The 72,089-nt window shown below is 42.9% G+C and overlaps 1 protein-coding gene and 1 non-coding gene across 2 annotated transcripts; one reads left to right on the top strand and one right to left on the bottom strand.

The window, feature by feature from the left end:
* Positions 1 to 18,917: 18,917 nt before the first annotated feature.
* Trnat-ugu lies at positions 18,918 to 18,992 on the bottom strand. The gene has a single exon. It is a non-coding gene; the product is annotated as a tRNA-Thr (tRNA).
* A 13,671-nt stretch (positions 18,993 to 32,663) lies between these two features.
* On the top strand, positions 32,664 to 45,624 carry LOC124798020 (pollen-specific leucine-rich repeat extensin-like protein 4). Its single transcript, XM_047261227.1, has 2 exons — positions 32,664 to 32,791; positions 43,917 to 45,624. The coding sequence occupies exons 1-2, from the start codon at positions 32,780 to 32,782 to the stop codon at positions 45,120 to 45,122; spliced, it is 1,218 nt and encodes a 405-aa protein (XP_047117183.1). The 5' UTR covers positions 32,664 to 32,779; the 3' UTR covers positions 45,123 to 45,624.
* Positions 45,625 to 72,089: the final 26,465 nt, after the last annotated feature.

Here is a 72,089-nt window from a genome sequence, read left to right as displayed (position 1 = left end):
CTGCGAATAGCATCAGTCTGGAAAGAATCTAGGTCTGTGATGAGATGAAGCTGCTTTTTATTCTTTCCAGGAGTGGCTAAAATACATTATCTGATCCAGACGCCTCAGAATCATTGCGGTTCACGTCTAAGTCTCTCAACTTTTGCAGCAACACTTCCTTACTTACTACTGTTCTTGCACTTAGTCCAAGAGTTCTTGATGTGCGTTCCCATACTTTATCGGGAGAAACTAACGGCTATCCATGGACACTTACGTATTCTTTCTCCTGCTCGTAAAACGCTCGAGTTCTTTGTAATAACTCCAGTGCCTGGCTGTTTAGCGGTACACCTCGACGCAACGATTTGTCACTAGATGAACGAACTCTTGTCCCTGGCATTTAACGTACCAGAATTTTCTAAAGCACAGAACAGGTCAACCACGCGGTAAAAACCAACAACGCACGTTGTTTGGGTACACACAAAACAAAGTCTGCAATACGGGAGCTTTGACGTCACGACCGGAAGCGATTACTGCGCTGAGATTGTTCGTGCCGCGCGCCTGGCGCCTCGCGTTCCTCATTCTTCACTTGTTTAATAAACTGTTGTGCTACCAACCTGAAACGCATATGTCAAGTGCAAACTTTCACCGGTGTCGCTATGAAATATCATGCATATTGCGCCGACGGCACGAGCTCGTGTTGACACAACAGATCAAAGCAGACTGAGAATCACATATCAAAGCAAAGATGTTACGACCTACCAGCAGGTGGCACTGTAGAAGTACATATACAGAAATGCGATGGAAACATAAAAAAAGACAAGGAAGTTACATCTAAGCAGTCTACAAAAGAAAGCAACGTATACGTTTTAAAATGTAATTATGCAGTACAAGTAATCCAAACCAGAGTATACTGGAATAAGAAAACTCCTTTTTAAATTTTTTAAGCTTTTCTCCCAAAAACTTTATAATTTTTTTTGAAAAAATTCTTATAAAATTGTAAAACATCGTATTGTATATCAAATGTACTACCTGCTTCCTATATAATCAAATGTTGTTGTTGTTGTGGTCTTCAGTCCTGAGGCTGGTTTGATGCAGCTCTCCATGCCACTCTATCCTGTGCAAGCTTCTTCATCTCCCAGTACCTACTGCAACCTACATCCTTCTGAATCTGCTTAGTGTATTCATCTCTTGGTCTCCCTCTACGATTTTTACCCTCCACGCTGCCCTCCAGTACTAAATTGGTGATCCCTCGCTGTCTCAGAACATGTCCTACCAACCGATCCCTTCTTCTAGTCAAGTTGTGCCACAAGCTCCTCTTCTCCCCAATTCTATTCAATACTTCCTCATTAGTTATGTGATCTACCCATCTAATCCTCAGCATTCTTCTGTACCACCACATTTTGAAAGCTTCTAATCTCTTCTTCTCTAAACTATTTATCGTCCATGTTTCACTTCCATACATGGCTAAACTCCATACAAATACTTTCAGAATAGGCTTCCTGACACTTAAATCTATACTCGATGTTAACAAATTTCTGCTCTTCAGAAAGGCTTTCCTTGTCATTGATAGTCTACATTCGACCATCATAAGTTATTTTGCTTCTCAAATAGCAAAACTTTTCTACTACTTTAAGTGTCTCATTTCCTAGTCTAATTTCCTCAGCATCACCTATTTTAATTCGGCTACATTCCACTATCCTCGTTTTGCTTTTGTTGATGTTCATCTTATATCCTCCTTTCAAGACACTGTCCATTCCGTTCAACTGAAGATTACTGAACCAAGTCCTTTGCTGTCTCTGACAGAATTACAATGTCGTCGGCAAACCTCAAAGTTTTTATTTCTCTTCATGGGTATTAATTCCTACTCCACATTTTTCTTTTGTTTCCTTTACTGCTTGCTCAATATACGGATTGAATAACATCGGAGATAGGCTACAACCCTGTCTCACTGCTTCCCTTTCGTGCTCCTCGACTCTTATAACTGCCATCTGGTTTCTGTACGAACTGTAAACAGCCTTTCGCCCCCTGTATTTGACTCCTGACACCTTCAGAAGTTGAAAAAGAGTATTGCAGTCATCATTGTCAAAAGCTTTCTCTAAGTCTACAAATGTTAGAATTGTAAGTTTGCCTTTCCTTAATCTATGTTCTAAGATAAGTCGTAGGGTCAGTATTGCCTCAAGTGTTCCACCATTTCTAAGCAATCCAAACTGATCTTCTCCGAGGTCGGCTTCTACTAATTTTTCCATTCGTCTGTAAGGAATTCGTGTTAGTATTTTGCAGCCGTGACTTATTAAACTGATAGTTCAGTAATCTTCACCCCTGTCAACACATCCTTTCTTTGGGACTGGAATTAATATATTCTTTTTGAAGTCTGAGGGTATTTCGCCTGTCTCATACATCTTGCTCACCAGATGGTAGAGTAAGACAGAGGAACAAAAATTTACTGGCAAAGACATGAACATAGAAATTTAAGTCAATTTGCAATAAAATAAAAAGGACGCGAGAGACAGAGAGGTGAAATTACTGCAGCAAAAATTTGAAGAAGTCTGGAAAGAAATGGTAGTCGGGAGGATAGTACCAGCCTATAAAAAAGTCAAAACACCCTTTGGTGAAATTGAATATAAGGGCGACAGCATAAAAGTGCAGTGAGTGCGAATTACACTGCCAAACGTGAGGAGAGGGGGAATAGGCGAAAAGAGTACATTAATGGCCTCTATGAACGGGAGGGCTTCTCTGACGACAGGACTGGAGGAGGATTGGTAGTCGGTATGGAAGACATAGGGATCCATTATTAGATTGAGAATTCAACAGAGCTGTGGATGATCAAATATGCTGGAAAGCACTGATAACATTCCTACGGAATTTATAAAATCATTGGGGGCAACCGAACAACCGTTCACGTTGGATTTAGTTATATAAGACTGCAGACGTGCCATCAGATTTTCGGAAAAATGTCGTCCACATATTTCTGAAAATTGTTAGGTCAGATTACAGCGTGAAATATTAAACGACCATCATAATAGTTCATACATCCAAACTGCTCGCCAGAATAGTATACAGGAGAGCGGAAAAGTAACCTCACGGTCACACAGTACTGTATCGGTGAGAGTTAGAACTCCAAATTTAAGTTCACTCCGAGGTCCCCCACGCATCTTGGAAAATTGTGCGACACAAAAATAGTGATAAAAACAAGTCTGCCCACTCCCTCCCCATTCTCACTTTAAGTTAATAGGATAACGTAAGTCAATCCTCCACTTTTCACTATTGTTCCAATTGCGTGTGTTTCGTCATTCGAGGTTGTGCATCTTAGTGAACGAACCACAATGAACCGCTAGCAGAGAGCAGCCTCTCTCCAGACACGATAGAAAGAAACTGCACAGTCGAATGTAAGTATTCCTAACCTCTTCCTCTCATTATTCATTGAATTTTACATTTTATGACTATTTGTTGTAACTTGTTACAATATTATCGATTTTCTACCGATATTTCAAATACCCCCATCTGCTATTTTCAAAGCATAATACTATGTAAATTGCAAAGACTACACCTGAGTAATTACCCTCTTTCCATCTACCCCCTCTCCTCGGTAACCCACTTGTGCCCTTAAATTACACACATCAAATAAAGCTTTGCATCACCCCGGTTCCCAGAGCTCCTGAAGATAAACGTTCACTGTGGATATTGTATAACAGACACAGTCTCTTTGACTGTTCAGACATGTCACTCAACCTGCCCAAAGATGTAAACAACCACGCATGAGCAGCGTCTATTAAACGGAGCGGGGTCCGACAGACGATTAGTTCCAGTCATTCCACCAGGAAGGAGGTACACGGCTCGTGTTGTCTGTAGTTCAACCATGCCTCTAAGGTCGATGCTGCGGTACGATCGCGACCGCATTGTTACTTTGTGCCAGGAAGGACTCTCAACAAGGGAAGTGCCCAGGCGTCTCAGAGTGAGCCAAAGCGATGCCGTTCGGACATGGAGGAGATACAGATAGGAACTGCCGATGACATGCCTCGCTCGGGCCGCCCAAGGACTACTACTGGAGTGGATGACCACTACCTACGGATTATGGCTCGGAGGAACCCTGACAGCAACGCCATCATCTTGAATAATGGCTCTGAGCACTATGGGACTTAACAGCTATGGTCATCAGTCCCTTGAATAATGCTTTTTGTGCAGCCACAGGACATCGTATTACGACTCAAACTGTGCACAATAGACTGAATGATGCGCAACTTCACTTCTGACGTCCATGGCGAGATCCATCTTTGCAACCATGTCACCATGCAACGCGGTACAGATGGGCGCAACAACATGCCGAATGGACCGCTTCGGATTGGCATCACGTTCTCTTAACCGATGAGTGCGGCATATGCCTTCAACCGAACAATCGTCGGAGATGTGTTTGGAGGCAACCCTGGCAGGCTGAACGACTTAGACACACTGTCCAGCGAGAGCAGTAACCTGGAGGTTCCCTCCTGTTTTGGGGTGGCATTATGTGGGGACGACGTACGTGGCTGGTGGTCATGGAAGGCGCCGTAACGGCTGTACGATACGCGAATGCCATCCTCCGAGCGGCAGTGCAACCATATCGCAGCATATTGGCGAGGCATTTGTCTTCATAGACGACAATTCGCACCCCCATCGTGCACGTCTTGTGAATGACTTATTCAGGATAACGACATCGCTCGACTAGAGTGGCCAGCATGTTCTCCACACATGAACCGTATCGAACATGCCTGGGATAGATTGAAAACAGCTGTTTATGGACGACGTGACCCACCAACCACTCTGAGGTATTTACGCCGAATCGCCGTTCAGGAGTGGGACAATCTGGACCAATTGTGCCTTGATGAACTTGTGGATAGTATGCCATGACGAATAGAGTCACGCATCAATGCAACACTACGTGCTACCGGGTATTAGAGGTACCGGTGTGTATAGCAATCTGGTCCACCACCTCTGAAGGTGTCGCTGTATGGTGGTACAACATGGATTGTGTGGTTTTCATGAGCAGTAAAAAGGGCGGAGATGAGGTTTATGTTGTTGGACATTTAGTTAAGGGCAAGAAGAGAATACAAGCTTTCGAAATGTGGTGCTACAGACGAGTGCTGAAGATTAGATGGGTAGATCACGTAACTAATGAAGAGGTACTGTATAGAATTGGGGAGAAGAGAAACTTGTGGCACAACTTGACTTGAAGAAGGGATAGGTTGGTAGAACACGTTCTGAGGCTTCAAGAGAGCGTCAATTTAGTGTTGCGGGGAAGCGCTGAGGGTAAAAATCGTAGAGGGAGACTAAGGCATGAATACAAATGGCTCTGAGCACTATGGGACTTAACATCTGTGGTCATCAGTCCCCTAGAACTTAGAACTACTTAAACCTAACTAACCTAAGGACATCACACACATCCATGCCCGAGGCAGGACTCGAACCTGCGACCGTAGCAGTCGCACGGTTCCAGACTGCGCGCCTAGAACCGCGAGACCACCGCGGCCGGCGGCATGAATACACTAAACACATTCGGATGGATGTAGGTTGCAATAGTTACTCGGAGATGCATCAAACCAGTCTCTGGACTGAAGACCACAACAACAAAATCTTACGTTTATCGATTGAAGTATTTCGTCTGTTAGCCGAGGACCCTTCGTAACTACCTTCCTTGCACCTATATTTGTCTGTTCAAATTCTGTCATTGCCCTTTCCAGAGGTTTCCATTCCGCTTAAACCTAGATTGCTGAAAATCCATCCTCTGCAACTTAGCTGCCTAGTGTGTAATTATCGCAGTTTCGACAGCCTAAGAAAACTTAGAACGCATCTCACCACTCCTCAGTACTTGAGTATCCCACTTCTTTTCACATTGTTCACTCTGCATGATTGTTTTCAACGTCAGTCTACACTTCTTCGTTACAAAATTGTGATACGAGTACACATTATCCTAAGTACATCTTACAGATCCAGTATCTGATTTCGGAATCTCTGTCTGATTATGATGTAACGCAGTTGAAATCTTCTGGGCGTTTTCCGAGTATACCTCATCGACTTCTGATTTCTCAACACTTTATTCGCTGTTACTAACTGAAATTTGTTGGAGAACTCAATTAATATCTCTCCTCTCTCATTGCTATTACCGAGCTCATATTTTGACTTCTATTTCTTCCCCTACTACAACTTTTCAGTCTCCCATGATTATTATCTCTTTTTACAAACTGAACTAAAGTTCAGACTTTTTCTCTGTCTCTTCATCTTCTGCTTTTCTCTTGGGCATTTATAATTTAATTATTGTTGTTGGCGTTGTTTGCTTTCGAACCTTATGAGAAGATTCCTGACACTCAAACGTTCACGGTAATTCGCTCTCACCACTACCAACCATTTTCTGCTGCTGTTGATGTTACCCTACATTCGTTTGACTAGGAGATCCTTTTTTCTGTTACTACTCATTACTTTTATCTTTCCTTGATTTACTCTTAGTCCACATTCTGCACGCATCAGTCTGTTCATTCAATTCAGCGGATCCTGCAATACTTCTTCGCTTTCACTGAGGTTAGCAATGTCTCACCGAATATTATCATTGATATCCTTTCACCGTGAATATTAATTACACTCTTGAACTTCCTTTCATTTCCGTCACTGCTTCTGCGATGTATAGATTCAACAGTAGGAACGGAAGACTACATCCTAGTCTTACACCCATTTTAATCCGAGCACTTCATTGAGCCGTGGTAAAAACTGCTGTTTTGAAGAGCGCGCCGCAGCGCGCAATGTGAAGCAGTCGCCTTCCGTTTCTGGCGGTGGCAATCGCAGCTTTGATGTCTCCCACTGGTGGGAAAGGGGAAAGGTTGCCTGTTCACGTGCATTTAAGAGGCGCTATGAGTTCGCCAGTCGGTCAGTCTGGGTCAGTCTCCCGTCCCTAGCTTGCTAGTCTGTCTTTCGTCCGCATTTGTTAGGCAGTTAGTGTCTGTCTGTCGTTCGGAGTGCTAGTATGTCTGTCATTCGGATCAACCTTTAAAGCCGGCAGAATGAGAGTCTTTCCACTCCGCCAGTAAGAGAGAAACAGGAGTCAACCCACGACATCAGTCTGGTCGGTGCGAGCAGCGACGCCGTGAGACGGGAGATCGGCGCGCCTTCCTGCGTCCGTTGAAGCGGCTGGCAGCGGACGGTTCGGGAGAGCGATTTGGGGGTGCTGCGCCAGGTCTTCTCGAGAAATCGCAGTTTATTAGAAGTTAAGTGATTGGTAATCTGTTGTCTGATTTACTCTTGTTAAATTCTACTTGTTTTCTTGGTGAGGTCACCAGCCCTTTTGCTTTGGGGTCGGCCCACCATTCTTCTCCGTTTGCCCACCCGCGGGAGGTGGTTGTTTATAAATTGGGTGGTCCGTTTTTCCCTGGTGGAGTAGGGGCGGGTTAGAGCAACCTGCGGTTCGGGTTGTTCGGTAATCTCCCTATCAATCTACCGTACATTAGTAGCTGCCTCTGCCATATTGTCGGATTTGATGTGTTAACGAATTTATTGCTTTGAGTGTAACGGCCTAATACCTGAAATATGTTTTGATCTTTGGAAACTTTGATATTATTGCCTATGATCTTGAGAGGCGGTATCTGTGTACTGTAGAGCATCTTAACTATTGTTTGGTCAACCTTGTAGAATTTTATATAAGGTTGCATGTCACGGGTTTTTATTTAAATGATCATTTTAGTATATAAAGTTGCCACCCTTTCACCATAAGACTTTTCTTAAAAGTTAAAATCAAGTTGTACCTTCGGTCGCAAGGTTAATATTTTAATTGTTAGTGTTTTGTACCAATTCCATCCCTCCTACGAGGGGTGCATAGTTTGTGTACTTGTGTAAATTGTTAAAACTCTTAGTTTAAAGTTATCTGGTATGTTGCAGATTTGCACCAGTGTAGTCTTTCAGAGGCTATTGTGAGCGGTCGTAACTACAGCCGTGTCAAAAGGGAGCGGCAAGGTTATCTGCCCGAAAGCTGATACAGTCAAATCCTGTTTCTTTCTGCCTCTGAAGAAATTGTAACTTTGATATTTAGAGGGTGCTTTCTGATTATAATTTTAAAACTGTTTCTTTTAAAAAATGCTTTTAGGCACTATTAAAGTGAATAAAACTCCCATTTGTTAAAAGGAATTTGGTTATGATTTCATCAGTTACTTGCTGGCAACTACTTCCGTGTTTACATAGTGTGATTAAATGTGTTAATGTTCTTGATGAATCGCTAGTAAATAAAATAAATTCTTAAGAATATTCTTTGAAAATAAATCACGGTTCTGAACTCATTAGTCTATTCATTCCATTCAGCAGATCCTGCAATACTTCTTCGCTTTCACTGAGAATAGCAATGTCTCACCGAAATTTATCACTGATATCCTTTCACCGTGAATATTAATTCCACTCTTGTACTTCCTTTTATTTCCGTCATTGCTTCTTCGATGTACAGATTCAACATTAGGAACGGAAGACTACATCCTTGTCTTACACCCTTTTTAACCCGAGCACTTCATTCATGGTCTTCCAGTCTTATTGTTCCCTCTTGGTTCTTGTGCATACCGTACATTATCCAACTTTCCCTGTAGTTTACCTGTATTTCTCTCAGAATTTCGAACGTACTGCACCATTTTATATTGTCCAGCTCTTTTCAAGGTCGACAGATTCTAAAGGCGGGAAACAATGCAACGCGAGGACGGAGCGATTTATATGACGTCCCAAAGGACGTGATCGTTGGTTTTCGGACCTGGATGGAAGCATTTCAGAAGCGATAAGTTTGTAAAGTGTTCCACAACTACCATTCAGCGAACGTTGCGCCTATGAGTCTCCTCAGCAGGTGCCTGGTACATGCACCCACGCTGAATGTCGTTCATCGGCAGCGAAGGCTGGAATCTGTACGCCATTGGACGTACACTGAGTGACGAAAGGTGGCCTCGTCAGAAGAATTACGTTTTATGCTGTATCAGACACATAGCCATTGGCGTGTACGTCGTGAAATGTCTGAAAGCACAACACCCTGCAACCAGGACGGAGCGTGATGGTCTGGGGAATGTTTTCGTTGCTTTCCCTGGGTGATCACGTCACTCTGGAAGGCACGATAGATCAACACAAATATGCCTCTACCCTGGGGACTATGTCCACCCCCAAATGAACTTCGTTTTTTCTCTGCCCAATGACAACCAGCGGACCATCTAGATCGGGCTGTTCACTTCAAGACTCCACAACCGTGGAACCCAGCGCAGATGACGACGGCACTAGAGTTGGCGTGGCTGCACATCCCTGCCGGTACCTTCCAGAACGTCGTTGACTCTCTTCCTGCACGTTTCGCGCTGCGGAAGTTTCTTATTCAGACATTTGACAAGTGTCACATTAGTGTGACTGGACATTGTAATTATGCACAGTAATGCTCTTTGAAGTTCAAACCAATCTTCAGATTGAGGATAACTATGGATGGAGCTGTGACATTACATTTCCGAAAAATTGACTATATATGGAAAGAAGTGTGACACTTATTATACGCTTCTTTTCATTTTATACACAACCAAAGAGTACTAAACCCAATTATAAGGTGACTGTAAGTGGAAAGTACTGCAAACAAGTTGTACTGTTATCACGACAGATATATAATTTTCTTTATAGCATTTGTTAACAGGTCTGTCAGCAGTTGCAGTATGTAGAGTACTGGCCATTAAAATTGCTACACCAAGAAGAAATGCAGATAATAAACTTGTATTCATTGGACAAATATATTGTACTAGAACTGACATTTGATTACATTTTCACGCAATTTGGGTGCATAGATCCTGAGAAATCAGTACCCAGAACAACCACCTCTGGCCGAAATAACGGCCTTGATACGCCTGGGCATTGAGCTTGGATGGCGTGTACAGGTACAGCTGCCCATGCAGCTTCAACACGATACCACAATGACGAGCCAGTTGCTCGGCCACCATTGACCAGACCTTTCAATTGGTGAGAGATCTGGAGAATGTGCTGCCCAGGGCAGCAGTCGAACAGTTTCTGTATCCAGAAAGGACCGTACAGGATCTGCAACATGCGGTCGTGCATTATCCTGCTGAAATGTAGGCTTTCGCAGCGATCGAATGAAGGGTAGAACCACGGGTCGTAACACATCTGAAATGTAACGTCCACTGTTCAAAGTGCCGTCAGTTCGAACAAGAGGTGACCGAGACGTGTAACCAATGGCACCCCGTACCATCACGCCGGGTCATACGCCAGTATGGCGATGACGAATACACGCTTCCAATGTGCGGTCACCGCGATGTCGCTAAACATGGACGCGACCATCATGATGTGTAAACAGAATCTGGATTCATCCGAAAAAATGACGTTTTGTCATTCGTGTACCCAGGTTCGTCGTTGAGTACACCATCGCAGGAGCTCCTGTCTGTGGCGCAGCGTAAAGGGTAACCACAGCCATGGTCTCCGAGCTGATAGTCCATGCTGCTGCAAACGTCGTCGAACTGTTCATGTAGATGGTTGTGAAATGTAGATGCCTTTGAAAGATGCTGGTATGTTGGTATGGACGGTTAAAAAGAAAGATTTTGGATAAAATAGATGAAGAAAGAGGTAATGGAAAACTTTTACCATAAAGGGGTGGCTTGTTGGATCATTTGCCGTGGTATCCACAAACACGTAACGTGACAATCGAGCGAATAATTTCATTCTCGAAATGCGTTGTTCTGAGCATGAAAAAATAAGTAACTTGCACAGTTTCTCATTATTTAAACCGTGAATGACACAATTACAGGCTTTCCTAAATGATCGATTATGATGAACAAACATTATGGGGTTTGACGAAGGTTAGAATTTGTTAAACATACGGCGCAACAGGTGAGTCTAGAGAACATTAGATAAAGAAAGACAATTTTTGTCCTTCTCATGCATGTGAACAGAATTTATGGATAGGCCTTGCAATTGGTTTACTGGTGCAATCAACCAGATATTCAGTCGACCAGAATGCTGCTGTCAGTTCGCCTGGTAGGTAGGCACGCCTGTTAGACATGAGTTGAAAGTTCCGGGTTTCCTGTAAGAGGCAAGACGGAGAATAAAACAGTGTTTTATTTTAACATTTGGTCATCTCCGTGACGTAGATATTTGTACAACGTTCCTCACATAGATGTCAATCGTAAAGAGGCCAACACATCTTCAATATTTATTGTGCAATACGAACTTGATTGTTTACGCAGTATTTTGAAGGCACTGTGAACTTTAAAAATATTGACGCTCGCTCAACCTATTGCGCAATATATTGTATTGTGTAAGGTTAGTACTGCGAAATAAACGGCAGTTCTTGCCGAGACAGAGAACAATTCGATTCGTTCCAAACGAATTTCCACAAAGAACTGAAAAACGTAAATGACGAAAGACCAGGGAGTGTGCTGGAGGGCATATGCTAAAGCATCAAACGCACTTTGGGAAATGGAATTCCTGACTGTTAGGAAACAGCAGACACCACTTTGTCCACAACAGTAAAGGAAACTGAAGACCATGCTGTCATTGCATTAGGCAGAAATGTCTGTTTTACTTGTAGCAGTTATCTGTCCAGTGAGCATAATTCTCTTTCTGTAACGATTGTCGCACCAACGACGTGAGATCATGTAAGCTTTCGATAAGTAATCAGAAAATAATTCTTTTAGATCGTTTGCAAAAATAGCTACTGTAGAGAAATATGTAGAAAACAGCCAATGTGCACAACATATTACACAGTGCATTTGTTTAATATTTTGTTGTGGTTTACGAATCTACGCTGCAGCGTTTGAGCCTCCAGTCCTTGAAATGTTTACGGAAACTTGACAGACTTATTTCATCCATCCTGCATAATTTCTTCTTGTGGTTTGAAAGACAAGCAGCTCAGTCGCAATATACAGGGCGTAACACAAATGTACACCACAAACTGCAGAACACATTCCTCCCACGTAGACGAAAAAATTACCTTATTTGAACATGGGTCTGGAAACACTTTGTTTACATGTTACAGCTCATTTTCTCCAACTCATTAATCATGGGAAGCACACACCTACAAAACGCACCAGCATACCACACGCAACTCTTTCTCATATGAGATGTTCAGTATGTCCTCCGTGGGCATTAATACATGCATCAACCCGCCATCGTAGTGAATTTTGGATACGCTGTTGTATCCCTGGAGGATCGCGTGTGGCTTCGCAGCCTTCCGTAATACGCGCACGAAGACTCTGTGTTTCATACACAAGAGCTTTCAAATACCCCACTAATGAAAGTCCAGTGGGTTTATGTTTGGAGAGCGTGGAGGCCAGTAAACTGGTCCATCTCTACCCGTCCATCAGTCACCGAATCTGTTACTTATTGTTAGAAATCGACGTACATTAACACTAAAATGAGGAGGTGCTCCATCGTGCATGAAGTAATGTATTCTCGCATAGCTAAACGCACATCTGCTAACCGATCAGGTACAGTATTCTCTACAAAATTATGACAACTTCGTCCGTGGAACATGAGTGGAAGAAAGTGTGGCCCTACCAAACAGTCACCAACAATGCCGGACCACATATTGACAGAAAATCCATGTCGATGACTTCTTCGACACGTGCGTGAGGATTGACGCCTGCCCATACATTCCGATTGTGAAGAGTTACAATCTGATCTCGCTGAAACGGCACCTCATCTGGGAACAGCACCACAATTAGAATTGACACTTTGTTGAATAAACCATTCACACATGAGTTCCCGTGCAGCGTAAACAGCTGGTGATAGTGCCTGCACACGCTGTAAATGGTATGGATACAGACGATCGTCGTGTAACACTCATCAGACAGTCATTGGTAAACATTCAGTGTTGCAGCTACATGTCCTCTACTGACACTAGGGTCATCGTCAATTGCGTAAATGACCGGCCGGTGTGACCGTGCGATTCTAGGCGCTTCAGTCTGAAACCGCGCGACCGCTACGGTGGTAGGTTCGAATCCTGCCTCGGGCATGGATGTGTGTGGTGTCCTTAGGTTAGTTAGGTTTAAGTAGCTCTAAGTTCTAGGGGACTGATGATCTCAGATGTTAAGTCCCATAGAGCTCAGAGCCCAATTGCATAAAGAATTCCCGCCTCCCGTTGCAGAGTCGTACTTCTAGGCCTCCCAATGTCGCGAGTATCAGGCTTAAATGTCTCTTGCTCCCCAAGACGATCAGTGACTTCAACCTTTTTCCTGTCTGGGCACCTTGCGCTTGGAAACGAACGTTGATAGCGAGCGCCATTGCCGTTGGCTAATCCATGCAACAAATCGGCATCTGCCATCTCTGCATTTGTGTACACTACCATTGCACGAGCCAAGTCTGTGATTAACCCTTGTGCTTGCAAAGGCCGCACTGCTCTATGGATTAGTTGATGTCACCTGTGACATGTCAGTGGACGCCGCAGGGTAAAGGAACAACTACATTGGCATGGGAAAGGTGCAGGTCATTTATCACAAGGCATTTGTTACTTCACAAGAGTCCAACAATCTTTTATTGCACAGATACCAGAACACAAACAAAATGATAATAGCTGTTTGCGACGAACGTAATTAAGAAGGCGCAACTAATGAGTGACAATAATTACCGCCAGCAACAGATTTAAAATGCTAATAGCAGCTGAAATTTCAGCGGAAAATTAGATAAAGTAATTAAGGAAAGCCATTCAGGTAGTTACCCGAAATTCCTTCAGATGATTAATTAGTTAATTTAAACGAATAACATGCGCCAATTTAGGAAGGACTAACAGGCAAGTCGTACAATCAAATATAACACAAACACGCAGTTAGCGCGGGGCAAATAATAACAGGGATGATGCTAAAGATTATTATTCCAACATTTCGATGATCAGAGGGGTGCTTGATATTAATGAACATACGAGGGCTATCCACAAAGTACCTTACGTTTTGGAATTAAAAAATAAATAAAGTATTGGAAATTTTTTTATTATATACATTTATTGTAGTGCTCTTTCCAGGAAATCCACAAAAATCACACCTTTTCTGTCCCAAAAAAGGTAACCACGTAGTTGAAGGCGCAGGCGGCCGAATTTTACGACGAAGGAATTTCCAAGCTTGTCCATCGCTACGATAAGTGCCTTAATTTACGAGTAAATGGAAATTATGTAGAAAAGTAGTATTTAAGTGTGGCTTTCATCTGTATATAATAAAAAAATTTCCAATACTTTATTTATTTTTAATTCCAATACGTAATGTACTTTGTGGATAGCCCTCGTATCTTACAAGAAATATGGTAAAATGAAATCTGGTATCTGACAAGCTGAGACCCTTTAAGTACATCTACATCTAGATCTACATGGATACTCAGCAGATCACATTTAAGTACCTGGCAGAGGGTTCATCGAAACACCTTTACAATTCTCTATTATTCCAGTCTCGTATAGCGCGCGGAAAGAACGAACACTTATATCTTTCCTTACGAGCTCTGATTTCCCTTATTTTATCGTGGTGTTCGTTTCTCCGTACGTAGGTCGGTGTCAACAAAATATTTTCGCATCCGGAGGAGAAAGTTGGTGATTGGAATTTCGTGAGAAGATTCCATCAGCAACGAAAAACGCTTTTGTTTTAATGATGTCCAGCCCAAATCCTGTATCAGTTCAGTGACACTCTCTCTCACATTTCGCGATAATACAAAACGTGCTGCCCTTCTTTGAACTTTTTCGATGTACTCCATCAATCCTATCTGGTAAGGATCCCACACCGCGCAGCAGTATTCTAAAAGAGGACGGACAAGCGTAGTGTAGGGAGTCTCCTCAGCAGATCTGTTACATTTTCCAAGTGTCCTACCAATATAACGCAGTACTAATATTTTCCTCATCGAGCACATGAACAATTCTCAGCGCGAACATCCACTATTTGATCAATCAGAGAAGCCCCTTGGGGCGTAGAAAAATAATAAAATACCTTTTAACGATTTAGCATTGCACGAATATTAAAACTATTACGTTAAAGCCAAACTTCAAGCAGGGAAAACATGGAAGGCGCAGGTACCGTCGGCCAGGTCTGAGTAAGATGGTTGAGAATAACGAGTACTTCGGGTTAAGTTAACACCCGATTGCTACGAAGTAGAAACTCAACTTGTGAGTGATGCCGTAGGGAGCCAGAAGGTCGCAACGTCTCAGACGGGAAGCGGCGCGCCGCCCGAGCGCACGTACAGAGCCGAAGCGCACAGGTTACGCCCAATGAGTACATATAACACTCCGGGGCAGCGCCTCCAAACGCTACCAGCATCTCGGAAAACCGAGAGCAAACAAGCTGACGTATAATTAATGCATAATAATCACAGAACATATGAAAATGCTCCAACAAAAGAAACTCAATATGAGCTTGGCCCCAAGCTGCAACCAAACCTTACATATTACAACAAGAATATTACAATATAAATACCGACAGGATTATCTGGTCAATCTTACAACAACAAGTTAGTGTAATAACTAAGAAATAACAGTACTACCGAAAAACATTAACGTAAGTAACTTAAAAGGCAAATAATGAGGGCCAACACTCAGACAACCACAATAGTAATTGTATTTAGAACAATTAACATTATTTTTTTTGAGAGGGGCTAAATCTCACGAGAGTTATGGAACTTGACCGCACGGTTTGAGCCGCCATGTCACGGATTTCGCGGTCCCTCCCGCCGGAGGTTCGAGTCCTCCCTCGGGCATGGGTGTGTGTGTTGTTCTTAGCATAAGTTAGTTTAAGCAGTGTGTAAGTTTAAGGACCGATGACATCATCAGTTTGGTCTCTTAGGAATTCACAGACATACCCAAATGAGCCAAGATTCACAGGGGCTCTAGCGTTTGCTTACCACGGCCATAGGCAATTTTATAGTCGTTACAACTTCCCCTACAAATAAGACTCAATTGGTCACTAATACCTGTGGTGGCCTAGAACATACGACACAATTAATTTCAGGATCGAATGATAAAGTAGGCACACACTGAACGGGTTCAATTAAAATAAATTTTAAAACACATAAAATATGGCACTCAGGTTATTTGAAAACAGAGGCACTAGAAGGTAAATTTAATTCTTGAAACAGACTGAGAGGGAACCACAGGCGATCCAACATAGCGGAAGCAGTTTCAACAAGGGAACGCAGATGTCAATTTCTTTTACTACTTATGTGAATAACTTCACACTTTTCCTTATTTAGGGTCAATTGCCACTTTTCGCACCATACAGATATCTTATCTAAATCATTTTGCAAGTCGTTTTGATCATCTGATGACTTTACAAGACGGTAAATGACAGCATCATCTGCAAACAATCTAAGACGGCTACTCAGATTATCTCCTATGTCGTTAATATAGGTATGTCTCCTTAATCCAGGATAAACCGGCTGCGTCGACATCAGGCCCAAGTATTGCCGAGCAACACAGCCCTACTGACCACCGGCCTCTTAGACAGTCGTGCACCCGTAAGCTCCGTGAACAGCTCACATGTGTCTCTTGTCTCCCTCTCACTGACGGTGACGGGCTGCCTGCCATGTGGTCACCAACCTGCTCCAAGAAACTACAACCAAAGAGTCAACTAACATTCGACCTAAGCACCACCCGACGACTAGGCAGAGACGAATCGCACCAGTAGAGAAAGATGTAAGAACATAGAACGAGCCGGCACGGCTCAACCTGTGAACAAGCAATGCCGTACGTCGCATGGCAACAAGTACATGTAAAACAAAATACTGATGGTGCACGACGTAACGAGACGTCACCAAGAATGCAATTTTTGCCATGATTCTAACGTTCTGTGTTGTGTGTTTCCCACGATTAATGAGCTGGAGAAGGGTCAACAGAAACATCCGATCTCACGCGTCGGCTTTGACCCGTGACGTAAGGGTGTTGTGGTGTGTGACGTCATTACGGCGCGGAGTTTTGTCGCTACTCGTTATGTCTAATGAATCAATATTGTTTTTTTCTTTTTTTTTATTTGTTTCTTTTTTTTATCTTTTGATTGACCTACACATTGATCTGTAGCGTAGCCCTGAATACGAGGTTAGGTTGGGAGTTTTTCTTTGGCGGGGGGGGACAGGGGGGGGGGGCGCAGCCCCCCCCCCCCCCTGCCTGGCCTTGAGTACCACTTGTTTATTATTATCTTTGTTTGCTATCAATGTTAGCAGATTGTTCTTGTGAAACCTTTGTGTGTGTTGTTTTTCTATGTGTTTTCGTCTTTGTGATACGTATGCAACGTTTCTATATCCGCCATATTGGAATTGTCGTTTCCGCTATATTTGTGACGTCATGGGTCAAAGCCGACGGGTTAGATCGGACGCTTCCGTATTTCCCTGGAGAAAATGAGTTGCAAATGTAAACAAAGTGTTTCGAGGCCCATGTTCATACAACGTTATTTCTTCATCTATGTGTGAAGAATGTATACGAATCGCACATTGTCGATTGCCGACATGTTCGGTACGAAAGCAGAGTTCTAACTGACGCGCCCCGCTCATAAATATTGCACAGTAATATTGTGCCGTTCTTGGCATTGTACTTTCGCGCAATATATTTACACAATATTACTGCCCAGTAAATACTGGACATATGCAGGCTCCTTAGGTAATAATGAAAGTAAGTAACACGCAAGTCATAAATAACAGAACAAAGAGAACATAAACTGACATTAATGAGTGTCTAATTGCTAAGCCAAAATAACAATGGCATCTAAATACTGCCGGCCGGTATGGCCGCGTGGTTCTAGGCGCTTCAGTCTGGAACCGTGCGGCCGATACGGTCGCAGATTCGAATCCTGCCTCGGGCATGGATGCGTGTGCTCACCTTAGGATAGTTATGTTTAAGTAGTTTTAAGTTCTAGGGGACTGATGACCTCAGATGTTAAGTCCCATAGGGCTCAGAGCCATTTGAACCATCTAAATACTGATGTAATAGAGTACACGTAAAATACAAACAAGTAAACCTCTAAGTTTAGAAAGAAGCTTTTGACATTGTTGAATGAATACACTCTTTAGGATTCTTTAGCTATCAGGGATTAAGCATAGGGTTCGAAATTTTATCTACAACTGGTCCAGAAACTAGAATGCAGTTGAGAAGGAGACAGTAATTGCGAAGGGAGTGAGACAGGTTTTGAAGGCTGTCTGCCATGTTACTGAAAGTAATGGGCATGCAGTAAAGGGAACTGAGAAGAAACATAGAAGGGGAATTGCAGTTCAGAGGGAAGAAATAGAAACTGAAATTTTTGCCGAAATCCTGTAATAGGCTGGAAATGATTTGGAGGAGTAACTAGAATAGACAGCGTCCTGAATAGAAATCGTTAGAGGAACGTCAAATAAAATAAACAAACAGTAACTTGGTCCAATTAAATCAGATGACGCTGCGGGAACTACACTGCCGGCCAGCAATAATTGTAACTCACGAAGGTGGCAAGCAAAAAACGTGAAACTGACGTGAAGCGTAGCGCATTCAGCATTCCAGCGCAACAGGACAAAGTGGGAAAGGGCGATGGGATCAGCATTCTGTATGTAAGAAAATATTAAGCAGTGGGTTTCCAATTCAGTTACCTCATTCGAATGATGACTGTTTGTGAGAAGATCGTTTTATGCCGCGCCTAAGAGGGGAGGACGTGAACCAGCGCCTGTAGGAAATCGACAGCGGCAGCATCGTACCCTATCGAAAGTGCGGTTTATCGTTCGAAATATTGCTGCTCGTGTTCATCTGGATCCCGCAACTGTGATGTGAACATGGAATCAAAGGGTTCAAGAGGACTGACAATATGCGGGACCTCAACAGCCCCATGGGGCTAGCGTTGGAGAGGACAGACATATTTTCAATTAGCCGTGTGGCATGCTGTATCAGGTGCCTGGAGTTAGAAAACATTAGCATCAAATTACAATGAAATGACTACCCTAGCTGCATACAGGCCTTGATATAAGTCAACGGAGAGAGGACAGTTGAAAGTGTGGGCCCTGACCGGGACTCGAACCCGGGATCTCCTGCTTACATGGCAGACGCTCTATCCATCTGAGCCATCGAGGACACAGAGGATAGTGCGACTTCAGGGATTTATCTCTGGCACGCCTCCCGTGAAACCCACATTCCCAACTTATTGTCCCGCACTATATTCATAGTGCCCCTGTCCATTATACTCATTACTCGCGGCCTTTTGCCGATTCCCGTAAGAGTTCGGGCACTGTTTGTGCATCCGCACAGAAGAAGATGGTCAATGGCTGTCGAGCCATAATTACATATACAGGGTGTCCCAACTATCTTGTCCACCCAAAATATCTCTGGAACAATAACAGCTATTGGAAAACGACTTTCACCGGTATCAACGTAGGGCTGGGGCCCATGAATGTACATATTTGGAAACATTCTAAAACGAAAGCATACGTGTTTTTTAACACAAACTTATGTTTTTTTTAAATTGACCTCCTATATATTTTCTTCAGCAATCTATAGCATGACAAAGCACATACACAATGGCGATGATTGCATCGCAATATTCCCATTACATCCCGAGATATTAAGACGTGAAGTTGACGCTTGAAAAACCCGACATGCGCTGCTAGCGCACGTCCTGAGGCTCAGGCGTGAACTCCATGCTGCCCGTAATCGCGATGTGATTGACATGTGTAATCATACCTCCATACTTATCGAGAGGTCCGAAACGAATAATACGGTCTGCTGCCATCAACTCTCATAAGCACATAATGGTTTCCCTCTTGCACGTTTTACGTATCTACGTACACAATATGAACCAGTACCGATCGGTGTACACCTGTCAGGTTGTCTTATTTATCCTGCACACCCAAAATAAGGTTTATCTAATGTGTTATATGACCCACTGTGCCTGTCGCGCAGGGCCTGGCTCTACCTAGTCAAGTGTCCAACGTGGTTCCCACTACTGCCACAGTTACCACTTCGCCTTGTTTATGATTTGCGACCCATGCAAGCTCCTGTACTGCACCACCCTCCGAGCATCCTATTTGTTGTTGTTTTGGCATGAAGTACACCGCTTGCCAGTGTAGCCGTGCATCAGAGTAATCTAGTGACGGCACGGAGGTAGTACACATTGTGAATAAACGTTGTGTTGTGGAACTTATACTGTACAGTATAATATACACACATGAAGATATGGTAGAAATGCTGCTGATCTATGGAGAAAGTACGTTGACGGGAAATACGTTATGAGATTGCTTGTTTGTTGATAGTACTGTTAGCTAACATTATGATTATTAAGTTAATATGTCTGTTTTCTACCCTACTCTACATACCTGTACTGTACCCTGTTGTAGGTGGACGAAATGCTGTTCAGGAAGAACGACTGTACAGAAGACGATTCCCTGACAAGCCATCACTTTCGCGCCGGATGTTTGGTCGTCTCACATCTCGTGTACGTGAAACGGGAAGCTTAAATCCAAGACCTCGACATCGTCCTAGATGAACGTGCTGAAGTTGCTGTGCTCGCTACCATAGTTGTGAATCCTCAAATCAGCACACGTCAAATTGAACGTGAAGTTGGTGTGTCGAAATCAAGTGCACAGCATATTCTTAAACGTCATAAATTTCATCCTTACCATGTTCATTTATACCAGGATCTTCATGGAAATGACTTCCGCAATAGGGTAACATTTTGCGGTGGGCTCAGCAAAAACTTCTGACTAATACAAATTTTTTTGCAGATGTTCTCTTTACCGACGAGGCATCATTCTCCAACAAAGGAATTGTCAATATGAGGAATATGCATTATTGGTCCGCAGACAATCCAAAATGGCTCCGTCAGGTAGAGCATCAACGTCCGTGGAAAGTTAATGTTTGGTGTGGGATTATTGGAGATACCATTATCGGACCTTTCTTTATAAATGGCATCCAAAATGGCAGACAATACTCCAGATTTATACGACACAATCTTCCTGTTCTGTTGGACACCGTACCTCTGAACCGGAGAATGGTCATGTGGTATCAGCATGACGGATGCCCTGCACATAACGCCTTACGAGCACGACGATTTCTGAACCGTAAGTTCCCTGGTAGGTGGATTGGACGAGGTGGCCCAGTTAGGTGGCCTGCCCGATCTCCGGACCTTACACCCCTGGATTATTTTCTTTGGGGAGCAGTGAAGCATGCTGTTTACCAACATAAACCAACAACACCAGATGACATGAAGCAACGCATTATTGATGCTTGTACAGCCATCAAAGAGGAAACAGTAGCACGAAGTAGGTCATTCTTCATCCGTAGAGTGACCCTATGTATGCAAGCCAATGGGCATCACTTTGAGCATGAGATGTGAACGCTATGTTTAGTATGTAGTGCTGGTATCACAGGGGAAGTTTCTACAAAGGGCCATTTTACCCAGTGATGTTAAGAAACATTTGTTTGCAACAATTTGTCATTTAACGCATTAGATAAACATAACATTGATAATTATGTGATAATAAAACTAATTTGTTAAACATGTTTACATTTATCTTCTATCTCCTACTTGAACTTCCCAAATCAAAACATTTTTACCTTAACAACGGTAAAACTTTTAGTCCACTTGCTCGTTTCACTAAAACCGTCAACATGAATTTTACTATTACGAGTGAATGATTAACTGTCACTTGCGCTAGATCTACAGTAAAGTAAAGTTTTAACGTTGAACGGCATTACCTTTTTAGTAACGGATTAACGATAAGTGAAGTTAACTTTGTGACTAACGTTGCGGTACACAGATCTGTTACAGAACCGCATCACCCCTAGCCTATGGGATAAATACCTGCTGGAATGTACGACGTTAATGCAGGGTGGCAGCAGACCGTATTATTCGTTTCGGACCTCTTGATAAGTATGGAAGTGTGATTACGCATGTCAATCACATCGCGATTACGGGCAGCATGGGTTTCACGCCTGAGCCTCAGGACGTGCGCTAGCAGCGCATGTCGGCTGTTTCAAGCGTCAACTTCACGTCTTAATATCTCGGGATGTAATGGGAATATTGCGATGCAATCAACGCCATTGTGTATGTGCTTTGTCATGCTATGGATTGCTGAAGAAAAAATATAGGAGGTCCATTTAAAAAAAACATAAGTTTGTGTTAAAAGACACATATGCTTTCGTTTTAGAATGTTTCCAAATACGTACATTCATGGGCCCCAGCCCTACATTGATACCGGTGAAAGTTGTTTTCCAGTAGCTGTTATTGTTCCAGAGATATTTTGGGTGGACAAGATAGCTGGAACAACCTGTATATATATATATATATATATATATATATATATATATATATATATATATATATATATATATATATATATGAAGATGTCCGAAAGAACAGACTCCATCTTCATATACACTTATGCTCACAAATTAAGGATAATGCTGACACATGGTGAAACAACGCTCTGGTGGGCGGATTGCGGGTTTAAATCACCTCGGGGTATGACCATGCGGTGCATTTGACCTGCGGTCGTCGCACGATGGCGCTGGCAGCAGTCCACATACGCAGAGGTGTGTTGGTGCATGCCAGAGTACGGTGCAGCGAGTAAGTGTGCAGACGTTTTCAGACGTGATAATGGTGACTGTGTTTCGAAAATGGCTCAAAGAACACATATTGATGACGTTGTGAGGGGTAGAATACTAGGGTGACTGGAGGCTGGTCAAACACAGCAGGTCGTAGCACTGACCCTCCGTGTGCCACAACGTGTGATCTCAAGATTATGGCAACGATTGCAGCAGACAAAAAACGTGTCCAGGCGCTACATTACGGGACGTCCACAGTGTACAACACCACAAGAAGGCCGTTATCTCACCATCAGTGACCGCAGACGGCCACGGAGTACTGCAGGTAGCCTTGCTCGGCACCTTACCGCAGCCACTGGAACAGTTGTCTCCAGACACACAGTCTAGAGACGACTGAACAGACACGGTTTATTCGTCCGAAGACCTGAAAGGTACATTCCACTGACCGCTGGTCACAGGAGAGCCTGCAAAGCCTGGTGTCAAGAACACAGTACATGGTCATTGGAACAGTGGTCCCAGGTTATGTTCACGGACGAGTCCAGGTATAGTCTGAATAGTGATTCTCGCCGGGTTTTCATCTGGCGTGAACCCCTTAGTCCTTGAAAGGGACCTGTATGGAGATCGTGGTTTGATGGTGGGATTATGATTGGTGCACGTACACCCCTGCATGTCTTTGACAGAGGAACTGTAACAGGTCAGGTGTATCGGGACGTCATTTTGCACCAGTATGTCCGCCTTTTCAGGAGTGCTGTGGGTCCTCCTTCCTCCTGATGGATGATAACGCACGGCCCCACCGAGCTACCATTGTGGAGGAGTACCTTGAAACAGAAGATACCAGGCGAATGGAGTGGCCTGCCTGTTCTCCAGACCTAAACCCCATCGAGCACGTCTGGGATGCTCTCGGTCGACCTATCACTGCACGTCTTCAAATCCCTACGACACTTCAGGAGCTCCGACAGGCACTGGTGCAAGAATGGGAGGCTATACCCCAGCATCTGCTCGACCGCCTGATTCAGAGTATGCCAACCGGTTGCGCGGCCTGTGTACGTGTGCATGGTGATCATATCCCATATCGATGTCGGGGTACATGCGCAGAAAACAGTGACGTTTTGTAGCACATGTGTTTTGGGACGGTTTCTTCAACTTATAACCAATACCGTGGACGTACAGATCTGTGTCGTGTGTGTTCCCTATGTGCCCGAACTATTAGCGCCAGTTTGTGTAGTGCCACGTTGTGTGGCACCACATTCTGGCCGGCCGGAGTAGCCGAGCGGTTCTAGGCGCTACAGTCCGGGACCGCGCGACCGCTACGGTCGCAGGTTCGAATCCTGCCTCGGGCATGGATGTGTGTGATGTCCTTAGGTTAGTTAGGTTTAAGTAGTTCTAAGTTCTAGGGGACTGATGACCTCAGCAGTTAAGTCCCATAGTGCTCAGAGCCATTTGAACCGTTTTGAACCACATTCTGCAATTATCCTTAATTTGTAAGCATGAATGTATATAACTTTAGCATCTACACGGACAGTGTATAGCCGTGTGTAGCTCACATACTGTTAGGACGGCGGCCACTGTTGTGGCTTTCCTTGACAGGACAACAGAGCGAGGCGACCCGACAGATCCGCGCCCAACGACAAAACTGGACACAAAAGCGGGAACATGTCGTCTTCTCAGATCAGCCACAATTGTGTGTGCAGCATCGGCATGGACGTACCCGTGTGAGCACGCTCAGAGAACTAACATTGTCAGGTTGCATTCGTAATTCTGATTTATACCTAGTACTTGACTGTAAGCTTTACATTCTGACCGTGGCCTTTCTTCAAGTCTACAGGGCATCTCGAACCTTTGGAATCAAATAGAAACGGGTGGTCGTGGGTCTACACCCGATTATACTGAAATAGGGAGCCAATGGTCGGAAATGGATATTTGTTGTGTTATGGATATAGACAGCGTACACCGCATAACAGACAAGGTTGCTGATAGTAACTGTTCAGAGAGACGACCGCCTGCCTCTGTGCTTGCGTGCCAACGGCGCATGAAGCTCTGCCGCACTTTCTCAAAGATCCTAGGAGAGAGCTTGGACCCTAGCAAGCAGGTGTTCATCCATTTCTACGGGTGTTCCATACATCAAAGTGTTGACGTAACCACAGAGAAAAACGTACAGAGGTTTGAGATCTGGCGATCCAATTATCCATCGCAGGACCTTCCCTTCCAATCCAACGATGAGCGTATGTGCTGTACAGGTGCTAGTGGACATTAATATAGGGCTGGTGCATTGTGGTACTGAAGCCACATCCTAATGCGGACAACAAGGGGTATATCCTCGAAGAACTGTGGCAGCCCCTCTCACAGGAACCTGAGGTAACGTCGACCAGTCAAACAGGGAGGCAGCAAGTAAGGTCCTATTAGGTGATTTTGGACAATGCCCGCCGTTACGTTGATAGAGACAGGTGGCTACTGATGTGGGTGGCGCAGGAGTTTTCCTCACTCCACACGTGGCTGTTGCGGCTCTTGAAAACACCATCACGGGTGAACGAAGCCTCCTCAGTGAACAATACGAACTGTACGAAGTTCGGCACTATAGCACTGTGGTGGATAGTTCATTGACGGAGGGGATTGCGCGGCTCAAAATCCGTTGGTCCCAGTGCTTACAAACGGTCAGTATGATCGACGTGTAACATCTGCTACACATGTACTCTCAACACTGTAACCTTCGCAATGTGCGTTTCATCTGCCAATTGATGTGTCCTTATTGCTGGGTGGTAGCCACACGACCCAACTCCATATCTTCAAAGTCTTGTGTATGGACATGTCTTTCGCGGGAACCTTGGCCGTTTTCTGTGGCGTGAACGACCCTGGAGATAAACTTCTTGCAATTAGTATGATGCTTGTTGGGAAAGCGTTCTCTGAACATTCGTGCTGCTTTACGAGCACTAAATCTTGCCGTCCCGTATTTTAAATGCATGCCTGCCATCTCTCGTGGCGAATAAAGTTCTATCATTAACTACGCATAATGCACTGTACACAGTAACACATCACAAGCTGCCTGGTGCAATGTACAACTGACGCTAGGGACAGGCCGGTATTACACTATCAAATTTCTTTGTCAAAGATTTGATCAAAGATGTGATCAAATATTCCGTCAAATATATTTGACAAAGATCTTTGACGTAGCGCTAGAAGGGGTATTACACTGTCATCATATTTTTCGTCAAAGTTCAAGATGGCTGACAACAACTTGTTATTAACCGCAGCAGTTGCGTGTACCACAACTGCAGTGTGTGCACATGCGGAAGAGAAGCGGGGGAAAAAAGGAAACATACCTGGGTGAAGCCGTGGGTTTTACGACGACACGATAAAAGCATTCAACAAAACTTGTTACGTGAGCTTATAGTGGAGGACGTCAAGTCTTACACCAATTACTTAAGAATGGATGAGCATACATTTCTGTATGTGCTCAATGAAGTGTATCCTCATATCTCAAAGCACAATATTCACTTAAGAACTGCTACACCTGCAGAAGACAGGCTCGCTGTAACACTCCGATTCCTTGCTACAGGAGAGGGTTAGGTTAGATTAGGTTAGGTCAAGTCCCCAATCTTCGTAATCTATTTTTGTATTCAGCGTGCGTCACGTTGTAAAGCGCCTCATCAGCTTCATACATCTCTATTAATTTTGTAGTTGTCCGCACACACCAATTGTATTTACCGGCAATGTTTATAAAAGCACTACAGACGACAGAATGCAGCGATGCTAGCGCTCCATGTGGTAACATGTCACATTGCAGTGAACAGAAGACAAGCGACTTCTTTGATCAAATCTACAGCGAGGCTCTAGATTTGATCAAATATTGGACGACATTTGACAAAGTTCCCTATTGCACCATTAAATATCTTTGACAAAGATATTGGACAAAGATATCTGACAAAGAAATTTGATGGTGTAATACCGGCCATAGCGCTGTGCTTGAGGTACAGGTTAATGCGCCGGTGAAATGCATGAGGTCGTCAAATGACACACGTCCTATTAGCTAAGTAGTGTACACCATGTCTGTCAAATAACGTTAAAGAGCTTCTTATGAGTGTAATTCTCCTGCTCAGTGACAAACAAAAGTACTTACATGGACAGTAACATCTTAAGATGTTAATTTTAAGTTATGATGAATTCGGCTGTGAGCTCTACAAAGCAGGCCGTTTACCGCAGGGGCAGAGGGAGAACTAGCACGGCCACTGCGGAGTTTGAGGATTTGAGAGGGAGCGATGTTGTTTGTCTCCCAATACTGAAAACTCATGGCCGTACACGACTCGTACCGTTCAGTTGCCATGGCCTAAACTTCAAATAGAAATAACATCGATTGGTGAGTGCGCATTATATATAGAGATGATCATCTTCAAATGCGGCACACATTTATAACAAGGAATATGAAATTAAATTAAAGCTGTTGTAATACAACGCAGTGGTAAGAAGAAAAATGACAACAATTAATATACATTTGTGATGGTGTTTCATACTGCGCAATGCATTTAGATACAAGCACAGTTACTGTTATCAATCAGTTAATCATCCTGTTACACTGACACAACTTTGGAGTTGTTGAGCGTAGCAGCAATCTGAAACAGAAAGCAGTTCGCACGAAGTGTTCCGAATGGTTCCGGCTTTCAACGATCAGTACTTGAGACGCAATGGCCAATTTATCGCGCCTTTACTGCAGCTAGAATGAGGGGTTCATAACGCACTAATTTATGTATATTACCTGTTAATAAAGAGACTGGCACACATGCGGCATGAGGTGGCGCCCCACAATGTCCGTATTGGCTCTTGAGCAAAGAATTTTGGCGACCACTGCTGTATAGAAACTTGCACGTCTAGGGACAGCACACATTGGTGCCGATCGGCTACGGTCGGTTGGCCTCCGGTTTGCAGTTCGTTGCGCTTTGTGGTGGCAGACAGCGATATCTTACAGTAGCCTTGCGTGCAGAGTTCGCATGTCTTTGGAAAATGGAAAAAAAATATAGTTGCAGTTTGTGCAGTGCAACATATGGCAGTAATAAAAGCTTATATCCCCAAACTGTTCAACATAAAGGCACGATAATCAGAATCTTCGTAAAAATGAATGACACATCAAAATGACTGCAAGTTTTTTCCTCACTTCAGGAGAGGGAGAATCAGCTGCGAAGCTGAGGAATACAGGCGGCGATTACATTTCAAGGTAATTCTCCCTGATTTTTAATCTTAAATGACTCAATCCTTGCTATTGCAGAAGATGAAGGAAATGGTGATGTTGTGACAAGGTTCTTCAACCCATATACCCAGTATAAGGCTTCTCATGTGTGTAATTTATATGAAACTTCATCAACGTTGACACTGCTGAAACTAAAATTTATTTATTTGGACAATCTGATGCACAATGTCTCATTTTTTGTATGTGAAATTTAAATATCTGATTACTAAGACATTTATAGAGTTATAAGAAACATACTATCACTCGCTTTGCCATGGTTGTCACCGAAAAATGTGCATTGACGATTTTCTCCATTTTTAACCCACTGACGTTAATAGTGACAACTTTCATTTGGCTTTTACTCATCAGCAAGAGCAGTAACGGGAATCAGGCAGCATAGGCAGTTTTTTTATTCTAAACCCACACTGTTATAGTGATACAGTATTAATATCAATAATCCTGAATTCCTGTAACACAGTTTGCTAATATTGAGACTATGTACTACAGAAACAGTTCACTCAATTTTCGAAATATTTCAAACATCGACGAAAACTGTAAAACACTGGTATTGTATAGATCTTCCTCTAATAATATACTCATTAAGCTAACTACCTTATATCAGAAAGGCTGTCAGCTGTTTCTGCTGCAGATGGATACCGAGAGAAGAACATTAAACTCCTCAGACATCGAATTCAACTCGAGGTTAATGAAGGAAACCAGTGTCCGTGACGCTTCCGCAGCCATCGCGATAAACTCGAGGTCCAGACCAATTTGTCTGCGTTGTCCTCTGCAGTCAGAAACGTGTACAAGTATCAATTAAGATATTAAGAACTGCAACACGTTTCTCATTAAACACTGCTCGTAGTTTTGGGAGTAAATTGTAGAGGTCTCTATGTTTTTAATTGTTGGATATATGTTCGTGGAATTTTTTGTAAAGTCCTTCTTAACTGTAAATTCTAGGTCCTAAAAACCGCATAAGACGCCCTAGGCAGTTCGACACATTGTGAAGAGTATGATAATGTACCCGAATGTTAAAAACTTCGGTAATAGCCATTAAGTTTAGAATTTCGCGCGGAATGCATCAAACAGCTCCATGTCGTACAGGCGAATGTAAGTCACAGTCTAATAAATACAGTCACGTCACTCCCTGGTACGAAAGTTTTGCCATTAGACAGATGGCGCGACGCCAGCGCTCCAAGTGGTGTGTGTCGTAAGGATAATGTTTGTTTTTAATTGTTTTCTACTTAATTAACCGAAGAGCTGTTATACGTTTTCGTTCCATGCGTTAGTAAGCTATCAAGATACATGAAATATCGCGAAATCACACTGATGCAATGACATAAGCTACAACTCATTCATGAAGAAATACTTTCGAATATGTTTATATTTGAAGTTTATTTCACTGAAAGCAAGAGAATACAAACACATTTCATGAACGAGAAGCATATATTTTTGTTGTTGTCTGTTGTTATTATCCCAGGCACATTACTTGACATTAAAAAAAACTTATGGATTCCAATGATTCGTCTTTTCTTACACTTAAAAAAAATGGCGCTGAGCACTATGGGACTTAACATCTGAGGTCATCAGTCCCCTAGAACTTAGAACTACTTAAACTTAACCAACCTAAGGACATCACACACATCCATGCCCGAGGCAGGATTCGAACCTGCGATCGTAGCGTCTCTTACACTTCACTCAACTTTCTAATATACGAATATTTTTGTAAATGTAATTAATTTTCATTCAAAGGTGAATGTGTTGAAGATTCTTGCAGTTTGTGGCTCAGATTTAGCAACAACTGTGGAATCGGTTTCACCTGTGTTTGGAAATAGTTTTTATTGCTTTTGATGATTTCTTATCACGTCTGTGTGGTTTTCCGTTAAACTACAGTTGTGGTGACTTACTTGTTACGTTAAATAATGTTGACATTACATTTCATATCAGTTTCCTACGTTCCACATTCACTGATTTGACTGAAAATGTAGCGAACAAAACTATACTCTGTCGGATAGGTTTACGATGTGTATCTGTAAAATGTCAGGTCTTCTGTTGTTTACTAGCAATTTTTTGTTATTAAAGGAAAACAACTTCGTTCAGTAAACGTCTGTACATTACAAGAGAACCGAACAAAAACTGTCCTGTGAAGCACCGTTTTGTATCTCGCAGGGTCCTTAGGAAACTAAATAATCACAAACGTGCTGTAATTTTGTAGTTATTGTCGACTTTTACGACACTACATACGCTCCCTATTGTAAAAACTATGTTACAAATCAATATAAACGTTAGTATTTGCACTCATCCGATATCGTATTCAGAAGTTTCGCTTGCTGGTCACTTGGAGCGCTGCTATCGCTCGGGGTGACAAAACCGAGATATAATGGCCCGACTGTGTCTAAAAAAATTAGACTGTGATATAAGCTTTCACTGTCTGCCACCAGGAAGTGCTACGAGAAGCACTAAGATTTGCTGCCCCTAGACGCAAATGATGCAGAAGATGTTCGACCGTTTCTCCGGCCAGCACGAATTCCAGATCTCCATTAACTGAAAAAAATCTGGTCACGGGCTGCAAAAAGTCTGGCCCGCCGAAACTCGCCAGTCACTACAGTTGATGACCTCTGGCTTGTAACTGAAGCAGCGGAATGATGTACACACAGCTGTCTTCGAGGCCCAATTCGACTCAGCTTCCTGCCAGTTAGAGCCATAGTTGCTACTAGAGGTGGTAATTTTCGCACCTTGTTTACACCCAAACTACCTACTAATTTTCGTCCTAGTGTACTGAATGCGCAGAAGGAGTAAAGTTTCCTTATTTAATATGCTACACAGTGTTTCAGTTTTAGTAGCTAGCTGTGCAGAATTTTAATCTCTGCAACTTATATATGAGGGTTTGAATTTAAATAGTTTCAACTATTTATTCACAACCGATACAACAGGGTTACATGTTTTCACCTGTTACTGTCCTTCAAAGTAGTCACCAACGTTGTGCAGAACCCGTTGTCAGCGATATGGAAGGCGTAGTATACCGTTAGCAGAACCTGTTCTGTCGATGGTGCGAATTGAGTGGTCTACTACCTCTCGAATCTCTGGAGCAGTTCTGAAGCGAATGCCACGAAGTGGTTCCTTCATCTTCGGAATCAAATCAAAGTCACAAATCGATGTTAACAAATTTCTCTTCTTCAGAAATGCTTTCCTTGCCATTGCCAGTCTACTTTTTATATCCTCTCTACTTCGACCATCATCAGTTATTTTGCTCCCCAAATAGCAAAACTCCTTTACTACTTTAAGTGTCTCATTTCCTAATCTAATTCCCTCAGCATCGCCCGACTTAATTCGACTACATTCCACTATCCTCGTTTTGCTTTTGTTGATGTTCATCTTATATCCTCCTTTCAAGACACTGTCCATTCCGTTCAACTGCTCTTCCAAGTCCTTTGCTGTCTCTGATAGAATTACAATGTCATCGGCGAACCTCAAAGTTTTTATTTCATCTCCATGGATTTTAATACCTATTCCGAACTTTTCTTTTGTTTCCTTTACTGCTTGCTCAATATACAGATTGAATAACATCGGGGAGAGGCTACAACCCTGTCTCACTCCCTTCCCGGTCACTGCTTCCCTTTCATGCCCCTCGACTCTTGTAACTGCCATCTGGTTTCTGTACGAATTGTAAATATCCTTTCGCCACCTGTATTTTACCCCTGGCACCTTCAGAATTTGAAAGAGAGTATTCCAGTCAACATTGTCAAAAGTTTTCTCTAAGTCTACAAATGCTAGAAACGTGGGTTTGCCTTTCCTTAATCTTTCTTCTAAGATAAGTCTTAAGGTCAGTATTGCCTCACGTGTTCCAATATCCAAACTGATCTTTCCCGAGGTCGCCTTCTACCAGTTTTTCCATTCGTCTGTAAAGAATTCGTGTTAGTATTTTGCAGCTGTGACTTATTAAACTGATAGTTCGATAATTTTCACATCTGTCAACACATGCTTTCTTTGGGATTGGAATTATTATATTCTTCTTGAAGTCTGAGGGTATTTCGCCTGTCTCATACATCTTGTTCACCGGATGGTAGAGTTTGTCAGGACTGGCTCTCCCAAGGCCGTCAGTAGTTCTGTGAGGGTATTTGATTGCCATGCCAGCCGGAGTGGCCGAGCGGTTCTAGGCGCTACAGTCTAGAACCACGCGACCGCTACGGTCGCAGGTTCGAATCCTGCCTCGGGCATGGATGTGTGTGATGTCCTTCGGTTAGTTAGGTTTAAGTAGTTCTAAGTTCTAGGGGACTGATGACCCCAGATGTATAGTCCCTTAGTGCTCAGAGCCATTTGAACCATTTTTTTGATTGCCACGGTTGCTTAGGAACGCATTGCGTCAGTTTTTGGTAGAGTATTGTTGAGGACTGTCTCAGTGGATCCTTAGGTTGGAGTCTCAATCGGGCGCACGGTTTTAATCTGTCAGGAAGTTTCTAGCCAGCATACACTGCGCTGCAGAATGGACATTCATTCTGAAAATAGTCGTATTTGATATTTGTGTGACGATTTTTTGTCCTGTATAACGTAAAAAGGAACTATTCAGACGGCAGTGTGGCTAAATTGTGAAGTAAACCTCAGAACGCACAGAAGTGGCAGGAAGAAAGCAGGTAACGAAGCGGCTTCGCTTTCCGTTGTGGGCAGCAGCACGGCTTTCATTCGCTTGTCGCGGAGACGACGCATTGCCAGTTGGCGCCTGCCGGACCACCGGAACCCGTCGCCCAGCACCTAAGGAGCGGCGAATGTCGCGAAATGGCTCTTAAATTACAACACAGGGCCGCGGGCCACGTTTTCGTCAGTCTCGCAACAGGTTGCTGGGTCCGCAGGAAGAGGACGCTGCTGCGGCCGTGCGAAGGAAGTGAAATGGGGCCGGTACAGCGTGGCACGGCGTTTGTGTGTGTGTGTGTGTGTGTGTGTGAGGGTGAGGGGCCCAGCCAGCTGCAGCGGGCGCCCCTCTGCCGGCAGACTCGTGGACCGTGGCGAAAGCTGGCGCCGCGGAGGTATAAAACGCCGCGGCGACGTGCAGCGGGCAGTCGGCTCGCCAGAGACTCCCAGACAGCTCGCAGCAAAGCGCGACAGCGACCATGCGGACAGCGGTGAGTCACCTCCCCTCACTCGTCAGGCCTCTCAGATCATCTTTACCACTATACAAGACCTCACCTCACTATTTTTTGCTACTTTCAGCCTCTGGTACAAGGTACCTCACGGCCTGCACTATAGCACCAAGTTGCTTTTTGAGAAAAATCTGAAGAACTTACATTTTTTATCAACCTATTAATTACTCATTCGAAATAATGTAACTGCAGTTTCTACCAGTACTCTTCGTTTTAGTTTCTCAGTCACTAATTTCATGTTGCCTTTCCTCCTCTTATCATTACTTCCATCCCACCACTTCCCATCGCACTTCATTCCCCCCCCCCCCCCTCCTTATTTTTTCCCCAGTCTCTTGGTCCAGTATAGCTGTTAGTCCAATCTAGTTACTCTGTTATACCTCAGGTCTCAAACAAACGTTATTTCAATTATTTGGAATATGACTATTTCCACTGTTGCTCTTACTAAAAGTTATAATCCACCCTGTTGCTCTTACTAATAGTTATATTCCACCCAAAGTTGTAGATATGAAGCAAAGTTAGTGTTTAATTTTGTATCGATGACGAGGTCATTGAAAAGGACAGGGATGGGGCAGGAACGTGATAGTAGCCTTTTCACAGGAACGAGGGAAGCTGTTAAGTTTAAGTCCCATCGACGACGAGGTAGTTAGCAACATTGTAAAAGCTCATACTGGAAAAAGTTTAGCAATAAAACCGGTCGTGTTCTTTTCCAAACTACGACTCAAGCGTTCGTGCTGCAGTAGCGTGCTGTGTAATACTTTATTTATCGGACAACATTACACGTTTCAGTTATGGAATCACGATTTACAACAAGCGGTAGTACGCAGAGAGGTGTGTCTAATACTGGTAGCTTTTTAATTAACGAGTATAAAAGCAGCCACGCTTGTTGAAATGCAGTAATTAATGCTACTGAACGTCACTCTAGCTCCGTTAGATTAGTTGAATGATATAACTCTAGCTGACGTTTGCAATATGTTTCAAATAGTCATATAGTTTGAAGGGCAAGGAAAATATTGCATTGTTTTACCATATTCAACTATTTTATGTGACAATCGGGACAAGCTATGCTCTCCCAGTGCATTTCAACTTCATATCAAACACGTTTTCCAATTTTTTTTCAGAAAGTCTCACCATAAACATTACCGAGCATATTGTTTTTGATAAGACAGGCAACTATATGTTTGACTTCTCGCACAAACATGATTCCCAAGTGAGGTGTTGGTTGGTTGGTTGGTTTGGGGGAAGAGACCAAACAGCGAGGTCATCGGGTTAAGGAAGGACGGAGAAGGAAGTCGGCCGTGCCCTTTCAAAGGAACCATCCCGGCATTTGTCTGGAGTGATTTAGGGAAATCACGGAAAACCTAAATCAGGATGGCCGGACGCGGGATTGACGTGAGGTGTACTGTGGTGTTAGCAGAATAATAGTATGGTACATCTCGCATATAGCTTCACCAAATTTATACAAAAATCTGTCCCGAAATCAATATAGCCTTACTTCCTACGATTTCTCTTTAAACTGTCTTGGCTATATCCAACCTGCTACGCCTATGCATACCTTCAGACTTCCAATTGGGCACGGGAGCACTGGAACTATACGCCAGCACCAGTCACCCTAGTGTCTTTCTTTTTTTAAAAAAAAATATTATCCTGATATATTTGAACGATGTGATAAAGTTTTGAAGTTTACTTCTAATCGCTTAATACTACATGAACATTTTTTCTTGCATTGATCCAGAATTGAAGTCAGCTACCTCCCATCATGCCCAAGTCGAAATATTATGTCATTTTGCATTTCCTTAAATTATTCAATGACGATACCTCTACGTACGTAGCAAAACCGTCACTGAACAATCTGATAATTCTCCTGATCCTGATAAATCGATTAAGTGTATAAGGAACATTTGCGGCCCTATTGCACTTATCTAGAAGGCAGCCCACATTGGTTTTTGTTGACAGTAAACCGTTCAGTCTTCCTTACTTGAACCTGTAAGATAAGATTCTTCGATTCGCTCTATAAGAAACCCCTTATGACTACGTGTTCGGTATCAAGCGACAAGATAGTATGGCATCAAGCGCTTCTCGCAGATGTGGGAGAGCAGAATCATTCTGTTACTCTGCGTCTAGTAACTGAAAAAATATAGAGCTAGGAATAGGAGATTTGTAAACACGCGAGTGATGTTTACTGGATGTGGTTAGATTGTCTGAGATAGACTTCTTTATCTCCGTGGACACAGTTACGTTCAAGCTCAGAATATATTGTAGCATCCCTGAGAGATGGGCATAATTCATCATTTCATCGAGGAAGTCTTGTTTCAGTGTTTTAAAACTTTTCTGGAGTTTCAATGTCGTCACGTCACGTGAATCAACCAGTATACGAATAAGGAAGGTTCAGTGACTCTCCCAGTAAAGATATAATATTGAAACTTGCTTTGTGAGCCGTAGGGAAATGCCAAGCACTACAGTTGCTGATTTTTCCCTTTATGCCCACTTTCTTATCTTATAATCAGTGAAACAAGACAGCAATTTTCGTTCGAGTCATCCACGATGGATTTGACAAATCGCAGGTAGTTATCGTAAGTTCTCAAAATGCACATATTCATATTGCTTACAACTACGGAAATTTACTGATATTTGCTTTCGAATTGCTAGAAATGAAATACTACTGAACTAAAACGTGGCTTTCTGCTTGTGATAATAGCGATCGCAACTTACAGGTTAAATCCGGTTACCATGAACAAACAATATGGACCATGCAAACCATACGGCATTTGTATCTCGTTTTTGCCATTTCCTTATTTTCAAGGATACAATATTCGTTTTACGCAGTTTAAAAGCTGTAATTTTCTTTAAAATGAGAGCAAACAAGATCCGAAAATCAGACTGTAATAATACTGTACGCTTTGTAGCCAATTTTTAGCGAAAATAATTAGCATCTTCACTTTTTCTGAAAAGTATTGTTATAACAGATTACACCATTCAGTCAGATAGCTATCCTACTTGCAAAAGTAACGTTCCTTCTTTCTTGTTTAAAATTTATGCAAGGACTGGAAGAGTTACTTTCCATCTCTTTATTATTATTTAACTAAAATATAATCTAAATTGCCTCGAAGTGTCAACTCCACTAACCAAACTATTTTTAAGTAATATTTGCTGGAAATAACTTAGTAATTTTTGTTATTTTTGCACCACAAGAGGTGAGAAATAAGAGACTTTTATTTGTTTCTCGAATTGCTTTTCGGTTGGGAGTTATGAGGTTTAGCGACATACAACTTGCACCATGCATAGGGAATTCTTTGAATTAAATGAGTTTTAACCTTGACCAACTCAAATACGCATAATAGAGATAAATTCAGTTTGAGCTGAGTACTGGTTAGGAAAAGATTATGCTCATACTTACAGTGTGCTTAAAAATTTTAAAAAAATGTATTAACTCATTCAGAACTAGACTTATGTAAAACAGTTTATAACAGTATATTACTCTACAAAGATAATCGCAACCAGGCCGGACCGGGATCTAATTTGGACACGAGACTAGGTACAGCCACATTTCAGTTAAAGATTGTCCACGTCGTTACTTTGCCGTACAAGCACGGAAAGCGATCATGGAAGATGGCATTGTAGGCAGCTGCCACGACTTGACCTCAAAATTAGTAAAAATTTTTGACAATGTAAAGGAGAAAGCATGACAGCGCTGACGGAAAAGTAGAAGGTCGGTGCAAGCAACACGTTGAAGCTGACAAAATCTGCGCCGTGCAGATTAGATCAGGATGAAACGAAGTGGGAAAATGTGGGATTAAGTTTCTAGAAGCAAAGTACACACAATGAAAATGCCGTTCACGATAAGGATAATTTTTTTTATTAGGGAGCAACTTCTGCGATATTATGAGTAATAAAAGAAATACCAACGTCACCGAAACGTTATAGATTTTCTTGCTTAGAACCGGACTTCACAGCTAGCAAGGAAATTGAAGGAATTGTTGTATTTGTGAGATTTGGTTTTAAAACTTGCCAAAATCGGCGGTTGACCACCTTTCTTAAAGATTCGACATCGTTTCAAAAAGGGACACAACATAAATGTTTATGAAAAACTGAAACATCATTATTAGAGCGCCCAGAGCTTTATTAAGACGAAACGAGGATTAATACACATTACAGTATAAGAACATACGTTGTCAAAGTGTGCGAAGGCTATTGTTAAAGAAAGTACTAGTCCGTGTTTAACTGTTGTGCTATGCTGGGCATTATGTACAGCGTGTAACTGCTCTCCAATTTCAAGAGCACCAGTGTGCTGCTTTTACAGGGTGTCCAGAAAAGAACTCCCTGATTTCAAAATTAAATATCTCGAAAACAAAGATCGATAGAGGAATGCAGTAAACGGTATGTTTATTGTGAAAGCTGTAAGAAGTTTATACAACAGTTTGAAATAATAGTTACAAAAGCTGCTAACAGATGGCGCTGTAATCGCCATACGTAATGCCTAGTATAAATAGTGATCCGAAGCCCAGAGCGATCAGTTCCACTATTGAAACGTGAAAGGAGGTTAGCGTACCGAAGGAAGAGATTAAAACCATGTACTCCATTGAGCAACGCGTTTTTCTGGTGCTAGAGTACCACAGGTTAGAAGAGAGTCCTACGGCAACAAGGCGAAGTTTTCAAGCACGATTTAATGTTCCAAAAGGACCCGATGCGAAAACCATTCGTACGCTCTTCGCAAAATTTCAACGAACAGGCAGCGTAACTGATGATCTAGTGGGGCATGTTGGCCGCAAGCAAACCGCAGTTACGCCTGAAAATATCGCCACAGTTTCTGGAATTATTCAGCGAAATCCCATGTCATCCGTCCGTAGAATTGCATCTGAGACTAATTTGAAGCGTTCGAGCACGCAGAAAATACTGAGAAAGAGCCTACACATGTTTCCATTCAAAATTCAAACGCACCAGGCCATACCCGTACGAGCTGTGCAACAAAGGGTTGCCTTTGCTAATCAGATGCTCACAATGATTGATAGTGAAGGATTTGATGTTGGCTGCATCTGGTTTACAGATGAAGCACACTTCCACCTGAATGGATACGTGAATAAGCAGAACTGGCGATTTTGGGGTTCCGAAAAGCCATATTGGTGTGAAGCGAAACTCCTGTATTCTCCTATAGTTACTGTGTGGGCTGCAGTGTGCAGCAGAGGCATTATTGGTCCTTTTTTCATTCGAGAAACGGTCACTGGTGCACGTTACGTTGCAATTTTGGAACAATTTGTCGCCACACAGCAAGCGTTAGAGGATCGATGCAAGATGGAGCCCGACCACATCGAACCGAACAAGTGTTTCGCTTTCTTGAGGAATACTTCGGAAATCGAGTCATTACTTTGGAATATCCCAAATTTACTGGTGCAGGCATGGATTGGCCTCCATATTCGCCAGATTTGACTCCCTGTGACTTTTTTTTGTGGGGCACAGTGAAAGACATTGTCTACCCGAAGCATCCCGCCACGCTGGACGAGCTTTAATCGGCGATCTCTGCGGCATTTGAATCCATTGCGGTTGAGACACTACGAAATGTGATGGCGAATTTCATTCTTCGTTTGCGCCACCTCTGTAGTGCCAATGGTGAACATTTTGAAAACATTGTGACGTGATTGTTTGCAAAGATTGTTCTCATACGATTATTTCACTTATGTATGCTGATATGAGCTGTACAGCGTACAGCGCCATCTCTTAGCAGCTTTTGTAACTATTATTTCAAACTGCTGTATAAACTTCTTACAGTTTTCACAGTAAACATATCGTTTACTGCATTCCTCTATCGATCTTTGTTTTCGAGATATTTAATTTTGAAATCAGGGAGCCCTTTTCTGGGCACCCTGTATTAACCCCCACCCCTTCTTCCCTGCAGGGCGTTTTACATTCTTCGTAGTCACAAGAGAAGAGGCATCACAGTGAAATACTGAAAAATGAATGATATTTTAAATTAAACAGTTTTTTTTCACCAAGTGCCAGAAAGAGAAAGCAGTGCGTTTGAGGACGCAGGTGTTCGCTGGACGCGTGACGTTAGCGCATACCCCTACTCTTCCCGCAGACCTGCCGTTGTCCGCTTGGCCACTTTGTTCCGCCGCTGCAGCTTCAGCCAGTTTCGCCACTTACGACACGAACGATCCCGCCAATTGGAGCATCGCAGCTAAATTGCGAGTAGGCACAGCAGGAAAGCACTTCGCGAGGCTGTATTCTTGCTAACGCAAGTAACTAGACGATGAAGGATCGCACATGTTGCAGTACAACGCGTCGGTCGCCATTGCACCTTCCAATGGGCTCGGCATCGCCCGCGAACACTCCACATAGATTTCTACGATATGCATTAAATCGTTTATGCGTGTAGTGCATAGTAAAGGCCATATATCTTGTTGTGCACTCTTCCCATGTTACATTTGTATCTGAAGCTGTTCTCTTGTTAAGAAGTACGTGTCGAGTCTTATCTGCCTGGAAGGCATAAATCTAGTCACTCATATGGTCTGGTAGTCTGAAAGGTTTTATCTTGTTCATTAATATTTTGGGATGTATGTATTTCACGATAGGTTATCCGAGAGCCCTTGATTATGCTGAATGTTATTGCTGTGTGAACGTCCACCTGGTAAACGGGAACTTGCTACTTGTTTGCAGATTGCACCTACAGGGTGTGCTGCCTGAGCCCTCTGCTCTGCTGCAGATCGCATCGAATTAGTTCTCCTCCGTAGATAGGCAACTCAATGAAGAGATCTGCAAAACGGTTTGCTGTAGGTCTTCGCGGAAATTCGTATCAATGAACTGCATGCACGTGTTGACGACTCCTGCGTCACAAACGGTGCCCATACTGAATTCCTGTAACGCAAGATAACTTTCGGTACCGGTAGACTCTAACCACTGACGTGTATAAGTTTTCTGTATGTCGTACTTTTTGCGTAACCATCTCATTAAACCCCAGAGGTACTTATGAATACCCCAGTATGGTCCAAATGGTTCAAATGGCTCTGAGCACTTTGGGCCTTAACATCTTAGGTCATCAGTCCCCTAGAACTTAGAACTACTTAAACCTAACTAACCTAAGGACATCACACACACACATCCATGCCCGAAGCAGGATTCGAACCTGCGACTGTAGCAGTCCCGCGGTTCCGGACTGCAGCGCCTAGAACCGCACGACCACCGCGGCCGGCTTGCCCCGGCATGTACTGCCACTTCCCTCACTGAGAAACGAAACGAGTGACTTTTTTTTCTTTTTTCCTGTTGTTACTTCTCACTACAATATTAACGAAAATACCCATACATTGATGTCTTTCACTACGAAAAAAATTGCTAGTGAAAGGGTTAAGCGACGGCGTATGTATGGAGTAGAATCAAGCACAGGCTATCTACGCTACAGCATCACTACAAAGATGGTGATGCTGCGGACCTCTTGTATGGGCTCTTACAGCAACGAAAGATATCGAAATAATTATTTTGTATGGGCTTAGTGTGCTGAACTTTTCGGTGGACAGCCGATGCGAATTAAGTCAGCATTCTCGTATCAAATCCCCCGCTCCCACACGTCAAATTCCTAGTGGAGTCCGGTCAAACGCGTGGAATCACGGTTTACAAAATAGCTAAGACTTAAAAACAGGTGACTGACAGAATTTTGGCAGTTTGAAATGAGTCCGATTCCGCCATAAACCGATTTCTTTGATGCATCACTTCATATAAACCAAGACCATTCATTTTGTTTCATATCATTTACCTTACAAGCATAATCGCTTGTAGATACAATACGTTATTTTTAGAACTGAAGTACTGATTTTTAAATTAACATAAATCACAACATCTCGTTATTTTTTTTTCAGAAAAATATTATTCACAGGAATGTTAATGTTAATAAATTGAATTGAATATCTTAGTGATTTAAATTACGATTACTTCTTTTAATCTCATTAATTCATAAAATCATAGTTTTCAGAATATTTTTTAAAATAAAATTATAAACTCTTGTCTTGATTATGACCTTTTACTTCGAAAATTGCTCTAAAATGCTTTTTTTTTTTTTGGTTAGGTATTACAAAATTTCCCTTCGTAGGGCCTGCACCAGAAGTTCGCTTTAATGGCCTATACAGGGTGACCACAGAGGAATGGTCAATATTATGGCTGCGGCAAGAAGGATCATTCGAAGCAAAAAGTTCAGTAAACAGGGCCTCTAAAATGCATACTTTAAGAGCTATGGACACTTCTGCGTCTTCGATACTGTGAAAAAAATCTCTTATACTGCAAGCTCTTTGCTTTCCATGTTTTGGGAGGCGGTAGTATGGACGAAAACAAGGAAAAAAGTCAAGTAAACATGGATGTTAAAGTGCACACCTGAAGAGATATGATACTTTTCGCTACGGTGAAACATCTCGTCTATTGAACAAGTGCTCATAGCCTACTGGAGAATTTTTTCTTGTTTTGGTCCATAGTGCCTCCTCCCAAAATATGGAAAGCAATGAGCTCTCACTCGAAGAGATTCGTTTCGCGTTATAGAAGTGCTCCTATCTCTTGAGGCATGCGTTTAGAGCCCACATTTACTAGACGTTTTGCTTCGAATCATCATTCCTTTCGTATCCCTGAATATTAACCATTCCTTCTGGGACACCACATAGCTCTTAAATACGCTGCTGGTATGAAATGAATTCGTGAATTCAAAGAACGCGAGACGAACCTGGATGCCATTGTTTGCGGAGTTTCATAAATATCGCTGTGACATATTTTCCTCTGCTGGTGAGGGATAATGTTTTTATGTTTCACATAGATTGTAGCCGTTATGAGTCTACGGCGTTTTATAAATGTTGGTATGACAGACTTTTCTCCACTGGTGAGAGTGAATGCCTCTCTGTGTCGGCTAAATTATAGTCGTTCCATGCGTTCGTGGGGAAACGAGAGCAGGCGGCAGCGGAAACAGCTAGTTAGAGAGAAAGGCCGAGCCTCAGGGCAGGTAGAACGCACCCGACCGCATGGTCGAAGTGGTTGCCTAACTGCAGGATGTAACGTACTCGCATCTGATGCAGGAAGGAAAGCAACAGTTGTAGCCAACATCTGACTCTTGCGTGTGACGAAATGGCTTCCGCCTGCTTATGGCCTTACTCAACCCAACCGTACTACCCAAAAGTGAAATCTGCGTGTCTTTCACGCATCCCACGTGTGCGAGACCGGTTAAACACTCAAAAAATTCGTAACCGTTTCAGCCGCAACAAACAAATTATCTTTTCTTACTCTTTCACTTGACGGCTATACTTATGTGACGCAGTATTATCATTCCCACTCTTAGTGCTCTTCTCAAATTAGTGTCTGCTCCATAATAAATTGAACAATGATGGTGGCAGGCAACATATGGCGGCAGCAATTTGACAGAGCACTGAAACATTTAAATACAAATAAGGAAACTATATTCCCTAAGAATTATTGAGATTCTTGGGAAAACCAGCGATTACAAAACTACTCCACCTGCAACGCAACATGTATGATAAAGGCAAAATACTCTCAGATTTCAGGAGTAAAATAAAAATTCCAATTCCAAAAAAGGCAAGAAGGCAAGTACTGAAACTTACGATTATCCCATAACTATCAACGTACTGAGTCATGGCTGCAAAATGCTGACACGAACCATTTACAGAAGAATGTAAAAACTCGTAGAATCCGAACTTTGGGATGGTCGCTTTGGGATCCATAGAAATGTAGGAACACGCGAGGCAATACTGACTCTAGATTTATCTTGAGGCTGAAGAAAAGCGGATCCACTTTTACAGCATTTGTAGATTTAGAAAAAGCTGTTACCCATGTTGCCTGGAGTACACTCTGTTAAATTCAGAAGATAGCAGGGATAAAATGCAGGAAGCGAAAGGCTATTTACAACTTGTACGGAAACCAGACTGGAATTATAACAGTCGAAGAACGTGAAAGAGAAGCAGTTGTTCAGAAGAGAGTAAGGGTTGTACCATCAGTAAGATTTTAAGCAAAGCAAGGAGAAATTTAGAGAGGGAATTAAAGTTCAAGGAGAAGAAATATACATTTTAAGGTTTGCAGGTGACGTTGTAATTCTGTCTGCGAGAACAAAGCACTTGGAATAGCAGTTGAACGGACTGGGTAGTGTCTCGAAATGAAATTACAAGAGAAACACTTATAAAAGTAAAACTTGTGGTCGGGTCCCGATTTGACTAATTAGAATTTCCAGGAATTTTGTAATGTGAAGTTACAGGTAGCTCTGAAACGCTTTCATTTTTGCTATGTGTAATAGGGATACCCAGGGAATGCTAACGTTTATGGAAGTGTAAACTGTATGTCGACACGGTGACGTAATGATGAAGTGTATTGCATTTCTATCCATATGTTCTAATGTTCGCGTGTGTATCATTACAGAGCGAACAACCGCTGAGTATAAGTGCACAGTGCGACTGGACACTCATTTGTAAGTCGCGGCTTCAGTTTTTGCATTTTTCTGAAATGAAATGAAAATGTTCGTTCAAAGTATGTTTCAAATGGCTCTGAGCGCTACGGGACTTAACTTATAAGGTCATCAGTCCCCTAGAACTTGGAGAACTACTTAAACCTAACTAACCTAAGGACATCACACACATCAATGCCCAAGGCAGGATTCGAATCTGCGACCGTAGCAGTCGCGCGGTTCGAGACTGTAGCGCCTAGAACCGCTCGGCCACGCCGGCCGGCTACAAAGCAGTATCAGAGATATTATATTATTCTTAAGACCCGCCGCCTGAAACAGAAACTCTTGCCATTAGTATTACGTTAGGAAACTGTGGGAACAGTTTCCATGGTTATACTGAAAATTTGTACTGATAGATTTTTTTAGGGAGTATGTGACAACATCTTCTTTTGAAAATGAATCAAAAATAATTTGAATTAAGGTAAATACAAGTTTGTGCTAGTGTAATACGGAAAAAAACCATAAGCGAAAGTTTCATTGTTTTGTGGGCCTGATCCCCTTAACTGATGTGTACCAAGCATGTGACGGCAGTAAAACTGTAGCATCACGTGACAAACGTCAGATAGCAAGCAGTTTTCTTGAGAATGTACCGTCTGACAGGGAGGCAAGAAGTAACGGATTGCGCTGGTGCTGTTGCAGGCGGTTGTGGCTGTAGTGGCAGTGCTGGCGGCAGCCGTGTGGGCTGCTGAGGAGGCGGACGCCACCAAGGACAAGAACCAGACCAAGCGCGGCGTCTTCGGCCTGGCAGGTGGATACGGCGGCGACTTCGGCAGCTACGGAGGCGGCTACGGTGGCGGCTACGGTGGCGGCTTGGGAGGCGGCTACGGTGGCGGCTACGGAGGCGGCTTGGTTGGCGGCTACGGTGGCAGCTACGGAGGCGGCTACGGTGGCGGCTATGGAGGCGGCTACGGGGGCGGCTATGGCGTATTCGATCTCGGCGAGCACGTCAGCAAGACAGTGACGGTGCACAAGAAGATTGGGGTGCCTCTTCCTCACCCCGTACCGGTCCACGTCCCTGTGGAGCGGCCAGTGCCCGTACCGGTAGAGAAGCCCGTGCCGGTTCCCGTTAAGGTGGCGGTTGACAGGCCCATCCCGGTGCCTGTGGAGAAGCCCTTGCCCTACCCCGTCGAACACCCCGTTCCTGTGCCCGTTAAGGTCCCCGTCGACCGTCCCTACCCCGTGCACGTTCCCGTCGAGAAGGAAGTGCCCGTCCCGGTAGAGGTTAAGGTGCCCGTACCGTCCCCGTACCCAGTCCCCGTGCCCAAGCCGTACCCGGTCTACATCGAGAAGAAGGTGCCAGTGCGCGCGCCCTACCCTGTCGAGGTGAAGGTGCCGGTACCTGCTCCTTACCCGGTGCACGTGAAGGTGCCCGTCGCCGTGCCCGTCGACAGGCCGTACCCGGTGCACGTGAAGGTACCCGTCGACAGGCCGTACCCCGTGCACATCCCGCAGCCGGTTGCCGTGCCAGTCGATAAGCCGGTACCCGTCCCGGTCGAGAAGCCAGTAGCTGTACCGGTCAACGTACCTGTAGACAGGCCGTACCCGGTACCTGTGGCCAAGCCCTACCCCGTGCCTGTGGAGAAACCTGTGCCAGTGCCCGTCGTACACCCCGTGGGCTACCCCGTGGAGAGGCCCGTTCCTTACCCGGTCAAGGTTCCCGTAGACAGGCCGTACCCGGTACCTGTAGCCAAGCCGTACCCGGTCCCAGTGGCCAACCCGGTGCCGTACCCTGTGGAGAAGCCTGTGCCAGTTCCATTCAAGGTGCCAGTGGAGCACCCAGTGGCTGTACCCTACCCGGTCAAGGTTCCGGTACCTGTTCACATCAAGGATCATCACTACCACTGATCTCGGCAGCCGCTGCTAGAACCCATTAGGCTTTCACAGGGCTTCACTCCCCAGACAGCCCACAGCTGTTTGTGGGGGACGTGTGTCGCCGACCACGCCGTTGCTTCTCTCTGCACTGCTTAACCAAAGATGAGCACGTTATCGGTGCTGCAACGAGGTCCATATACTCTGACCACTACTTCAGGGAAAATACTCCTTCAGTCCATGTCTACAGAATCCATGCCTATCTAGATTAAATTTTCAGGCAAATACCTCCAAACATGGATCGGAAGAACGAAGACAAGCTGTCAGGTCAGAGAGGAGCATCACACAACGGTTCGGTCGTCAGATTTGCGTAGCCCCATACACTCTGTACCTATCACGCTCACTTTTTCATTCTTGTCAGGGTTATCATCGTATTTGTACTATACACGTGTCTCTGTGCATACCACCACCGCATTTATATTTAATATATTTGTACACTTTTTTATACTTTTGTGCAATAAAGTATCATGTTTATAAATTTTGTACATTTATTTTTACAGTTATGATTACCTTCATTATCCATTGCTCACTCTCTGTTTGTGTCTCGTAACGGTGTAGTGAACAGATAATAGCTGAATTTGCCGGCACGATTGGTAAACGCTTGTCTGCTATAACAATCAGCTTGGTTTTAAGTGAATTCCTATACACGTTTGGCGGAATACTTGGTTTCTTCTTAACCTCTTGCTCGGAAGTTCAAAGCTAGACAAAAAATTTTACACAGTTCACAGACACTTGGCGTGAACGACGTTTCGCCCCTAAGACTGCAGTGACTATGCAGAGTCGGACGTGACAGAATATTCATCGAACGCGGAAGCAAAAAAAAAAAAAAAAAAAAAAAAGGTTGTAGGTGACATCTTTGTTCTTGCCCATAGAGAGCGAGACTTTCCTTTTTACCACAATCTGAACGTAGGTGGATAGTCATACGTCCAGTTCCTGATACTATAACTCAGTAAAAACAGTTTTGGATTAGACAGGAGTCGGAAACTGTAAACCCTACCGTCTTCGGACATTTTCCTTCAGCAAGAGAAGAGGGTTTATTTGAGACCGGGTTTCTTTGCTAAGAATAGGTGTATTGTTGCTATATGTACGCGACTTTTTTCCGATCTCTGGACCACCTAATACCATCTCTTATCACAAGGCTTATGATTTAACGTGAAACTGAACTTCGGCGCACTTTACACATTTATAAATAAATTCCAAGCAGAATCTTGGGATGGAACAGCCTGAAATACCGAATATTCAGATCACTTAGCACTGAAACTTCAGTCTAAAAATATATTTTGATCAATTTTATGACATGTCGTTGCGAGTCGTGGGTAGGAGTACAAAAAGAGTTCTCGTTCTTGTAAAGAAACAGTCAGCTGAGCTATGCAAACAACACTGACGTGTCTACAGATAAACACACGAGTTACGGATCTTTGAAGAACCTGATGTACATATTAATCCGACAAATCGTAATTCATAATAAACAACACGATGAACAATTGACAAAAGTTAATAATTTTTGGTTTAACTAAACAGGGTGCTCCAAAATAAGATTTCAGGGTGTTTGAAGCAGGAAGTTTGCAGTCGGTGTGTGATCCATGTTTTCGGTTATGGCAGTGAAGCATAGATGAGTAGGCCTTCTCTATGCATTTCCATATGTCTTGTCGAGGCCATGCATTACGGTCTTCAGGATTGCACATCCACACTTGTTGTGTAGGTTTACTAAATGTTATCTACCCTCCTTCAACTACGTCGTCATCTTTTCTTTTGTTTTGGAATCCAGTAATTAATCACCTTGGTACATCTAGCATGCTGTCGCCTGACTGCATGTTTCGCCGTCATTTCCAGTTTCTTTTGCGATCCGTTTACGTTTTACTGTCGAAGGAAGTCCAATCTTGGATTCTTGTAATATCTGTAACACACATTTTAAGGTTTATTAAGGTTTATAACCAAAGATTCTTGTGTTAATTTGTGCAGTAGTACTTGCCAATCTTTGTAATACAACTACTGTGGATTACTTCATTATAACAGGCGTAGTCTGTAATAAGTAGAAGAAAGACATGAGGAACGCACTGGTCTCTCAAGAAATTGTTACACGCCTTAGAACAGAGAAAAAGGTTTTCTTTTGCTCTAGCAATCTTAACGCCGCTTGTAGAGTTGTTCCTTCTAGAATCTCCCCCACGACTAAAATCTGTCGTCTCACTTCAAGATAGAAACGTCTCCAGCTATATGAAATAGCAAGAAACATTAAAAAACTTTACATTAATTTCATTCTTTTTCTTTTATTTCATGTAGGGTGCTCTATCCGTAAAGAGCTCCTGGTAAGGTGTGCTAAAGTCTTAACAATAGAGGACATGAAACAAAATTTGTACATGACATACTGAGGTGCTGACTTCCCCAATCTGTGTGCACCGTTTAACACGGCACCAATGTTAGTGAATGTTGCAGGTGAAGTATTAGATTTCGTAGTGGTTATTCTCATATAACTCGAGAACGTGGTAGGATATGTGGAATGTGGTAACAATGAGATTCTGCGAGCTGTGTGTGGGTCTCGAGTTTCAGTGTATCATGGCTTACTGATCATGGTGTTCCGTTGCTTCCTTCGATGAGGCACAACAGTGAGCCTTTTCTTTTACATTACTTCCACCAGTCAAGTGTACCAGTTCTTGTTTCATGAATTTGAGAACCAACTGGATGACGTTGTACTGACACTTGACTGGTACCTGCAAGACCGGGTAACGTGCCTCAAGTCTAAAGCTATTATAGTTACGGTGGAATCATTTTACTGTGAAAGAGTGACTTCCAGAGCATTATGGTTCCCAAGATCACCTGACGTTACTCCATCCAGTCTTTTTTCTGTGGGGTCATCTTAATGGTAATATGTACAAAAACAAACCAAGCACCATCGACGAGTTAGGTGAAACATTCGCCGGGAAATCAAGACAGTGACGTCCAACATTCTGCCAGTAACATTTACTACAATGCAGCGCACTTGTTGTACTGTGCCACTTCCAGAACAGCTTTTAATAATGTACCTTCATTTCTCAACCATAAAGGTATGTATGTGCAAAATTGGTTTCAAATCCTCTTTATTATTATTATACAAATTTGGCCGTTAAAGACCGTGAAAACAGTTATTTCTTGCGCTTCTGGGAAGTCTTCTTTCTCTCAGTCCACACTTCTTTCATTCTTGCGCTGAAGGCGGCTTTTCTCTCTTCAGACCATTTAGTTCCACAAGTCTTCTTAATTTTCACACCGAAACCCGTGAATGAATTCAGTTTTTTTCTAAAAAGGTTTCTGTTAAATATTGTTTCCTGATCTATGTCCATTTCTTTTGGATCTCTTTCTGTGTTGATAAACCATAAATTTTTATTTTTTAGATTTGCGATGTACGAAAATATTTGTTTTGTAAGCCTATTCGGGTTCATCCTCATGATGTGAGCATAAAAGGAGCATCTTCTTTTTCTAATTTCGTCTGTAATTTTGCTGCACTTCGTATACACTTCTTTGTTGCTTTTTAGTCTGTATACAGACTTGCCTTGATCATCTCTTATTTTCCTGTGTCCAAGAATTGTCCTCACAATTCTTCTTTCACGATTTTCTATCTGTTCTGCGTATCTAAAATTTGCCAGTGTTTCTGATGCATATAGTATCTGCGGTCTAATGACAGTCTGGTAGTGTCTGAGTTTAATGTTTTTGGATATACATTTTTTTGAATACATTTCTCTGCAGTAGTGAGTTGCTGTCTCTAGTTTTTGTGTTCTAGCCCTGTAGGCTGGATGACCTTTTGCCACAGGCTGAATTAGTTCACCAAGATATTTGAAATGTTTAGATACCTGTATTTTCCCGTATTTCGTAGTTATTTTCTTTGGTGGATTTTTGATATTTGTAATGATTTCTGTATTTTCAAATGAAATTTGCAAGCCTGCTTTTTCAGCAGTTTCTTTAAGTAATTCTATTTGTTTCATTGTGTCTTTTTGTGTGTAAGCTAAACAGGCGAGATCGTCAGCGAAGGCAAAACAGTTTGTTTCAGTGGCTTTGTAGCACTTCCCTCCAATTTGGACTTTCTCAACTCCATGTTTTTGCATGAGTTTTCTCCATTCTGCTATGACTTTATCCAGAACACAGTTGAAGAGTACCGGGGACAGCGCATCTCCTTGTCTGACGCCGGTTTTGACCTCGAAATGCCGTGAAATTTCTCCTTGGAATTTTACTTTTGATGTTGTATTTGTTAATGTTTCTTTGATTATGGTGATTGTTGTTTCATCTATTTCATATTCTCGAAGTGTTTTGATGACTGTGTCCCTATCGATTGAGTCATAAGCTTTTTTGAAATCAATGAATGTTATGAAATATTTCTTGCTCCTTGTAGATAAATAGTTCATTGTTGTTTTGAGGTTAAAAATTTGTTCGGCGTAGGATCTTCCTGGTCTGAAGCCAGCTTGATATTCTCCAAGTTTTCCCTCTATAATTGGTGATACACGATTGAGCAGGGCCTTTAATAGAATTTTGTATGGGACTGGGAGAAGCGATATTCCACGATAGTTGCTAACATCCCTTTTGTCACCTTTTTTAAACAAAGGGTGAATTAGGGCAGTTTTCCAGTGACTGGGGATTTTCTTGGTTTCCCATACTTGTTCAAGTTCTTTGTGTAGTGCTTCTACTGATGTTTCTCCCCCAAGCTTGAGCATTTCTGCTGTAATTGTGTCTTCTCCACATGCTTTCCTGTTTTTGAGATTTTTGATTATGTTTGTGATTTCCTCTCGTGTCGGAGGTGTTGAATGTGTTGGTAATGTTTCTGGTTGCGTAAAACTGAGAGTCTGGATGGGCGTTTGGCAGTTTAGGAGTGTCTCAAAATATTCAGCCAGGATTTCACAGTTTTCAGTATTGTTGCTGGCGAGAGTCTTATTATTTCTCATAAAGTTTAGGCAAGGGGACTGGTATCCTCGGAGTTTCTGGTTGAATGTTTTGTACCAAGCTGCCGTGTTGCATTTCTTGAAATTCTCTTCGATTGAGTCCAGTTGTTGTTTTTCATATTGTCTCTTGGTGTTGCGAATAGTTTTCGAGGCATTCTTTCTGGCTTGCTTAAATTCATCGAAGTTGTTTTCAGTTTTATGTGAGTTCCACTTTTTCCAGGCTTTAAGTCTTTCATGCAGAACTTCATTACAGTTGCTGTCCCACCACGGGTGTCTCGGTTTGCTCTTTTTTGGAAAGGTTGTTTCTGTTGCCTCAATCAAGTTGTTCTGATATTCTTGGAGGTTTTGTGAAGGGGAGAATGTCTTTAGTTTTTTCTGAAAATCCTTGAGGTTAGAGTTGGACTTGAGGTTGTAATTTCTCAGGGTTGTAAGATCAAAATTTATTTTATTTCTGTTTTTATATTCACCGTTTCTGCTTTTCTGTTTGTTTTGTGGGATCAGTTTAGTTTTTATTTTCGTGAGATAGTGATCGGAGTCGAGGTTTAGAGATTTTCGGACACGTGTGTTCAATATTTCTTTTTCACATTTGGAGGAGATGGCAACGTGATCTATTTGAAATTCTCCGATACTCTTTATCGGAGATATCCAGGTTTTTTGTTTTCTGGGAAGATGTTTAAAACGTGTTGACATTAGCTTGAGTTTAAACTCACTTACAGAGCATAATTAACCTTTCTCCATTTTTGTTGGTTCGTTTGTGTGCGGGAAAGTTGCCGACAATATCGCGGAATTTCTTTTCTTTTCCAACCTGAGCGTTAAAATCTCCTAGAAGTATTTTTGCATTGTTTTCTGGGATTTCTAATATATGATCCTTAAGGTTTTCCCAGAATTCATCTGTTTCTTCCCTATTTTTAGCATTATTTTTGTCATTTGTGGGAGCGTGAACATTGATTAATGTGTATTTTTTATTTGCACATCGAAAAGTGAGGAAATATGTTCTCGATGATGTTGACCAAAAATGTTCGACAGAGTTCAGAATTTTTGTGTTTACAGCAAAAGCTGTGCCAAGCTGAGGGCATTTCTTCATTACAATTTTTCCAGGTTTTCCTTTAAATATTCTGAATTTGTTTGATTCAAATGTGTTTTCATCAGTGAAGCGAGTTTCTAGTAGCGCCACAATTTGTATGTCTTCCGTGTGTGACTGGTCAGTAAGGTGCTTAAGTTTTCCCACTTTGAGAAGGGAGTTTATGTTGAGAGTTGCTATGTTGAAGATTTTTCTGGGTTTAATCTTGTTGGATTTGCATGCTGTTGCAGACTCGCCAGAATCCATGGGTCTGCTTGCGTCGTTGCCGACGGTGGATTGGCCACCTGGGGTAGTTTCGTTATTGAAAGACATTTCCATCATGCGTTAAGATTGGAACTGTTGAAATTCTTCAAAGTTGGGGAGATTACTAGCGTAACCTACCAGGAATACGACTAACGTTGTTAGCGTTAGAAGGTTTTCTTGAAACAGCCGCCTCTAACATGAGGAACAGACGCTGCCCACAAGCCGCCCAATGTGGGTACAGACGCGTGCAGTTATAGATTTTTGGTTCCTCCGCTCTCTCAGCCGTTGGGAGTTAAAAATTCCTCATCCGCCTATGAGACCGTTGACCGGTTTTCACCCGTAACCCTAGGCAGGGGCCCTCACAGGGTGCTACCATCCGGAGCCAGATGGACCCAGGTTTTTTTACGAGGTTGTTACTCCTCCCCCTCCTCCTCCCTCATTACTTGTAAGATGAGGATCCGGGCTTGGGACCGGCAATGGCGGAGTTTTCAAATCCTCTTTTATTATAATTTTTACAACACGTTTACTTGTATATAAATGACATGATTGAAAATGGAATTAGGAAACGAAAAACAACAAAGGAACAAGACTACAAGAGGACCATAATGTAACAATGCTGACTAACAGACAGTAATAGTCACTTCAGAGGAAGAATTACAAAGAAACATTTTTAAATTAAATCAAATTGGCCAAAATAATAATTTTGAAATATCAATAGAAATGACAAAAGTAGTGGCATTCGAGAAAGACAATAGGTGCGCTCAAAAATAGTGACAGAAAACAATATCGTCGAGCGAATAGGTCATTTTAACTACCTGGGTTAGACATTTCTTTCTGTCATGATAAAAATGTAAAGCGTTAAACAACAAAATTCAAGGGCATCTGTGAAACAATAAAAAGAAGGTTAAAGAAAAAGACAACCAAAGAAAAGCAACTGAAATTCTATAAAACACTGTGTCTTCCAGTGCTAATTACGGATCTCAGGCTTTGATAGCAAACATGGAAAACAAAACGAATAGTGGTGTCAGAAACGAAATTCCTCAGATCAGTTAAAGTATGTACACTAGAAGATAGAATAAGAAACGAAGATAATAGAAATGAGCTTAAAATATTGCAGTAAACAAAAAAAATCGACACGTATAAGTAGAAGTGGAATCGACATAGAGGCAGAATGAAATAAGGCAGATATCCTAAAAATTTTGTAATATATACCACGATGGGTAATGAATGTCGGTCGACCCAGGAAGCGATGGAGCTGTGACATTCAAACCAGAATAGATTTCTCAGACCTAATCCACAAATGTAGATACTGGTGATGATTTTATTGATGATCTTCGCGGGACCACTAACGAGTGGGAAACCCTTTAATATTTCGATATGTGAATGAAACCCAAGCGACCTGGCCGGCCGTGTGACCGAGCGGTTCTAGGCGCTACAGTTTGGAACTGCGTGACCGCTACGATCGCAGGTTCGAATCCTGCCTCGGGCATGGATGTGTGTGATGTCCTTAGGTTAGTTAGGTTTAAGTAGTTCCAAGTTCTAGGGGACTGATGACCTTAGAAGTTAAGTCCCACAGTGCTCAGAGCCATTTTTGAACCAAGCGACCTGGCACAGTAATTCACACATCGTTGTTTGGATAATTCGTGGTTTTCGTAGATCCTTCAGGTGAATGTTGGCATAAATCTTTGAATATAATTACGTTAGACGTCGTTGAGCATAAATCCTAATGTTCCGTCTCAATAAAGCAGAAGTCGTATCGTTAACCTCCACAACTGTAATCACATAAAATACAACGAATTAAACTAAAATTGCGCTAACATCTACGGAAACTGCAACAAACTGAAAGAATACTCAGGGTAAAAATCAAAGGAAATGTATTAAATAGCGTTACAAAAGTAAGCGATTAAGTAAAGAACGTTTTCTGTCGTAATAAAGAGTAGTCTGTGTCTGTTTATTCACTAATAAAATCACGTAAAACTTCAACAGAAATTACCATTTTGGGCTATCTTCAGACTGTACAGAAAAAGCAATTGGTTACTCACGAGGAACATTGACGAAACCACAGTGTCCATGAAAAACGCTAATAAAATCAATTTCAACGGCAATATGCTATTCTCGGTGTTTCCCAGATGTCTAACAAGCTGCCACATTGTCGAGAATAAAACAATGACCTGAATATAGAATAAATTTCCTTTACTTTACGTCTGTGGCCACAAACTTGTCAACAGAGTACCGGTTTCGGTCTGTAATTTCCATCTTTAGATCTGTTTCATAAAAACAACGCCACTATGGGTGCAGTACATTAGGACAGTGTTTTTATAAAACAGACCTGAAGATGGTCATTATAGACCGAAACCCGTAATCTGTTAACAAAAAGTTTGTGACCATGGACGTAAAGTAAAGGAAATTTTTTGTCAGGTGTGCCGGAATGCTAGTTTCTGTTAAAATCTGTGTGTCATTGTCCCAGCGGACCGACCATTTCTTTTGGCCATATCTTCTTCCCCGTAGCCCTAAAATCCGCCTCCTCCCGTGACCTAGGTGTCGTGTCACTCTGTACATTCTGACAGGAGGAATGGAATGCTACAGGAAATAATTCATAGCGTTACATGGCTCGGGAACATGACCATTTGTGAGATTAACTAGTAAATTAATCTGGCGTTTATTGGCCACGCTGTAGGCAACCAAGACAACCTTAGCTCAGTATTTTAGATGCAAGTAAATTAATCTGTGTAAGTTAGCTGCCGACATATTACGTACGTATAAAGAAACATACGCTGTGACTTATTTGGATTTTATCAAGAACCATTCCGACAATACAAATTATCGACTAACCAATTAACTAGAGGCATATTATACGCATATGCACAGCTGGAAGATAATGCAGTATCCTCAAGGACAAGGTAATTTTATTGTCAAGTGAGGTGACATTTAGTACATCATTGTAGGAGTATGTGGTAACAAATTCAAACCAAAGAAAATATACAAGGGTCACTCCAAAAGGAAAGCACACAATTTTTTTTTAAATCCATCTTTTATTCAACATGTTTGAAAGTTTTACAGTGTGTAGATACATCCTTTAGGAACAATATTTTCGTTTCTCCACATAATTTCCATCCCTCTCAACTGCCTTACATTTTGGGACCAGCGCCTGTATACCCGCATGGTAAAATTCTGGACCAACCTATTGGAGCCACTGTTTGGCAGCGTGCACAAGTGAGTCATCATCTTCAAACCTTGGTCCACGAAGAGAGTCTTTCAGTTTCCGAAAGAGATGATAGTCACATGGAGCCAGGTCTGGACTGTAAGGCGGGTGTTTCACTGTTGTCCATCCGAGTTTTGTGATCGTTTCCATGGTTTTTTGACTGACATGTGGCCGTGAATTGTCGTGCAACAGCAAAACATCCTGCTTTTGCCGATGTGGTCGAACACGACTCAGTCGAGCTTAAAGTTTCTTCAGTGTCGTCACATATGCATCAGAATTTATGGCGGTTCCTCTTGGCATGATGTCCACAAACAAGAGTCCTTCGGAATCGAAAAATAGCACTTGCAACCTTCATCCTCAATTGTTTGCAGGATGTGTCTCAATTTCTGTCTCCTGCTACAGTTTTTATCTCTTACAGCAGTGGCAGCTGTTGGGCGAAGGCAACGAATGCTGGGCCTCCTTATTTTTCTGTGTTAGTAGTGGTACTAGTCGTAGCAGCAATAATTTTTTTTTTACTATAACCCTTTACTCACTTTAGAATTATATTAATACCTTCAGCTGCTGACAGGCGTTGATATATATCAACGGGGGCAGGTGAAAATATGTGCCCCGACCGCGACACGAACCTGGGATCTCCTGCTTACATGGCAGACGCTCTATCCATCTGAGCCACCAAGAGCACAGAGAATAGTGCGACTGCAGGGACTATCTCGCGCACGCCTCCCGTGAGACCCACATTCTCACCTTGTATGTCCACACACTAGATTTGTAGTGTCCCATCCCAACACACTCATTACTCGTGGAAGACATTCTTACCAAGTCCCGTAACAGTTCGAGTAATATGTGTGCATCCACACAGAAGAAGGAGGTCATAGCCGGTATTACCAGAACTATATACTTATATATTTATCCATATATTTACTCACTTTTTTCACAGAGAGCGAAAGACGTTAGGCGGTTTTATTTTTTCTAAACCGCCAGCACTAGATAGCAAGTCAAAGTGAGAAGTTATGCCCCAATCTTAGGTAGCCGGAGGCGCAAAGCTAATGGTGAGGAGGCCAGACACATGGCGGGCCACCTGAAAACGCTCTGTTGCCCTGGTAACCTGTCACTACTAGGAACGGAAGAGGGGGTACAGGCTATCGTAGCAGTGTTGCCGTGCGCTTCAGTGGCACAAGAGGCTAACAGCTGTGGTGCAGCCTCTCTAGGTTACTCTTATGTTCGTTGAATATGGAGAGTTAAGCGTCCTGCGAACGAAAGTCCGTGAAATTGCCACCCCGCCAAGCCATTTTTACTCATTGTTTTGTACATCGTTTAAATTTAGTTTTGCAACAGAGACTTTCTTGTATGAACGATTTTTTTTCTCCAAGCTTCAGAGCATTCCTGCTCTCTTCCACCAGTCTTGCAAACAATCAGCAATTCTCGACACTCTTGTTGGTAAAACATTCCTTCAAACAGTGAAACGAGATGGAACTGTGATGCCAGAATAATGTCTGCCATTCACGAAAATGTCTAGGACCAGCTGAAGTTTTAAATGAAATAATCGAAAGTCCAGACTCAAACGCAATGACTACAAGAGAAGCATATGGTTTCAACTATAGTCCGCTAGACTTTGACTTTGATTTTCTTCTCTGTGTTTTTCAAAGCATGTGTTTTTTTAAAACTGAACTGGCTTTCAACATTGCGAAGAAAAAACAATGATACACAGTTATGCTGTCTAGAATGCCCAGCTTACATGAGAAACATCAGAAATAAAGGTAAACTGATCGACTTTTTAAATTCCATTCACAACCTGAAGCTTCCACGAGCTGGAATTATGGATGAATGCATTTGCAATTTTTTGATGTCAAAATAAAAACAGGTGTTCTTCGAGGTACTGGATAATATTGTAACACAGATGGAAACAAGATTTTCACATCGTGATAAACTCCTCCTCCTTCAGTTAGCCTAAGCTACTAAGTTCGCCATTTATGCTCAGCATTTCCTTGTAGGCGGTTTGGATCCATTATAGTGCTTCCTCCAATCAGCCGCAGTTATGCGTACAATTAGAGACTGTATTTTCTTCTCAGCATTAAGAAACATTTCACTCTGGCAGTTTGGGAGAAGTTATCAAAAGAATGGTACATAATTAGAGGGACTAAAGTCAACCAGAAGGTTTAAAACTATTTTGTATACTTGCCACCATTCGTGGAACATGACCGGCCGCTGTGACCGAGCGGTTCTAGGCGCTTCAGTCCGGAACCACGGTGCTTCTACGGTCGCAGGTTCTAATCCTGCCTCGGGCATGGATATGTGTGATGTCCTTAGGTTAGGTTTAAGTATTTCTAAGTCTAGGGGACTGATGACCTCAGATGTTAAGTCCCATAGTGCTTAGAGCCATTTGAACCATTTTTTCTTGCAACATGGGTTTCAACTGAAGGGAGTTTTTCTTGTCTGAAATGAGTAAAAACGTATTTCAGGTACAGTATGTCCCAGGACCACTTATCAGCTCCTGCTCACACCTCAGTTGAAAAACCAGTACTGCAAATATTTGAAAGACACACGGTACGAGGCTGTCATCGGAAGATTCTGGAAGAAGAAGGATCGCCGAATTAACTTGTTTTACAAGAACAAACTTCAGACACCCAATCTACCAGTCCGTTTGTAAGTAAAATGAGAGGCATAACTGTTGTTGTTGTTACATTTTTATTATTGTTATTGTCATTATTATTATTATTAGTAGTAGTAGTAACAAGAGTAGTAGTAGTAGTAGGTAGTGGTGGTGTTTAGGAACGCTAGATACGTGTGGGTTAAAATGTAAGGAAAGGGGATTTCCCAATACGTTTCCCGGCCTTCCCGGAATTTAGGTCTATGATCCGCCACTGCCCTACAGCTGTATCCAGTACCATGGAAGTTATTCCCTGATGTCCTAACACATGTCCTACTATTCTCTCCCTTCTTGTCAGTTTCCCATATATTCCTTTCCTCGCCAATTCTCGAGAGAACCTCCTCTTTCCTTAGCTTACCAGTCCACCAAATTTTCAAAATTCTTCTGTAGCACCAATCTGAAATTCTTCGATTCTCGTCTTTCCCGGTTTTCCTACAGTCCAGTGCTGCGCACGATACGTACATTCTCAGAAATTTCTACCTCAAATTACGGCCTGTGTTTGATACTAGTAGACTTCTCCTGGCTAGGAATGCCCTTTTTGCCAATGATAGTCTGCTTTTCATGTCCTCCTTGCTCCAATCGTCATGGGTTACTTTGCTGCCGAGGTAGCAGAACTCCTTAACTTCATCCGCTTCGTGATCATCAATCCTGATATTAAGTTTCTCACTGCTCTAATTTTTACTACTTCTCGTTACTTTCGTCTTTCTTGGATTTACTCTCAATCCATATTCTGTACACATTAGACTGTGCATTCCGTTCAGCAGACCCAGTAATTCTTCTTGACTTTCACTGGGGACAGTAATGTCATCACCGAATCTTATCATTAATAACCTTTAACCGTGAATTTTAATTCCACTCTTGAACCTATCTTTTATTTCTGTTATTGTTTCTTTGCTGCATAGGTTGAAATGTAGGGGCGGAAGACATCCTTGTCTTACGCCCTTCTTATCCGAGCATTTCGTTCTTGGTCTTCCACTCTTATTGCTCTCTCCTGCCTCTTGTACATTTTGTGTAATTCCCGTATTCCCCTATAGCTCACGCCCATTTTCCTCAGCACATTGCGCAGTTTGACATTGTAGAACGCCTTCTCGAGATCGACAGATCCTACGAGTGTGTATTTATTTTTCTTTAGTCTTGCTTCCATTATAACCGCAACGTCAGATCTACCTCTCTGGCGCTTTTATCTTTTCTAAATCCAAATTGATCGTAATGTAAAACATCATCGGTTTTCCATTCTTCTATGTAGTATTCATGTCAGCAAGCTGGATACATGAGCTGTTAAGCTGATTGTAGGCTAATTCTCGCACTTGTCGTTTCTTCCAATTTTCGGAATTGTGTGGATGATGTTTTTTCGAAAGTCAGATGGTATGTCGCCCGACTCATACATTCTCCACACCAATGTTAATAGTCCTTTTTGTTGTCACTTCCCCCAGTGATTTTACAAATTCTGATGGAACATTATCTGTCCCTTTTGTCTTATTCCCTTAAGTCTTCGAAAGCTCTTTTAAATTCTGATTCTAATACTGGGTACCCTATGTCTTCTAGAACTACTTCTGTTGCTTCTCTATCAAGCCATCAGACAAGTCTTCCCCCCTCACACAGAGGCCTTCAGTGTACTCTTTCCACCTACCGGCTCTCTCATCTGCATTTAATACTGGAATTCCGACTGCAAATTGTTACATAGCTTATAAATGAAAGTATGCTACGCTATACATTAAGTCTGGTTAACATTGTTTTTATGAAATCTGCCTTGTGCCATTATTCTGATGTAAAATATTCAATGAGATCTGATTTTTTTCCATTGGCAGAGGCTACTACCAGGAAATGGATTTTGAAATATTGGCAAAAAAATCCGACGTTTTACAGCTTATGAAAGTGGAAACTCAGTTTACTCTAAATTTAATTCATATATATGTGTAACGTCATTTTCTATGTTAAAGGTGAAAAGTCCCGTTGAATACATTTGAAACTTCCTATTCATTTTTCAGTATAACATGCACACGTAATTCACTACTTAATCACTATCTGTGTTCCATGTTTCGCTATCATTTTCAGGACTGTCACTTCTAAGGTTCCCAAGCCTGTTAACAATGTCCTAAACATGCTTCTTACACTCGAAAGGTATGCTATGTATTTATTTCTTTACATCTCTTTGTCTTTGGTACTTTCTGTCGTTTCACTATGACAGACGTTATGTGGAACGTCCTTAGGAATTTAAGTGCGTTTAACGTGGAATACTTCATGTTGCTGGCTGTTGGTGCAGTCATAATATCATTTGTGCACTGTAGAATCTCGGACGGAGTTACTGTCCATTTTTAGGCTTGTAGGATCTCTTTGTTGTCCTGTCTGTCCGTCTGATAAGACCCCCTTTTCTCAGGAACGGCTAGAGGTAACAAACTGACATTTATGTCAGTTACTAAGGTCTACATTTCCTTTACGGCGATAAAATTTAATTTTATGAGGCAGAGCAGTCAAAAGATACTGCCATTTGTGTCACATATTTTGATACTCGCTGACGGCTCTTGATTTTCCACCATAATCGAGTCCATCAACATGAGGTGGCAAATATGAGGTAGCCAAGGAGGTGGAAACGTGGGTTATACTATGCCAAGACTGCTTGGTAGCTACAACAGGAAAACACAACTAATTAGCAGGAGTACAAAATAAGAAAGTAGTTATTACTTAACTTTGCTGTAGTTCATGATCAATTGGTTGACAATTATAGAAGACGCGACTAGACTAAGCGTCCGTAGAATGACATACGAGGTGTGGCTAGAAAAAAACCGGACTAGTACTGGTGAAACAATAAAACGAATGCAATAAGGCTGAAAGTCGCGTGGCCTGTCACGTGACTCTCGCTCCGCCTACTGCTCGAGTTTCATCTGCCTCCTGCACTCAGTCTGCCTGTGGCGTCTGTTTTAAGTAGTTGACGTTTTGTCCGTGCGTCGGAAAATGTTGAGTGTACAGAAAGAACAGCGTGTTAACATCAAATTTTGTTTCAAACTAGGAAAATCTCCAAGTGAAACGTTTGTAATGTTACAACAAGTCTACGGCGATGATTGTTTATCGCGAACACAAGTGTCTGAGTGGTTTAAACGATTTAAAGATGGCCGCGAAGACACCAGTGATGACACTCGCACTGGCAGACCATTGTCAGCAAAAACTGATGCAAACATTGAAAAAATCGGTAAACTTGTTCGACAAGATCGCCGTTTAACAATCAGAGCAGCGTCTGAGTTAACAGGAGTTGACAAGGAAAGTGTTAGGCAGATTCTTCATGAAAGTTTCAACATGAACAAAGTTTGTTCAAAAATGGTTCCAAAGTGTCTCACAATTGAACAGAAGGAACGCCGAAGAATGATTTGTTCTGACATCCTGGAAAACATTGAAAGTGATCCCATCTTCTTACAAAATCGATGCATTGGAAAACTCCTGGTTCTCCACGACAAAAAAAGCACGAATGTCAAAATAGAAATTCAAGGCAATGATGATTGTTTTTTTTGACATCAAAGGGATTGTGCACATTGATTGGGTACCAGAGGGACAAACAGTGAATCAGCATTACTACATTAGCGTCCTGGCTACGCTACGTGAGCGAGTACGGAGAAAACGGAACGATTTGTGGAGAAAAAAGTCATGGATCCTTCACCAAGACAATGCCCCAGCTCACAGTGCGTTGTCAGTGAAGACGTTTTTGGCAAAACACAACATTCTCATCTTAGATCATCCACCCTACTCACCTGATTTGGCCCCCTGTGACTTTTTTCTTTTCCCTAAAGTCAAGTCAGCTTTGAAAGGAACTAGATTTGAGACTGTTGAAGCAGTAAAAGAAAAAGCAACGGAAGTAATGTATGGACTTACCGAAAATGATCTGCAGCATTGCTATGAACAGTGGAAAATTCGTATGGAGCGGTGTAGAGACCGAGGAGGAGAGTACATTGAAGGAGATAACATGAAATTGTAAATAATTGTAAATAAATGTTTTTTCCAGCATCAGTCCGGTTTTTTTCTAGCCGCACCTCGTAATTTACAACTCACAAATCTTGCAGTGACGACTTAATCTCTCGCAATCTTGAATGTCGAATCCGGTGAATTTGAAGACTAACTTGGAACGGAGCTACAAAGACTTGATGGCAGCAATGACAGCTGCAGACGGCGCTGGCTGACCACTGAGCGCGGCCACGAACTTGAGACCGGCACAACTGCGCTACTCCCCTGCTACACATGAAGTGGCCTAGCGGCACCTCGCGGCGAGCATAAGTACTGCGACTGGCTGTGAACTCTTTGGTTAAGACAGCCGTTCTTGTGTTCCTTTTATCGAGAGAATCGTATACGGCGGATCGATCTCTCAGGCGGCGGTGTGGTCGTGTTACTGGCGACATCACACTCGCAACATCACTCATCAATACCTACAGGGTACTGTCCGTTGACCTAGAACCACGACATTTAGCAAGAAGGATGCTCTCACTATACAAATCATCATCATCATCATCATCGTCATCATCATCATCATTTAAGAGTGATTATGCCTTTCAGCGTTCAGTCTGGAGCATAGCCCCCCTTATACAGTTCCTCCATGATCCTCTATTCAGTGCTAACATTGGTGCCTCTTCTGATGTTAAGCCTATTACTTCAAAATCATTCTTAACCGAATCCAGGTACCTTCTCCTCGGCCTGCCCCGACTCCTCCTACCCACTACTGCTGAACCCATGAGTCTCTTGGGTAACCTAGCTTCTCCCATGCGCATAACATGACCCCACCATCTAAGCCTGTTCGCCCTGACTGCTACATCTATAGAGTTCATTCCCAGTTTGTCCTTGATTTCCTCATTGTGGATACCCTCCTGCCATTGTTCCATCTACTAGTACCTGCAATCATCCTAGCTACTTTCATATCCGTAACCTCAACCTTATTGGTAAGGTAACCTGAATCCTCCCAGCTTTCCCTCCCATACAACAAAGTTAGTTGAAAGATTGAACGGTGCACAGATAACATAGTCTTGGTACTGACTTCCTTCTTGCACAAGAGAGTAGATCGTAGCTGAGCGCTCACTGCATTAGCTTTGCTGCACCTCGCTTCCAGTTCTTTCACTATGTTGGCATACTGTGAGAATATGCATCCTAAGTACTTGAAACCGTCCACCTGTTCTAACTTTGTTCCTCCTATTTGGCACTCAATCCGTTTATATCTCTTTCCCACTGACATTACTTTCGTTTTGGAGATGCTAATCTTCATACCATAGTCCTTACATTTCTGATCTAGCTCTGAAATACTACTTTGCAAACTTTCAACTAAGTCACCCACATATGAGAGACTGCTTATTTTGTGTTCACATATCTTAATCTCACCCAGCCAGTCTATTGTTTTCAACATACGATCCATAAATAATATGAACAACAGTGGAGACAGGTTGCAACCTTGTCTTCCCCCTGAAACTACTCTGAACAATGAACTCAATTTACCGTTAACTCTAACTGCTGCCTGACTATCTATGTAAAGAGCTTTAATTGCTTGCAAAAGTTTGCCTCCTATTCCATAATCTCGTAGAACAGACAATAACTTCCTCCTAGGAACCCGGTCATATAACTTTTCTAGATCTATAAAGCATAGATACAATCCCTGTTCCACTCGTAACACTTCTCCATTATTTCCCGTAAGCCAAAGATCTGGTCCTGACAACTTCTAAGACGCCTAAACCCACACTGACTTTCATCCAATTTGTCCTCAACTAATACTCGCACTTTCCTTTCAACAATATAAATAAAACAAAAAAATCGAAAATTGTTTATTCCTAATTCTATCAGACAAAATACACTCCTGGAAATTGAAATAAGAACACCGTGAATTCATTGTCCCAGGAAGGGGAAACTTTATTGACACATTCCTGGGGTCAGATACATCACATGATCACACTGACAGAACCACAGGCACATAGACACAGGCAACAGAGCATGCACAATGTCGGCACTAGTACAGTGTATATCCACCTTTCGCAGCAATGCAGGCTGCTATTCTCCCATGGAGACGATCGTAGAGATGCTGGATGTAGTCCTGTGGAACGGCTTGCCATGCCATTTCCACCTAGCGCCTCAGTTGGACCAGCGTTCGTGCTGGACGTGCAGACCGCGTGAGACGACGCTTCATCCAGTCCCAAACATGCTCAATGGGGGACAGATCCGGAGATCTTGCTGGCCAGGGTAGTTGACTTACACCTTCTAGAGCACGTTGGGTGGCGCGGGATACATGCGGACGTGCATTGTCCTGTTGGAACAGCAAGTTCCCTTGCCGGTCTAGGAATGGTAGAACGATGGGTTCGATGACGGTTTGGATGTACCGTGCACTATTCAGTGTCCCCTCGACGATCACCAGTGGTGTACGGCCAGTGTAGGAGATCGCTCCCCACACCATGATGCCGGGTGTTGGCCCTGTGTGCCTCGGTCGTATGCAGTCCTGATTGTGGCGCTCACCTGCACGGCGCCAAACACGCATACGACCATCATTGGCACCAAGGCAGAAGCGACTCTCATCGCTGAAGACGACACGTCTCCATTCGTCCCTCCATTCACGCCTGTCGCGACACCACTGGAGGCGGGCTGCACGATGTTGGGGCGTGAGCGGAAGACGGCCTAACGGTGTGCGGGACCGTAGCCCAGCTTCATGGAGACGGTTGCGAATGGTCCTCGCCGATACCCCAGGAGCAACAGTGTCCCTAATTTGCTGGGAAGTGGCGGTGCGGTCCCCTACGGCACTGCGTAGGATCCTACGGTCTTGGCGTGCATCCGTGCGTCGCTGCGGTCCGGTCCCAGGTCGACGGGCACGTGCACCTTCCGCCGACCACTGGCGACAACATCGATGTACTGTGGAGACCTCACGCCCCACGTGTTGAGCAATTCGGCGGTACGTCCACCCGGCCTCCCGCATGCTCACTATACGCCCTCGCTCAAAGTCCGTCAACTGCACATACGGTTCACGTCCACGCTGTCGCGGCATGCTACCAGTGTTAAAGACTGCGATGGAGCTCCGTATGCCACGGCAAACTGGCTGACACTGACGGCGGCGGTGCACAAATGCTGCGCAGCTAGCGCCATTCGACGGCCAACACCGCGGTTCCTGGTGTGTCCGCTGTGCCGTGCGTGTGATCATTGCTTGTACAGCCCTCTCGCAGTGTCCGGAGCAAGTATGGTGGGTCTGACACACCGGTGTCAATGTGTTCTTTTTTCCATTTCCAGGAGTGTATATTTGTTGCCATTTGTTATCCGTTTGCCTGACTGTCCGACTGTTAAGACCAATTTTTCTCAGGGACGGGTAGGCGTCTCAGGCTGACACTTATAGGTACCAAGGTCTACGACCTCTTGTCGGCGTAAAAAATTCAAGCTTCTAACTCAATATCGTCAAACGATACGGGCATGTATGTCACAATTCTGTATTTAAATCCACCGTTCTGCACTGTTTATTATGTCGTGCAGTTTTATAATCACTTCATTTCGTTACATTGACATTTTAATGGAAGGCAGCATACTTTTGCACCGAGCGAGGTCGCGCAGTGGTTAGCACACTGGACTCACATTCGGGAGGACGACGGTTCAAATCCGCGCCCGGCCATCCTGATTTAGTCTTCCATGATTTCCCTAAATCGCTTAAGGCAAATGCGGGGATGGTTCCTTTGGAAGTATACGCCCGATTTCCTTCCCGATCCTTCCGTAATCCGAGCTTCTGCTCCGTCTCTAATGATCTCGTTATCGACGGGGCGTTAAACACTAATCCCCTCTTCCATCCTTTTGCACCTTGTTTGGTGTAAGACGAAACAGAGAAGTCGATGTCAGGCTTAACTGCTTTCAGGCAAAAGGTTAACTTGTCCAGTTTTGCATGACATATTTCAATTGTGTCTAAATTTTTATTAACAGAGAATGGCTTCTACTAATATATCGGGAGATATCGAATAACTTACTTATTGAATAAGTAAAGTTTTCTTTGACTCAATCACAGAACCTGTCCTATACTGTCAACCAGTGTTGATTACGGCCGGCCGCTGTGGTCTAGCGGTTCTAGGCGCTTCAGTCCGGAACCGCGCTGCTGCTACGGTCGCAAGTTCGAATCCTGCCTCGGGCATGGATGTGGGTGATGTCCTTAGGTTAGTTAGGTTTAAGTAGTTCTAAGTTCTAAGGGACTGATGACCTAAGTCCCGTAGGGCTTAGAGCCCTTTGAACTTTTTTTTTATCACGTTCTTAAAATTTTGTAAAAGTTTACAACACAAAATCTGATAACTGCATACTAAACAATTTTATAATTGACGAATATGGGTAGACTTACAGAAGCGACATCTAATGAACTTACGGCACACACATATGTTGTGGCTACCGTACTGCAGTTTGTTGTGAGCTGCGATAGAGACAGTATGACTCTGCCAGAACTATGGCCTATTTTACACCATATTTAAAACATGTGCGACGATGCTAAACTCATTTTGTATATATTTTCTGACGATGTTACTATGGCTTTATTATATTAGGACATGCTATAGAACAGGTATGACTCGTCATATTTTAAGCGAACGTTTTCACATCCGAAAGTAATAATTTTTCGTTATGGCATATTTTATTGTTCCAAGACGTAATCTATTCAATAGTTGCCTTTCATTTCCCATGTTTTGCTGCAGATCTGAAAATGGTCGCTGCTGACGGAAACTGGTAGTCTAAGGACCAAAATTTTGCAATCATTGGCGGAAATAAAAAAAATCATTCTAAACCCTCTGGATCACTGTTTTAATCCCCCACCATGTCACAACTTGTGACTAAATTTTGCCTTGTGGTTTTAAATGTCTTTTTTGGTACTGTAATTCATTGTTGTAGGTAATTTGTTTTTAAGCTTCTAATAAACTATGGTCGTTTTTCAAAATTTTGTAAGGATCTTTTAAACTGAATTTTTGATTTAACCTTTACTGTAAACTTTGCCAGCTGTGCGCCCAGACTTGGCGCGTCTGTATAAATATAAAGAGAGAGATAATTGTCCTCACAGAACACTTCCATTCTATGTTTTATTCAGTTCACTGAGCATTATTTAAAGAGCATGTAATACCGTTTTTAGTCGGAATGAAAATTAATTTTCACTTCACTTTTTCTTTTGTCCTATTTGCATAGAATTAAGAAAATAAGAAGGATATTCTTTTCGTTTTCCAGTTCTAATGATGGAAAACTGTTAACGGTATAGAGCATTTTCCTTATATACACTGTGTATGACGAACTGTGATTGTATGTAGGTTATATTCAACAAGTCGCTTTTTTTATTTGATACGATTTCTTGTACCGTAAACTAGTTTTCAGCCTCTGCAAGTTCAACATCGTCATTTACAGGAACATTATTCTCTGGGCCCTGTGCCGTTAGACGTTAGCGTCACGCCCGGAAAATCAGAGACCAATATCCTGAACGTCGGTTTGCTGCAGGATTCCAAACCATATTCTGGGTTCGAATATAATATATTTCCTTATGTCCACAAATCAGCACGTTTCAGGAAGCTTCGCTCGTGTGAAACTTGTCCTTTCCTCACATGATATACTGCTAACTATGGACAAAGGGCAACATGCGGGTTCCACATTTCTAGATTTCAGGCAAGGCATCTGAAAATGGTGCAAATGGCTCTAAGCACTACGGGACTTAACATCTGAGGTTATCAGTCCCCTAGACTTAGAACTATTTAAACCTAACTAACCTAAGGACATCACACACATCCATGCCCGAGGCAGGATTCGAACCTGCGACCGTAGCAGCAGCGTGGTTCCGGACTGCAGGACCTAGAACCGCTCGGCCACAGCGGCTGGCCAAGGCATCTGACACGGTGCCCCACTGTAGACCGTTAACGGAGGAGCAGGAGCTTATTGTTTAACGTCCAATCAAGAACGAGGCCAGTAGAAACGGAGCACAAGGGAAGGACTGAGAAGGAAACCAGTCCTGCCCTTTCGAAGGAACCATCATTGCATTTGTCTTAAGCTATTTAGATCGCGGAAAACATAAATAAGGATGGCCGGACGCTGGTTTGAACCGCCGTTCTCCTGAATGCGAGTGCAGCTAGCTCTAAATGTAGAAAAGTTAGTGCGGATGTTCTGATACAGCATAGCATTCTGCATGACATAATCACGCCGTTTACATATCTGGGCGTTACGCTGCAAAGCGAAATGAAAACGAACTAGGATCAGGGGATTGCGGTCGATTTTGGTTTATTGGGAGAATTCTAGGAAAGTATTATTCATCTCTAAAGCAGACCGCATATAGGACGCTAGTGTCACCTGTTCTTAAGTACTGCTCTTGTGTTTGGGATCCGCCCCAAGTAGGATTAAAGGAAGAATTCGAAGCAATATAGAGGCAGGTTGCTAGGTTTGTTACCGGTAGGTTCTACAACTACATCTAAATCTACATGATTACTCTGCAATTCACACTTAAGTGCCTGGTAGAGGGTTCATCGAACCATTTTCATACTACTTCTCTACCAATCCACTCTCGAATGGCGCGTGAGGAAAAGGAACACCTAAATATTTCCGTTCGAGCTCTGATTTCTCTTGTTCTATTATGATGATCATTTCTCCCTACATAGGTGGGTGTCAACAAAATATTTACGCATTCGGAAGAGAAAGTTGGTGATTGAAAAAATGGCTCTGAGCACTATGGGACTTAACATCTGATGTCACTAGTCCTCTAGAAGTTAGAACTAGTTAAACCCAACTAAACTAAGGACATCACACACATCCATGCCCGAGGCAGGATTCGAAACTGCGACCGTAGCGGTAGTGCGGTTCCAGACTGAAGCGCCTAGAACCGCTCGGCCACAGCGTCTGGCGGTAATTGAAATTTCGTAAATAGATCTTGCTGCAAAGAAAACCGCCTTTGTTTCAGTGACTGCCACCCCGACTCGCATATCATATCAGTGACACTCTCACCCCTATTGCGCGGTAACACGAAACCAGCTGCCCTTCTTTGCACTTTATCGATTTCTTCCGTCAGTCCTACCTGGTAAGGTTCCTATACTGTGCAGCAATATTCCAGCAGAGGATGGACAAGTGTAATGTAGGCTGTCTCTTCAGTGGGTTTGTCGCATCTTCTAAGTGTTCTGCCAACAAAGCGCAGTCTTTGTTTCGTCGTCCCCTCAATATTATCTATGTGGTCTTTCCAATTTAAGTTGCTCCTAATTGTAATTCCTAGGTATTTAGTCGAATTGACAGCCCTTAGATTTGTGCGATTTATCGTATAACCAGAATTTATTGCATTTCTTTTAGTACCTATGTGGATGATCTCACACGTTTCTTTGTTTAGTGCTAATTGCCACTTTGCGCACCACACAGAAATTCTCTCTAGATCATTTTGTAATTGGAATTGATCGTCTGATGACTTTACTAGACGGTAAATTACAGCGTCATCTGCAAACAGTCCAAGGGAGGCTGCTCAGATTATCACCTAGATCATTTATATAAATCAGGAACAGCAGAGGGCCTATGACACTAACTTGCGGAACGCCAGTTATCACTTCTGTTCTACTCGATGATTTACCGTCTATCACTACGAACTGTGATTTCTCTGAGAGGAAATCACGAATCCAGTCACACAACTGAGACGATACTCCATATGCACGCAATTTAATAGTCGCTTGTGACGAACGGTATCAAAAGCCTTCTGGAAATCTAGGAATGTGGAATCGATCTGAGATCCCTTGTCGACAGCACTCATTACTTCATAGGAATAAAGATGGTTCAAATGGCTCTGAGCACTATGGGACTTAACATCTGAGGTCATCAGTCCCCTAGAACTTAGAACTACTTAAACCTAACCAACCTAAGGACATCACACACATCCATGCCCGAGGCAGGATTCGAACCTGCGACCGTAGCAGTCACGCGGATCTGGACTGAAGTGCCAAGAACTGCACGGCCACCGCGGTCGGCCAGGAATAAAGAGCTAGCTGTGTTGCACAAGAACGATATTTTCTGACTCCGTGTTGGTTATGTATCAATAAGTCATTTTCATCAAGGTGATTCATAATGTTCGAGTACAGTATATGCTCCAAAATCCTGCTGCAAATTGAGGTCAGTGATATGGGTCTGTAATTCAATGGGTTACTCCTATTTCCCTTCTTGAATATTGGTGTGCCCTGTGCTACTTTCTAGTCCTTAGGAACAGACCTTTCGTCAAGTGAGCGCTTGTAGGTTCGAACAATACGCAAGTGCTACGGAAAGGCTTCGGGAACTCAAATGCGAATCCCTGGAGGGAAGGCGACATTCCTTTTGAGGAACACTGTTGAGAAAATTTGGAGAAATGATATTTGAAGATGAGTGCAGAACTATCCTACTGCCGTCAATACGCATTCCGCGTAAGGGCAACGAAGATTTTTTCCTCGGTCTATCTGCGAGTGGAACAGGACAGAAAACTACTTGCAGTGGAACAGGGTACCCTCCGCCACGCACCGTACGGTGACTTGTGTGGGATGTACGAGGGTCACTCCAAAAGAAATGCTCACTATTTTTGTAAAAATACAGTTTTCATTCTGCATGTGTGAAGGTTTTACAGTGTGTAGATACATACTTCCCGCTTGTCTTCAAACTTAGTTCAACCTGTTCCCGTGAGTGGCGCCGTCACAGCATGTCTTCAAGATCGCTGCTACACTTGACGTTCGTCAGAAGCAATGTGCTGTCATAGAATTCCTGTGCTGTGAAAACGAGACAGTGGGAAACATCCACAAGAGGTTGAAAAAGGTGTATGGAGATGCTGCTGTCGATCGCAGCACAGTTAGTCGCTGGGTGAGCGGGCACGGCAATATTGAGGATTGTCCTCGCAGCGGCAGGCCTCGTACTGCACACACACACCAGACAATGCGCAGAGAGTTAACCAATTGGTGACTGCTGACAGACGCATCACAATGAACGAATTGTCACGTTACGTTGGGATAGGGGAAGGTAGTGTTTGCAGAATATTGAAAGTGTTGGCGTTAACAAAGGTTTGTGCCAGGTGGTTTCCCATGATGTTGAGAGTGGCTCACAAAGATACATGAAAAACGGTATGCAGCGAACTTTTGGAAAAGTACGAGAATGGTGGAGATGAATTTCTTGGAAGAGCTGTGACAGGTGATGAAACATGGCTCCATCATTTTTCACCAGAGACGAAGAGGCAATCAATGGAGTGGCATTGTGAAAATTCACCCAAGAAAAAAGAATTGAAAACCACATCTTCTGCTGGAAAAGTTATGGCTACTGTGTTTTTCGATTCCGAAGGACTCTTGCTTGTGGACATCATTCCAAGTGAAACCACCATAAATTCTGATGCATATGTGACGACACTGAAGAAACTTCAAGCTTGACTGAGTCGTGTTCGACCACATCGGCAGAAGCAGGATGTTTTGCTGTTGCACGATAATGCACGGCCACATGTCAGTCAAAAAACCATGGAAGCCATCACAAAACTCAGATGGACAACACTGAAACACCTGCCTGACAGTTCTGACCTGGCTCCATGTGACTATCATCTCTCTGGGAAACTGAAAGACTTTCTTCGTGGAACAAGGTTTGAAGATGATGACTCCGTTGTGCACGCTGGCAAACAGTGGCTCCAACAGGTTGGTGCAGAATTTTACCGTGCGGGTATACAGGCGCTGGTTCCGAGATGGTGTAAGGCAGTTGGGAGGGATGGAAATTATGTGGAGAAATGAAAATATTGTTCTTAAGGGATGTATCTACACACTGTAAAACTTTCAGACATGTAGAATAAAAGACGGATTTAAAAAAAGAATAGTGTACATTTCTTTTGCAGCGACCCTCGTATTTAGATGTAGAGTGTAGATGCTGATAACTACGACTAAGTTACCGAAATGTTTACGAAACGAGAATAATTTTTTCATCTCGTAAACATATCGGTAGCTCATGCCTCGATTTACGCTGCCACTTCAAAACACTTTTATGTTTTTGCGTCAAAGAGCACTTTGCATGAATCGGCACTTAATTCAGATGAAATGCACTTCTTACGCAGTGCCTTCCGTGGCACTCATTGTGGAGTGAGAGTGAAAGGGTGAGCGCCCGAGAGTGACTCGCGGCTGGCTATTATGGCGACGCGCGAGCGGATACGAGGGGACTCCGCCAAGTGCTGGACCAGTTCTTGTAAGAGGAGAAACCTCCGGTGTCCCTCACCACCCGGCGAGATGCGCGCTTATAGTGGCTGCACGCTCGGCGAAAGTTGCTCCGATATGTGGGCTTAGAAACGCTACAAACTACAGTACGTGTTGCATTAATGAGGCCGAGGTACCGCGAGTAGTTGCACGGATTAAGCAGTGCTGCCACGGAAGAAAAAGTAGAAGTAGGAGAGACAGAACGAAATAAACACTTTTTATGTTAGCCATACTTAATTTTCTCGCAGCACTAGAGAGTGGACAGACTGGAAAGTTAATTTATACAGATACTGAATTAAACGGCTTTTCGTCTGAACTCTTTACTAACGTACAAGGAGACAAAACACTTTTGACGCTTCCAGTTAGCAATATACAGGGTGGTCCATTGATCGTGACCGGGCCAACTATCTCACGAAATAAGCGTCAAACGAAAAAACTACAAAGAACGAAACTTGTCTAGCTTGAAGGGGGAAACCAGATGGCGCTATGGTTGGCCGGCTAGATGGCGCTGCCATAGGTCAAACGGATATCAACTGCGTTTTTTTTTAGTAGTAACCCCTATTTACATATTCGTGTAGTACGTAAAGAAATGTGAATGTTTTTATCGCTTTGTGAAAGATGTCACTGTAAAAGTCACAGACATATGGCTCACAATTTTAGACGAACATTTGGTAACAGGTAGGTTTTCTAAATTAAAATACAGAACGTAGGTACGGTTGAACATTTTATTT

Source organism: Schistocerca piceifrons, chromosome 5, assembly GCF_021461385.2.
Source record: "Schistocerca piceifrons isolate TAMUIC-IGC-003096 chromosome 5, iqSchPice1.1, whole genome shotgun sequence".
In the NCBI taxonomy this organism is placed as follows: Eukaryota; Metazoa; Arthropoda; class Insecta; order Orthoptera; family Acrididae; genus Schistocerca; species Schistocerca piceifrons.
Note: the sequence above shows the minus strand (reverse complement) of the source record. Positions and strands in the feature narration are given on the sequence as shown.